Source organism: Hordeum vulgare, chromosome 3H, assembly GCF_904849725.1.
Source record: "Hordeum vulgare subsp. vulgare chromosome 3H, MorexV3_pseudomolecules_assembly, whole genome shotgun sequence".
Lineage (NCBI taxonomy): Eukaryota > Viridiplantae > Streptophyta > Magnoliopsida > Poales > Poaceae > Hordeum > Hordeum vulgare.
This window is the reverse complement of record NC_058520.1, coordinates 348,079,827-348,151,915: the sequence shown is the minus strand read 5'-3', so window position 1 is coordinate 348,151,915 and position 72,089 is coordinate 348,079,827. Positions and strand designations below refer to the sequence as shown.

The 72,089-nt window shown below is 44.2% G+C and overlaps 1 pseudogene; it reads left to right on the top strand.

The window, feature by feature from the left end:
• Window positions 1–15,015: 15,015 nt before the first annotated feature.
• On the top strand, window positions 15,016–59,454 carry LOC123441751 (annotated as a pseudogene).
• The last annotated feature ends 12,635 nt before the right edge of the window (window positions 59,455–72,089 follow it).

Sequence of the window (72,089 nt, the reverse complement as noted above, 5' to 3'; positions counted from 1 at the left end):
GGCTCTTCAATTCTATTGTGTTGATAGTTGTCATTTTTTCTTCATTCCCTTCTTCTGTATGAGCTAGTTCCTATTCTCTTGTTCCGGAGGCTTTGTGTTGTTGCTCTTTCGGGTCAATCATGTTGTTCTATCAAGATCATGGTGTTCCCTTGTTATATTTAGTTGTTGGCTGTGAATATTGTCTATTGCTTCCATCTTATCGAATTTTTTGTCCCATTTTCCTACCGAAGTGCTGCAGAAATGTTCCGTGAATCCTTGCTTGTTTCTCATATCATTCCTCCTCTCTTTGCAACCTTCAAGGATCGTTGGTTTCACTCGTTTGTCAAGAAGCGACTAAGTTTTTTACCTCTTGTTCTTTCTCATCCTCTCCCCCTTTCATTCTTGGATCTCGGGGCGAGATCCTCTTGTAATGTAGGAGAGTTGTGACAGCCCGAGGCCGACGTTCCAGAAGATTCCCCCTTTATTTCCGTTTCCATCGTGTGATTAGTTTTATTTGTTGCATCATCATTTAGTTTGCATCGTCGCATCATGCATGGCATCTGGCATCGTCTGTCGCGTGTGGTGTTTTGAGTGCGTGTGCTTCGAGTGCTCACCGAGTCTTAGTGCGATAGGAACTCCCCCCTCTATCTCCCTCTTATTTCGTTTTTGTGGTTGTTGATAAAGATCAGTTTTAACCCGTCAAAAGATTTGTCTTCTTTTAAAAGTCCTTTTATTAAATGTGGGGGCAACACCTAGGGTTTGCTTTATTTTTACCTTTTGTTGTTTTTTTTTAAACTAGAGACCCTTTTATTTATAAAAGGGGTTTATTTTATCCTTTTGTTAAAAAGGGTTTTGTTTTATTCTTTAAGAAAGGTTTTATTTTTTTTATTCGTTTAAAAAAAGTGCCAAATCTATTTTATAGTTGGGGCATAACTTTTGTTTCAAGAAGTCAAAAGCCTTTATTTTTTTATTTTGTTTAAAACTTTTTTCTTTTGATTTGGTTTCCTGTTTTTTTCTTAAAAAAAAGAAAAAAACCAAATAGGACAGAGGGAGCCTACCCAGGCCAACCAGCCCAGGCCCAGTAGCTCCCCCCTGCCCTAGCGACGCTCCCCCATCGTCTTCTTCCCCCTCGCGTCATTCTCTCCCTCCTCTCGTGCCTTCCTCCTCCCGCAGATGTGTCACCAGCACCGTACGATTCCCCATGCCTCGCGCCCTCGCCCGTGCTCAGCCCCTCCTGCGTAGCCCTGGCGTCGACCTCGCCGTTCCCCACGCAGGAGCTCGCCAGCTCGAGCTGCCGCAGCTCCGCTGCCGGGGCCGTGCTCGCGCCGGCCCCTCCAGGCCTCGCCTCCTCTTCCCGGTGCCCGCGTGATCGCTACGCCGTCCGCCGGCAGCTCCCGCGCGCCGCCCTCGCCCGCACCTGCCCAGTGCCCTACGCCTCCCCGACGGCCTCCCCTGCAGCCCGCCGTGCTCCTCCCCTGCCAGCACCGAGGCACTCTGCGTGTCGTCCGCGTCGGCGCCGCGCGCCGCCGGCTTGCCTGCCCCGCGTCGGTTTGCCCTGCTGCCAGATGTGCCGTTGCTGCTGTAGTTGCTGCTTGCCTGCTGCCGCCTGTTGCTGTCACCGTTTTGCTGTTGGGCTTGCCTGCCAATAGCTCCTGCTGCCTGATGCCGTGTCTTTTGCCGTTGCTGGTTTGCTGCCGATGCATGTGTAGCACCTACTGCTGTTGCGTAGCTGATGGATGCTTGGCCTGCTAGCTGTAGCTTCCTACTGTTGCTATGCTTGCCTTTTAGTTGCTGTTCCTGGCTACCTTTAGTAGCTGCTAGTTGTGCTGCTGCCAGGTAGGTTTTTGCTAGCTGTTGCCTGCTTCTGCCGTTTGCCCTGCTGCCGTGCCTGCTTGCTGTTGCTGCGATGCCGTTGCTTGCTGCTGTTGCCTTGCCCCGTTGTCTGTTGGAACGTCGTCGGAGACCCCGTGCACCATCCCCGCCACCGTGGGTCGTCAACAAGTTCGCCGAGTCCACGACGTCCTCAATGACCCCGGACATCTTCGGAAAACGAGTTCGACTTCCGTCGCCGAAGACCGTGAACCACGACGCCGAGCGAACGACTACCGTCGACGAGACCCGAGTACCACGACGACAACTACTTCCACGACGATCGTTGATCTCCTTCACCGATCCGAACCCCTCCTATTCGCACGCTTCGAAGGTATACTGATGAGACGCGTCGTGAACCGAACACATATGATGTATGAGATGTATGTATGTTTGCGTTGTATGTTGCTTGTTGCATGTTGTCCTCTTATGATGTGCCTCGACACATGGGAACCCGGAAACCGGGATCACCCCATCTATATTTGGTTTGTCCTGCACACGCTTCCTATACGTTGGCACGATATCTCGATGAGTTATCGGGATAGGAACGTTGCCGTGGCATCGTTTCCGTCTTGCCACCATGGTTCCCTCTCGCTCGCCGTGGCGACACATGTTTCCTTCTCTTCTTGCCATGGTGATGTTGTAACTTGCATGCGTGAAGCATTCATGGCATGATATATTGTGTTGCATGCCTCTTGCGCCGTAGCTGCGTTCTTTGCTCCGTGTGTTAACCGACTAGGATGCCACGTAGGATCATCGCTTCACCCCTTGCCATGTTAACAACATTTAATATTGCGTGTTAAATAATCGGGAGTGAATTAAATAATTAATCGTGGAGTTTCGTCGATATGCAACCCGTTGCATATCGAGCTTCACTTAATGTGTAGTGTTTGCGTGAGGTGAATTGCCATGCCATCCCTTGCATTTTGATCTGTTCATGCATCAAATTAGGTTGTGCATCATGTTGTGCATCGTGTGGTGAATATTTGTGTTGATGTTTGTTTCCGGTTTGCTTTGTCTCGATAGAGTTCCGCAAGCGTGTCGGAATGTGAGGACCCGCTCGACTACGTTGGTTCGCCGACATCTCGGAGTTGTTCTTCTTCCAAGCGGGATCTCAAGCAAGATTACCATTTCCCCAAATACCATTACTATCATTGCCATGCTAGTTATTTCGATGCTATCGATTATGTCTCGTTGCCCACCACATGTTAAATACCAGCCTCACAACAATGCCATGATAACCTTCAACCTGTTCAACCTAGCAAACCACTGATTGAGGATTTCTATACGGCTTGTGGTAATTTGTGATCGACATGTTGGAGCACCCCTGCAGGGTTAAATCTTTTCGGGAAGCCGTGCCCATGGTTATGTGGCAACGTGGAAACTTTGTTTAACACTGGTTCTATATAACTTGAAGTTAACTTAATTAAAACTTGCCAACTGCGTGCGTAACCATGACTGTATCTTTCGTGAGTTCCTTCTCCGATCGAGGACACGGTGGGGTTATGTCTGACGTAGGTAGGTTTTCAGGATCATTCATTTGATCATCAGTAGTTCACGTCTGTTATGCGTAGATCTTCCCCCCTCTTATTTCTTGTACTCGTAAGTTAGCCACCATATATATATATATGCTTAGCCGCTGCTGCAACCTCACCACTTAACCATACCTCACCCATTAAGCTTTGCTAGTCTTGATACCTTTGGAAATGAGAATGCTGAGTCCCCTGTGGCTCACAGATTACTACAACACTAGTTGCAGGTACAGGTAAAGGTTACTTGACGCGAGCACGTTGATTGTTCATTTGGAGTTGATTCTTCTTCTTCTTCTTCATCGATCTAGGATGGGTTCCAGGCCGGCAGCCTGGGATAGCAAGGATGGACGTCGTTCTTCTTTTCTCGTTTGTTTTATTCCGTAGTCGGACCCTGCTCTTACTCTTGATGATTATGTAATGTACTGATGTGACTCTGATGTAGCTTGTGGCGAGTGTAAGCCAATTCTATATATATATATATCTCTTCTTTTCAGTACATGTACTTGTAACGATATCCATTCTTGCGACATGACGAGATGCGCTTCTATCCCTGACGAGGCCTTCGTGCCAAATTGAGGATAGGGTCGCATCTTGGGTGTGACAGTCTCCTCCTTCTTGATCCAGCAAGGAGGGAGGATAAGTTGAGGGAGTACTCCGGTAGCACGATGGCATGGTGGAAGTGGATCTGTGTGGTTCTCCGGCCCAACATCGCCAAGCACCACGGAGGTGGAGAAAGAGGTGGAGAGGTAGGGCTGCGCCTTGGGTCATCAAATCAGGTGTCTGCAGCCCTCCCAAATCCTCCACTATATATAGGATGGAGGGAGAGGGGGTGCGCCACCCGTAGGGAAACCCTAGGAGGTGCGGAAGCCCAAGGAGGAGGAGGGGGCGGTGCCCTTGGTGGGTGGCTTGCCACCCATGTCAGCCCCCACGCTTAGCCTTTGGCCTCCCTTGTGCTTGGGCCTCCTCCCTTGCGCCTTGGGCCTCATTCCCTTGGGGCACCAGAACACCAGGGGCTGGTTCCTCTCCCCTTTCAGCCCATGTGTCCCTCCGGGACAGGTGGACCCTCCCGATGCACCCCCGGTACCCGCAACCGAAACTGGACTTCCCATATATAATTCTTTACCTTCGGAATATTACGGAACTCCTCATGACGTCCGAGATCTCATCCGGGACTCCGAACAACCTTCGGTAACCACATATAGTCTTCCCATAACAACTATAGCATCACCGAACCTTAAGTGTGTAGACCCTATGGGTTCAAGAAACAAGCAGACATGACCAAGACAACTCTCCAGCCAATAACCAACAACGGGTCTGCATATCCATGTTGGCTCCCACATGTTCCATGATGATCTCATCGGATTAACCACGATGTCGAGGATTCACTCAGTCCCGTATGCAATTCCCTTTTACTACTGGTATGACACTCGCCCAAGATTTAATTGTAGGTATCCTTATACCTTGTTCAATCTCGTTACCTGCAAGTCTCTTTACTCGTTCCGTAACACATTATCCCGTGTGAAAGTGCGTTATATCGACTAGAGGGGGGGTGAATAGGAGATTTTTAGAATTTCATCACTGAGGTAATTCCTTTTGAGGAAATTCCTCACCGATGACTAACTCACAGTGGAAACAGCAAAGGATCAGGAGTGCAAAGTATCACTACAACAGTTTTTAGGATGAAGAATATGAAAACAATTTGCACAGTATGCAGGCACGCAAAAAAAATACGAGGATTAACTTGCGTGAAGAATTTGGGATTGAGGAATTTCAGAGAAAGTCTTCAACAAATTCTTCAAACAGTGACATTGAAAATCATCAACACACAATCTGAGGCATATAAAGAGTTGAGGAAATAGAACCCGTTTCACAGTGAAGACAGTGGTTGATGACCCAGTTCCAACTGTTGTAGATCTGGTTTGGAGCGGCTTGGTATTGAAACCAAAGGACACACAGTCCCGAGACACACACTCCCTACCGTATTCTCCTTGGGCTAAGAACACATAGTCCTCGCCCAACACTCGCGGCAAGTCTTTATGGCAGACTTCCAAACCCTCACAAAATTGGTCACCTGGCGATCCACAATTGACTGCTGGATTGCTCTAGACCATGACGCCTAACTGTCTCGAGGATGCACAGTCCTCAAAGGTAAAAGGCTTCAGTCCCACACAGGAACAACTTCTTCAGTGATGCTCAATCAATTGGTTTTTGGTTTGTGGTTTGGTGTTTGGGGTATTTACTCACTGATGAATTACTCTCGAAGACTCTGAGGAATTTGGGTTGCTCTTATGACAAGTGTCAGTTTCTAACGGAGCAGCCAACCAGCTAATGGTTGTGGGGGCGGCTATTTATAGCCTGGGAGCATCCTGACAAGATTTGACATTAATGCCCTTAAATAATATAACCGTTGGTGTGGATAAGACCAATGATGTGGCGTTGCTAGCGATAACGGTCGGGACCCTCAACTGTGAGAGTCCTCATGTCTCTCATATTCCTCACTTGAAGCTTTTGGTAGGATTAGGCTTGCATTGAGCATCATGAGGAAATTCATTCCAGTGTGTTACCTCGACCCCCTTCAACAGTACGGTGTTCCTATTACTAAAGTGTGAAGAAAATAAAAACAGAAAGGATAAATCTTCATGCTTCAAAGTCTTCAGATTGATTTTCTTCAAGACACACCGAATTCCTCAATTTCAATATCTTCATGAGGAATATCAATTTCATCAGAAATTCTTCGCGATTCAATTCTTCAGCTTCAGACCAATTTCTTCAACAGAAGATATACATTTTAGGGGTCGATATTCATCGAATATATCAAACTCCTCAGCGACTTATAGATCCTATGTACACTCAAGAACACATTAGATACTTAACCTATAAGTCTTCAAACCACCAAAATTACTAAGGGGCACTAGATGCACTTACAATCTCCACCTTTTTGGTGGTTGATGACAATTAGGTTAAGTCTTCAACAAGGATAAAAATATGAAGTCTAAATACTCATCTGAGTAATTTGAAATCAAGTTTCAGAGTGACTTCCCCTGAAGATGTGCATATCTTGAGGATTTTGCTTTTCACAGCAAATGCACATTGATGATTTATATCATGGAGATCTCCCCGTGAGTCTTGTAAATCATGCATACATATGACATATAGTATGAGGAAATTGAGGATGCATGATGAAAAATGGTATCTGACGAATTCCAGCATGTGTGCATTAAAATTTTGAGGAATAAGCATGCGAAGAAAAACGTTCAAAAGCGTCAGAGTACCATCGGGCTTAAGTTACAACTCATTACATAAAACACTTCAGAAGAGCCAAGGTTTTGTAAGTTCAATAAAGTTTATAAGCCCCCAAAATATCCCGCGTGAAGACTAACTCTCAAGTTTCTCCCCCTTCGTCATCAAGTGACAAAAAGGGACAAACTGAGGACTAACGCCCGTGAAGACTTTCACTTCTTAGCAATTGAGGAAGATGCGTGAGGATTCTTGGGAGCAGATTTCCTCCTTTGACCGGTGGCAGTGTCTTGTTGATCTTCATCACATTCAGCAGTGCGGAATGAAGAAAACAAACTGTCCTCAAGGTCTGGAACTGGGATTGGCCTGAATTTCTTTTTTGCTGGCCACGACCAGTCGAGTCCCGCACAAACTCCAATTCTTCAAGTTCTGCTGGAGTCTTCAAATGCGCCAGTGTGGCCCGGGTGCTATCAAAAACCTCATGAAGATAATGATGGTTAAGCTTCACAGCATTCTACGTTTCATTAAGGGTTTTCACAATGGTGCTGAACTGGCGTTTGACCCACTTGTGATTGCGATCCACCTTCTGGTGAAGACTGAGAAGAAGCTCTCGGGTATTCAGCACCCTAGGAGCAACAGGACTTGGAGGATGGGTTTCAGTGTCATCCCATGAGGAATAAGCTTCGGGCTCTCTGAACTGGCCATCAAGGGGCTGACTGCCTTCATCAATGACAGACTTGCCTTTTCCTTCAACAGGCTCGAAAGTCTTCTTGTCGACCCTTAGAGGAGGCATATAACCGATATGGTTGTTCAAATCAGCATGATAGTTGATGCCTGACCTGGTTCTGATGAATCTCATGATCCATGGAGCATTTTCGGCCAAAGTCCTCAAGAAGAAATCATGAATGTTGATGGGAATGCCATGTGTGATGTTGAATAGGATATTCTTCATGATGCCTACGACGTCTTCTTCATCATCATTGCCCTTGATTGGCGCAAGAACGCTGCAAAGGATTCTGTAAACCGTCCTGGGTTCATATTTCAGCTCAAGGACCAGGAAGGTTGTTCTTGGTGGTTGCCCCTTGGCCAAAGGCTTCGTGAGGACATCCATCAACTTGTTAGCCAGCTCACGTTCATCATATAGCTTTACTGCCTGCTCTAAGGGAATTGATACCGGAAGTTCACGCAACAACTCATTAGCAGGAGCTTTGAAGTGTGTGTTCTGCGTCATCCAATCTAGCACCCATGTTTTGATGTCTGTTGGATCTCCAAAGATGTGCAGAGTTGCATAGAAATGAAGAATGAGCTCAATATTTCAATCACAGATATCTGAGCACATTGGGAGGAGTCCAACTTCAAACATGACGTTGAGGACTGGAGCAAAGCATGGAATTTCTTCAAGCTCAACGTGAGGAATGTGCGTGTGCTGGAAAATCTTGTTTCTTCCACACAACACAGAGGCATATTAGTTGAGCTGTGTCCTTGTCCAAAACTTCAGATGCCTGATGCGAAGCTTGTCATAGGGATTTTCTCCGATGGAGAACATGCGTTCTTCAAAGAAGGACTGCTTTTGAAACTTTGGCCGCTTGGAGAACGGCTGACGCTGCATGGGCTGAAGATTTTGCGGCTTGACATGAGGAGAGACAACTATTGTAGATTCAGGGTTGAGGACGACAAAGGCATTTTATGGATCTAGTGCATTGTCCTCAGCATGGTCCTCAGGGTGAGGAATTTCATCACCTTGTGCTTCAGGTTGAGGAGCATGCTCTTGTTGAGGAATGTCGTCAACCGAAGCTTCCTGTTGAGGGTTTTGCTCTGGAGGAGGAATTGGTTCATCCTGAGCCTCAGCTTGAGGGTTTTGCTCAGGAGGAGGAGTTGGGTCAGCCTGAGCCTCAGGTTGAGGATTTTGCTCAGGATTGTGACTTTCATCAGGCTGAGGATTTTCACGTTGTTCTTCCTCAGCTTGAGGAGCTTGCTTGGTGGAGGAGCCAGATTCATCAGCTGGTGCAGCTGATCCTTGTGCGGTTTCTTCAAGAGGAATGAAGGACTGAGGACTGTCATTAGGCAAATTTCTTCATCAGTATGTTCCTTAGATTCAACATTTCCTCATCTGCCCCGTGCTCCCTGTCTTCACTTGCGAAGGGGATCATCTCATATGATGGAGCACTGTTGAGTGGCACAGGATCCAGAGGTGCATTTTCTTCAAGTGCTTTGAGGCGCTTGGCCTCAGTTGATTCTTCTGCTGATGAAACTTTTCTTTTCTTGGCTTCCTTTTCAGCAGCACTTGTATTCTTCATGTCTGATGCAGACGGAGTCATTTTCTTCACCTTTGAAGATTTTGGTGAAGGTGTTTTCTCAGCTGAGACAGTTTCATTAGCTGGAGGATTGTCATCAGCTGGCTTAGAAGCACCAGCTAGAGCAGAGTCATCAGCTTGCTTAGAAGCAGCTGGAGCAGTTTCACCAGCTGTAGAAGAGTCATCAACTGGATTTTCCTTGGCAATTTCCTCAATAGCCAGTTCATCATCACGGCTTACTTGAGGAATTTCCTCAGCATGAGCAGTTTCATCAGCTGGTTCTTCAATCAGAGGCTGAGGAGTTGGTACTGGAGGGGCAACCTTCTTGTTGTAATCATCAACTGCGTCAGTGGCAAATTTGATGAAGGTGTTTTTGAGACTTTGACGATCAGAAAGCTTAGACTACTTGTCAGTCAAAGTCTCCAATTCAGCCTGTGTTGACACAAGTGCATCAGACGTCAGGTTGAGGAGATTCTACCTGAGAAATTTGTCCTTTTTGGGCTTTGCAACCTTAGCCTGTTTGGCTTGCTGCTCCTTCCACTTGGCCTCGTTGATGAATGTGGCCACCATGTGGCTGATGCATGGGGGAAGCTTCAAATCATCGATTGGTGTGTTGGGGTCCTCATACCAGATGTTGATGTAATCCAGGAGGAATTTTGGGTCCATGGCCTGAGGAATGGAGCTGCCAGAGCCTTGAGCTACCCTCTCTTGCTTGTTTCTGATGATGGCTTGCAGAGTGTCATCATCAAATTCATCACTACCTTCTGATGCAGAAGGAACCTTGATGATTTTGCTTGGGCTTGGTCTTGTGCCTCTCCTAGCAGTCACCTTAGTCTTCAGGGGAGTCGGTGAAGACTTTGTCTCCGAGCTTGTGGTAGAAGGGACTGAGGAGCCGGAGACAGTGGGCAGTTGCTTCACTATAGGCTTCTGTTCAGGCCTTGAAGCCTTTGGTGGTGCTGAGGGTTTTGGTGCTGATGCTGGTGCAGCTTTTTGAGGCATTTTCTTTTGAGGCTTTGAAGCCTTTGGTTTTGGTGGCACAAACTTCATTTGAGGAATGGACGTACCAGAAGTCTCAGCTGCACAGGAAGTGGTGGCAGTTGCAACAACAGCAGATTCTTCATTGAACTTCCTCACAGCAGCTTGTGCTTGCTTCTGAAGCTTTCACAAGTGTTTTGACTTTTCCTCAGGATAGTTGTCAATTGTCTTGAGGCTTGAGGGGTGTGCGTCCTGACAACCCTCAAGAGGAGGCCGTTTGCTAGGAGGCTTCAGAGCAAATTTCTTCGCATACTTAGGAGTGACGAATATGTACTCTTTCCACTCCTTAGCCCATCGGCATTCTATCTTTTGAAGCCTTATCTTTCTCTTGGGCATAGATTCTTGTTCATCAGGAGCGCAGTATTCCAGTTAAATATCCTCAAGGATATCTATGGCAGTGTTCTGCTCGATCTTCTTGCCACCTTTTTGCTTCCTTTCATCTTCCATTTTCTTCAGCTGAGGCTTTTGCTAAGGAAATTGAGCTCTTGAGGATTCTCTTCAAGAAACGCTGCAAATGAGTTAAGTTGATGAGAACCTAGAGATTCATCAGCTGAACTGTTTGTACCTGTGAACAGAGTATAGTTGCGAGGAATTTGGAGAGGTCATATGCGTTCTCAGATTTGATGAAATGAATTTTTTTTGGAAGTTGAGGAATTTGACCAGTGGTTGAGGAATTCGTCTAAGCACACTGTTCTTTGGTTCCAGAGTTGTACAGATTCAAAAATTTGCACAATTGAGGAATCTCGTGAAAATCTTAGATGCTTAGTGAAGTTCATCAATAGTTGGGTGATAGGCAGTGTTTGAGGAAAAAGAAACTGATGGATACTTGAGGAAAAACAGATTTCACATCTCTAAGGTAAAATAGTAGATCAAACAAGCTGTAAAAATAGGGTTTTTATTTACCCTAAATGGCGTGCACGAAGAACAAAGAAGGAAGTAGCAGTAGATGCTCTTCGGTGCGAGTTCAATGCGCCGTAACTTGGCAGCAGAGGACAGCTACGGCGGCGGCGGAGGAAGATGGTCCGGTTCCGGTGTGGTTTCGGCAACGGAGAGGTCGAGGCAGTCAAGCTCTTCTTCGCCGGCGTCGAGACTTCTAGCGGTGGCGCTAGGGCTTTTGAGCTTTGCTGTAGCAGGAGGGCGATGGGACGAAGAAGATATTATCGAAGGGATATGAGGACATATTTATAGCCAGGTGGTAACTGTTGGCGCGAAAGTATCACACCAAATAGCGCCTGTCTCTACGTCTCCGCAGGACACATGTAGCCCACAACCGAAGCAGTGGAGATCGTGGAGATCGTGGTTATCCGAACGGGGAAAGTGGGGTTCAGTTACTGTGTAACAATAAAAAAATATTTTTGAAGATTTGAGGATTTTGTTACAGAATCATCAGCTGACAAGGACGCAGTGAGGATTTCGAACAAGGTTTCAAGTAGAACGCATATGAAGAATTGAATAGACTGGGTGAGAGTAGCATAGAGGGAAAGTAGGGTCCGGTCACATTCACTTAGATGAAGTATCAAATTGAAGAAATAGCTATAAGTGAATGCCGTTGAGGACTTGAAATCACAGTCTATCTAGGTAAACGAAAATCATCAAGTGTTTTTGAAGAATTTTGATTAACTTGAGGATTTTGTGACAAAGCGTCATGATGATGAATTTCAGTTTTGAAGAAAAACAAGTTTGAAGAACAACTATTTTGAAGAAAATCGACTTTCGAGGAAATTCAGCTTTGAAGAAATTCAACTTGAGGAATTTCAAGTTGGGTGGTGGCGTGACCCACCATATAAGAATGTTGATTACAGAAGCCGCGTACAATTGTCGTAGGGCCCTGGGAATCAATTTCTTCGTTGATTTCCTCACACTAAGAGTGATATTCTTCATTGGTTGAAGAAAATTGATTCATCGTGTGTTGCACATCTAAGTCATCAATTTTGCATAAGTGTTAGGATGTGTGCGTGTTTTTACAAAACATTTGAAGATTCTAAGATATTTAGCTCACACCGGAACTTGCAAAACCTTTTCTCATCCAAGGTCTTAGTGAAGATATCTGCCAGTTGATCGTGAGTCTTCACATGGTCGATGAGGATATTACCCTTGAGGACATGGTCCCGAAGAAAATGACGATGAATCTGGATGTGGTTGGTCTTCGAGTGCTGTACTGGGTTGTATGCAATCTTGATTGCACTCTCATTGTCGCAGTAGAGAGGCACATTCTTCATGTTGATGTCATAGTCCTTGAGGGTTTGCTTCATCCATAGCAATTGAGCACATCATGAACCAGCTGCAATGTACTCAGCTTCGGCAGTGGAGAGGGAGACGAAGTTCTGCTTCTTTGAGGACGAGCAAACTAGTGATCTTCTGAGGAAATGACATGTGCCAGAGGTTGACTTGTGATCCACACGGTCACCAGCATGGTCAGAATCAGAATATCCCACAAGATGAAGATTTGAGCCCTTGGGGTACCATAATCCTAGTGTTGGTGTGTGAGCTAAGTATCGAAGAATATGCTTCACAGCCTTATGGTGTGATTCCTTCGGTTTTGCTTGAAAACGTGCACACATGTAAACACTAAGCATTATATCTGGCCTAGATGCACATAAATACAGTAAAGAGCCAATCATAGAGCGATATACCTGCTGATCGAATTCTTTACCATTTTCGTCAGTGCAGAGATGGCCGTTGGTATGCATTGGAGTCTTGGCACCTTTGCATTCATGCATGTCGAATTTCCTCAAAACATCCTTGAGGTATTTCTCTTGTGATAAGAAGATTCCATTGCGCTGTTGACGAATTTGAAGACCTAAGAAGAATTTCAGCTCCCCCATCGCAGACATCTGATATTCTTCACTCATCATGTAAGTAAATTCATCATTGTAACGTTTGTTAGTACAACCAAATATGATGTCATTGACATATATCAGGCACACAAATAGTTCATTATCAAATGATTTAGTGAAATGATTTGGATCGAATGAACCAGGTTTGAAGCCTTTCTTCAGGAGGAATTCCTTCAATGTATCATACCATGCCCGAGGGGCTTGCTTGACACCATAGAGCGCCTTTTTAAGTCTGAAGACTTTGTCTAGATTCTTTGGATCCTCAAAACCTGGGGGCTGAGCAACATATACTTCTTCCTCAAGCTTAGCATTGAGGAATGCACTTTTCACATCAAGTTGATATAATATGATGTTATGATGATTAGCATAAGCAAGTAGTATTCGAATAGCTTCAAGTCTAGCAACAGGAGCAAAAGTTTCATCGAAATCTATTCCTTCAACCTGTGTGTAGCCTTGGGCTACAAGTCGTGCCTTATTCCTCACCACCTGACCATCCTCGTCTTGCTTGTTTCGGAAAATCCACTTGGTGCCGATGATATTGTGCTTGCGAGGATCTGGTCGTTTGACGAGCTCCCATACATCATTCATCTTGAATTGAAGAAGTTCGTCTTGCATCGCTTGGATCCATTCCGGTTCCATGAAAGCCTCAGCAACTTTTGAGGGTTCTGTGATAGACACAAAGGAGAAATTCCCACAAAATTTAACTAAGTGTGAAGCTTTTGAGCGAGTGAGAGGATCCGGCGCGTTGATGTCACTGAGGATTTTGTCAAGTTCTACTACATTTGCATTCCTCGGATGAGCTGGTTGAGGATTTCATTTGAGCTGAGGAATTGGTTCTCGAGCAATTTCCTCAGGAGCATCTTCTTGATTTTCATCAGTGCTGGGAATGATTTCTTCATCAATTTCCTTAGTGGGAACAATGGCTTCAGTAGCTTTGAGGTTTATTGCTTCCTCAGGAGACAACTTATCTGGATCAGGAGGCAATTGCTCTCTTTGCGAGCCATTAGTTTCATCGAACCGCACATCTACAGTCTCCACAATTTTTTTGTGATAGTTGTTGAAGACTCTGTAGGTGTGTGAGTCCTTTCCATAACCGAGCAGAAAACCCTCATGTTCCTTAGGTGCAAACTTTGAGCTATGGTGAGGATCTCTAATCCAACATTTTGCACCGAAGACTTTGAAATAACTTACATTGGGTTTCTTGTCAGTGAGGAGTTCATATGAGGTTTTCTTGAGGAATTTGTGAAGATATACCCTGTTGATGATATGGCATACAGTGTTGATTGCTTCTGGCCAAAAGCGACGAGGAGTCTGATATTCTTCAAGCATGGTTCTTGCCATCTCAACCAGAGTCCTGTTCTTCCTTTCGACGACACCATACTATTGAGGAGTATAAGGAGCAGACAATTCATGAGAAATACCAAGTTCATCAAGATAATTATCAATACCAGTGTTTTTGAACTCTGTTCCATTATCACTCGTGATATGTTTGATCTTCATGCCGAAGTTCGTCGAGGCCCTTGAATAAAATCATTTGAAGACTTCCTGCACTTCAGTTTTATATAGAATGATATGCACCCATGTGTATCTGGAATAATCATCAACTATGACGAAGCCATATAAAGATGTTCCATTTGTTAGTGTGGCATAATGAGTAGGTCCAAAAAGATCCATGTGAAGCAATTCAAATGGACGAGTAGTGGTCATGATAGTCTTCGAGGGGTGCTTGGATCTAGTCATTTTCCCAGACTCACAAGCTCCACAGAGATGGTCCTTGAGGAATTTGAATGATTCGATGGCATTGACATGCTTCTTCTTCGCGAGCATGCGCAAATTCCTCATGCCTGCATAACCGAGTCTTCGATGCCACAACCATCCTTCTGAGGTTTTTCCTAGTAGGCAAGGGGCTGGTTGATGACCTGTAGAGAAATCAACAATGTACAAATCCCCTCTTCTAACACCTTTGAAGACTTTGGATCTGTGAGATTCAATGATGACAACACAATTATATCTACCAAAGATAACAATCATATCAAGATCACAAAGCATCAGACTGACATGAGACTAAATCCAAGGGATTCAACAAGCATCACTTTGTCCATGTGCCTATCCTTGGAAATAGCCACTTTGCCAAATCTCAATACCTTGCTTTTAGCTTTGTCAGCATATGTGATTTGCTTCAGGGGTGATGGAGTTAATGGCATATTCATCAGTAAGCTTTTGTCACCAGTCATGTGGTATGTGCAGCCAGTATCCAGAACCCACTCAGTACTCTTGGGTTTGTCATCCTTTGAACCTCTTGCTATGAAGCAATAGGTTAGAGCGAAGTCATCAGCATAGTCATCAGTGTGGATGGTGTTATCATTTTCTTCAAGGTTGAAGATTGACCTGCTGACGAATGTGGTTGCCAGTGCAAGACTGGCCTGTCCGGATTCGGAGTCTTCATCAGAATCCTCCTCTTCATCACATTCCTCGGATTCTTGCCTCGGAATACATTTCCTTGCCAATAAGTGCCTGAGCCTTTCTGAAACTAGTCTTCTTGTGCTATGAGGATTTAGAAGATGAGGATTTAGAAGATTTCTTCTTTTTCTTCGGGTCATCAGAACTTTCATCCTTGTATTCCTTCTTCTTTGATTCCTTTCCCCAACGAGGACAATCAGCAATGTAGTGACCTGATTTCTTGCACTTGTGGCAGGTTGTTTTCTTGTAGTCCTTAGATGAAGATTCTGATTTCCTCATATCTCTTCTTGAAGATTTTCCGAACTGGCCACGTCGTGTAAACCTCTGGAATTTCCTCACGAGCATTGCAAGCTCCTGTCCAAATTCTTCTGGATCACCAATGCTACCATCCGAGTCTTCTTATTTAGATGAGGAAATTGCTTTGGCCTTCAGTGCACGTGGTCTAGAATAGCTTGGTCCATATATATCTCTCTTTTCTTCTTGTTGGAATTCATGAGTATTGAGTCTCTCGAGTATATCAGCTGGATCAAGCATCTTGTAGTCTGGTCTTTCTTGAATCATCAGAACTAAAGTATCAAATGAAGAATCCAAAGATCTTAGCAGTTTCTTCACAACTTCGTGATCAGTAATGTCTCGATCTCCCAATGCTTGCAGTTCATTTGATATGTTAGTGAGGCGATCAAAGGTATCTTGGCAACTTTCATTGTCAAACCTCTTGAAGCGATTGAAGAGATTGCGAAGAACATCAACACGAGAATCACGCTGGGTTGATACTCCTTCATTCAGTTTGGACAGCCTTTCCCAGATAAGTTTTGCTGAGCCCAAAGCACTTACTCTGCCATACTGGCCCTTGCTCAGATGGCTACAGATGATATTCTTCACTTGATAATCAAGTTGCTTGAATTTCTTCACATCAGCGACAGAGATAGTATCAGTGACAATAGGGACGCCATGTTCCACAATATACCAGAGATCGTTGTCAATAGCTTCAAGATGCATTTGCATCTTGGTCTTCCAGAAGGGAAAGTCCTTTCCTTCAAAATTAGGACATGCTGCAGTAACCTTAATCATGCGTGCATTCAACATAACTAAAACTCCGGGTGGTTAAACCAAAATCACAAAGAACAAGGGAGTACCTTGCTCTGATACCAATTGAAAGTGCGTTATATCGACTAGAGGGGGGTGAATAGGAGATTTTTAGAATTTCATCACTAAGGAAATTCCTTTTGAGGAAATTCCTCACTGTTGACTAACTCACTGCGGAAACAGCAAAGGATCAGGAGTGCAAAGTATCACTACAACAGTTTTTAGTATGAAGAATATGAAAACAGTTTGAACAATATACAGGCATGCAGAAAAACAGATGAGGATTAACTTGCGTGAAAAATTTGGGGTTGTGGAATTTCAGAGAAAGTCTTTAGCCTCCCTTGTGCTTGGGCCTCCTTCCTTGTGCCTTGGGGCTCCTTCCCTTGGGGCACTAGCCCACCAGGGGCTGGTTCCTCTCCCCTTTCAGGCCATGTGGACCTCCGGGACAGGTGGACCCTCCCGGTGGACCCCCGGTAACGGCAACCGAAACTGGACTTCCCATATATAATTATTTACCTTCGGAATATTCCGGAACTCCTCATGACGTCCGGGATCTCATCCGGGACTCCAAACAACCTTCGGTAACCACATATAACATTCCCATAACAACTCTAGCGTCACCGAACCTTAATTGTGTAGACCCTATGGGTTCAGGAAACATGCAGACATGACCGAGACAACTCTCCAGCCAATAACCAACAACGGGGTCCGGATATCCATGTTGGCTCCCACATGTTCCATGATGATCTCATCGGATTAACCACGATGTCGAGGATTCACTCAGTCCAGTATGCAATTCCCTTTGTCTACTGGTATGACACTCGCCCAAGATTCAATTCTCGGTATCCCTATACCTTGTTCAATCTCGTTACCTGCAAGTCTCTTTACTCGTTCCGTAACACATTATCCCGTGTGAAAGTGCGTTATATCGACTAGAGGGGAGGGGTGAATAGGAGATTTTTAGAATTTCATCACTGAGGAAATTCCTTTTGAGGAAATTCCTCACCGATGACTAACTCACAGTGGAAACAACAAAGGATCAGGAGTGCAAAGTATCACTACAACAATTTTTAGGATGAAGAATATGAAAACAGTTTGCACAGTATGCAGGCACGCAGAAAAAATGAGGATTAACTTGCGTGAAGAATTTGGGGTTGAGGAATTTCAGAGAAAGTATTCAGCAAATTCTTCAAACAGTGACATTGAAAATCATCAACACACAATCTGAGGAATATAAAGAGTTGAGGAAATAGAACCCGTTTCACAGTGAAGACAGTGGTTGATGACCCAGTTCCAACTGTTGTGACAGTTGTACACCTGGTTTGGAGTGGCTTGGTATTGAAACCAAAGGACACACAGTCCCGGGACACACAGTCCCTATCGTATTCTCCTTGGGCTAAGAACACACAGTCCTCGCCCAACACTCGTGGTAAGTGTTTAGGGCAAACTTCCAGACACTCACAAACTTCGTCACCTGGCGATCCAGAATTGACTGCTGGATTGCTCGAGACCATGACGCCTAACCGTCTCGAGGATGCACACTCCTCAAAGGTAAAAGGCTGCAGTCCCACACATGAACAACTTCTTCAGTGATGCTCAATCACTTGGTTTTTGGTTTGTGGTTTGGTGTTTGGGGTATTTCCTCACTGATGAATTACTCCCGAAGACTCTGAGGAATTTGGGTTCCTCTTATGACAAGTGTCAGTTTCTAACGGAGCAGCCAACCAGCTAATGGTTGTGGGGGCGGCTATTTATAGCTTGGGAGCATCCCGACATGATTTGACATTAATGCCCTAAAATAATATGGCCGTTGGTGTGGATAAGACCAATGATGTGGCGTGGCTATCAATAACGGTCGGGACCCTCAACTGTGAGAGTCCTTATGTCTCTCATATTCCTCACTTGAGGCTTTTGGTAGGATTAGGCTTGGGTTGAGCATCATGAGGAAATTCATTCCAGTGTGTTACCTCGACCCCCTTTTACAGTATGGTGTTCCTATTACTCAAGTGTGAAGAAAATAAAACAGAAAGGATAAATCTTGATCCTTCAAAGTTTTCATATTGATTTTCTTCAGGACACACCGAATTCCTCAATTTCAATATCTTCATGAGGAATATAAATTTCATCGCAAATTCTTCCCGGTTCAATTCTTCAGCTTCAGACCAATTTCTTCAACCGAAGATATACATTTTTAGGGGTCGATATTCATCGAATATATCAAACTCCTCAGCGACTTATAGATCCTGTGTACTGTAAGTGCATCTAGTGCCCCTTAGTGATTTTGGTGGTTTGAAGACTTATAGGTTAAGTATCTAATTTGTTTGTGAGTATACACATGATCTATAAGTCATTGAGGAGTTTGAGATATTTGAAGAATATCGACACCTAAAAATATATGTCTTCAGTTGAAGAAATTGGTCTGAAGCTGAAGAAATGAATCACGAGGATTCTGCGATGAAATTGATATTCCTCATGAAGATACTGATATTGAGAAGACCGGTGGTTCCTGAAGAAAATCATTTTGAAGAAATTGAAGCGTGGAGATTTACGTTTTCTGTTTTACTTTCTTCGCATTTGATGAATAGGAACACCGTACTGTAAAAGGGGGTCAAAGTAACACTATGGAATGGATTTCCTCATGATGCTCAACCCAAGCCTAATCCTACCAAAAGCCTCAAGTGAGGAATATGAGTGACATGAGGACTCTCACAGTTGAGGGTCCCGACCGTTTCGATAACCACGCCAAGTCACTGGTCTTATCCACTCCAACAGTCATATTATTTAAGGGCATTAGTGTCAAATCATGTCGGGATGCTCCCAGGCTATAAATAGCCACCCGCACAACCACTAGCTGGTTGGCTGCTCCGTTAGAAACTGACACTTGTCATAAGAGCAACCCAAATTCCTCAGAGCTTTGTAGAGTAATTCATCAGTTAGGAAATACCCCATACACCGAAACCACAAACCAAACCTAGTGATTGAGCATCACTGAAGAAGTTGTTCCTGTGTGGGACTGAAGCGTTTTACCTTTGAGGACTATGCATCCTCAAGACGGTTAGCCGTCATGGTCTAGAGCAATCCAGCAGTCAATTGTGGATCGCCGGGTGACCAAGTTTGTGAGGGTTTGGAAGTCTGCCCGAAAGACTTACCACGAGTGTTGGGCGAGGACTGTGTGTCCTTAGCTCAAGGAGAATACGGTAGGGACTGTGTTTCTCGGGACTGGGTGTCCTTTGGTTTCAATACGAAGCCGCTCCAAACCAGATGTACAACTGTCACAGCAGTTGGAACTGGGTCATCAACAACAGTCTTCACTAAGAATCGGGTTCTAATTCCTCAACTCTTTACTTTCTCTGTATTATGTGTTGATGACTTTCACTGTGACTGTTTGAAGAATTTGCTGAAGACTTTCTGTGAATTTCCTCAACCCCAAATTCTTCACAATAGTTAATCATCATCTGTATTCTGCGTGCTTGCTTACTGTGCAATCTGTTTTCACATTCTTCACTCTGTAATACTACTGTTGTGAAAGTTTGCACGTCTGATCCTTTACTGTTTCCGCTGTAAGTTAGTCACCAGTGAGGAATTTCCTCAAAAGGAATTTCCTCAGTGATGAAATTCTAAAAATCTCCTATTCACCCCCCTCTAGTCGATATAACGCACTTTCAATTGGTATCAGAGCAAGGTACTCCCTTGTTCTGTATGATTTTGGTTTAACCACGTGGAGTTTTAGTTATGTCGACTGCGGGCATGTTTAAGGTGACTGCAGCATGTCCTACCTACGAAGGAAAGAACTTTCCCTTCTGGAAGAACAAAATGCAAATGCAATTATAAGCTATTGATAATGATCTCTGGTATATTGTGGAAAATGGAGTTCCCATCTTCTCTGCCAGTGTCACTGCGGCTGATGTGAAGAAATTCAAGCAACTCGATTCTCAAGCGAAGAACATCATCTGTGGTCATCTGAGCCCTGGCCAGTTTGGAAGAGTAAGTGCCTTGGGCTCTGCAACACTGATCTGGGAGAGACTGTGCAAGGTAAATGAAGCTGTATCAACCCAACGTGACTCTCGTGTTGATATTCTTCGCAATCTCTTCAATCGCTTCAAGAGACATGACAATGAAAGCTGCCAAGACACCTTTGATCGCCTCACTGACATATCAAATGAACTGCAAGCACTCGGAGCTCGAGACATCACTGATCACGAAGTTGTGAAGAAAGTGCTGAAATCTTTGGATTCTTCATTTGATACTTTAGTTCTGATGATTCAAGAAAGACCAGATTACAAGATGCTTGATCCAGCTGATATATTAGAAAGGCTAAATACTCATGAATTCCAGCTAGAAGAAAAGAGAGATCTATATGGACCAAGCTATTCCAGACGACGTGCACTGAAGGCTAGAGCAATTTCCTCATCTGAAGACGAAGACACAGACGACAGCATTTGTGATCCTGAAGAATTTGGACAGGAGCTTGCAATGCTTGTGAGGAAATTTCAGAGATTTACACGACGAGGCCAATTCGGTCTTCAAGAAGAGACATGAGGAAATCAGAATATGCATTTGAGGACTACAAGAAATGAACGTGTCACAAGTGCAAGAAATCAGGTCATTACATTGCTGATTGTCCCCGTTGGGGAAAGGAATCAAAGAAGAAAAAAATACAAGGATGACAGTTCTGATGACTCGAAGAAGAAGAAGAAATCTTAAAAATCCTCATCTTCAAAGCCCTCATCGCACAAGAAGATCAGTTTCAGAAAGGCTTGGGCACTTATTGGCAAGGAAATGGACTCCGAGGCAGAATCAGAAGAATGTGATGAAGAAGAGGGTTCTGATGAAGACTCAGAATCCGGACAGGCTAGTCTTGCACTAGCAACCACCTTCGTCAGCAAGTCAATCTTCAATCTTGAAGGAAATGATTGCACCATCCATACTGATGACTATGCGGATGACATTGCTCCAACCTATTGCTTCATGGCAAAAGGTTCAAAGGTATCAAATAATGCCTCATCCTCTGATTCAAGTGACTGTGACCATAATGATTATAAGAAACCTAGTTACAGTAAACTTGCTATTATTGCCACTAAACAACAAACTGCTCTGGAAAAGCTTCAGAAACTGCTAGACAAATGTGATGATCTGTTGAATGATGAAATGAACCTTACCGAAATCCTCACTGATGACATGAAAAGTCTTCAGTCTAGATTTGATAATCTTCAGGATCGTTATGATACACTCCTCACTGATCATGAGAAGCTTTCCTATGAATTTCTTCAAAGGAATCTTGATCCTGAGAAGCTCAGGATGTCTCATGATGATCTTCGTATGGAAAATGATTCATTACTAGCTCAACAGATCATCGCTAGTCAAGTTGAATTTATTCCTCCATGTCTTAAATGCATTGAACGCGAAACTGCTGATTCTTCACCAGAATCCTCAAATGCTACCATTGCTACAAATTCTTCAACTGCACCTGTTGTGTCTATTTCCTCACTTGAGGAAAACACAAATGTCACTGATGAAAATGAAGGGTTGAAGGAATTGTACGTGACAGGCATGTACAAAAGCCTCAAAGGACATCAAATCCTTTGTGATGTGCTCAAAAAGCAGATCTTGAACAGGAACCCGAGGAAAGAAGGAATTGCCTTTGAGAGGAAACTAAATGCTGATGGATCTTAGTGGAAACCTGAGCAGTATTCCAAAACCTCATGGGTTGATGCTACTGGGCCTCCTTTTGATTCATCTAATGTAACTGGCTTTTCATGTGAACTATCCTATTCCTCAGATGAGTCATTTGATTCCAACTATAAACTGTTCAAAAATCAATATGGTGAAGTATTTTCTCGATATGTTGGAACTAACTGCAGGAATGGCCCTCCTTTGAGGAAAATCTGGGTTCCGAAAAGCTGTCTTGAAAATCTTCAGGTAAATGTCCTCATGACACCACCACTGAAGAATCTGAACCCCAGATCAAATTCCTTAGAAGGACCAAAGTCTTCAAGAGGATCAAAGTCCTCAACTGGTCAAAACTATGCTCGTACCCGTGCTTGTGCGTCTAACATGCAGGGAAACTATAAGGAATATGAATACGAGCGTTACTCCTCAAATCATTATGTTCATAAATCCTCAAACCAGTTCTCTGCATATTCATATGAGTACTTTAATCCCCCTACTGTTAAGAGAAGTGCATTAGCTTCAATGCCACCTTTCTCATATGGTGCTCGTAGGATGATGAACGCTTTGCCACCCCTTCAGATGTGGGTGGTGAAGAAATCAAACTAATCACTTCTGCAGGATAGGTCTCCAGATGAAAATCATCATCTGAAGAATTTGCTGGAGACCTGAAGAAATGCTTGAGAGGACGCAAGCTAATGATTGATGAAATAGAAATATTTCACACGTCCTTACATTTCTGTTATGATGAAATTATTGATGTAATGAAATTAGTATCATATTCTTCAAATCTGAAGCATATGAGATGGTAAGCTGTACTAATTCATCTGGAGGATGACAAACCCAAAAATACTGAGTGGGTTCTTGATAGTGGCTGCACACATCACATGACTGGTGATAAAAGCTTACTGATGAATATGCCACTAACTCCATCACCTCTGAAGCAAATCTAATATGCTGATAAAGGTAAAAGCAAGGTATTGGGACTTGGCAAAGTGGCTATTTCCAAGGATAGGCATATGGACAAAGTGATGCTTGTTGAATCCCTTGGTTTTAACCTTATGTCAGTCTCAATGCTTTGTGATCTTGATATGATTGTTATCTTTGGTAGATATAGATGTGTAGTCATCATGGAATCTGACAGATCCAAAGTCTTCGAAGGTGTAAGAAGAGGGGATTTGTACATTGTTGATTTCTCTACAAGTCCTCAACCAGCCACTTGCTTACTAGCGAAAACCTCAGAAGGATGGCTGTGGCACCGAAGACTAGGTCATGCAGGCATGAGGAATTTGCACACGCTTGCAAAGAAGAAGCATGTCATCGGCATCGAATCAGTCAAATTCCTCAAGAATCATCTCTGCGGTGCTTGTGAATCTGGGAAAATGACCAGATCCAAGCATCCCTCCAAAACCATCATGACCACTACACGACCATTCGAATTGCTTCATATGGATTTGTTTGGACCGACTCACTATGCCACACTAACCAATGCAGCATATCTATATGGCTTTGTCATAGTTGATGATTATTCCAGATACACTTGGGTGCATATTATAGTGTATAATACTGAAGTGCAGGAAATCTTCGAACGATTTTCTTCAAGGGCCTCGACGAACTTTGGCATCAAGATCAAACATATCAGGAGTGATAATGGAACCGAGTTCAAAAACACTGGTCTTGATGATTATCTTGATGAACTTGGTATTACTCACGAATTGTCTGCTCCTTATACTCCTCAGCAGATTGGTGTCGTCGAAAGGAAGAACAGGACTCTGGTTGAAATGGCGAGAACCATGCTTGAAGAATATCAGACTCCTCGTCGCTTTTGGCCTGAAGCAATCAACACTGCATGCCGTATCATCAACAGGGTATATCTTCACAAATTCCTCAAGAAAACCTCATATGAACTCCTCACTGACAAGAAACCCAATGTAAGTTATTTCAAAGTCTTTGGTGCAAAATGCTGGATTAGAGATCCTCACCACAGCTCAAAATTTTCACCTATGGCAAATGAAGGTTTTATGCTCGGTTATGGAAAGGACTCGCACACTTACAGAGTCTTCAACAACTATCACAACAAAGTTGTTGAGACTATAGATGTGCGGTTCGATGAAACTAATGGCTCGCAAAGAGAGCAATTGCCTTCTGATCCACATAAGCTGTCTCCTGAGGAAGCAATAAAGCTCAAGCCTACTGAAGACATTGTTCCATCTGAGGAAATTGATGAAGAAATGATCCCCATCGCTGATAAAAACCAAGAAGATGTTCCTGAGGAAATTGCATCAGCACCACTTCCTCAGCCTAGACAAAATACTCTACTAGCTCATCCGAGGATTGCAAACGAAGTTGAACTTGACAAAATCCTCAACGACATCAACGCGCCAGGTCCTCTCACTCGCTCAAAAGCTTCACACTTAGTTAACTTTTGTGGGCATTTCTCCTTTGTATCCATCACAGAACCCTCAAAAGTTGTTGAGGCTTTTCTAGAACCGGAGTGGATCCAAGCTATGCAAGACGAACTTCTTCAATTCAAGCTGAATGACGTATGGGAGCTCGTCAAACGACCAGATCCTCGCATGCACAACATCATCGGCAGCAAGTGGATATTCCGAAACAAGCAAGATGAGGACGGTCAAGTGGTGAGGAACAAGGCACGACTTGTAGCCCAAGGCTACACCCAGGTTGAAGGAATAGATTTCGATGAAACTTTTGCACCTGTTGCTAGACTTGAAGCTATTCGAATACTACTTGCTTATGCTAATCATCATAACATCACCTTGTATCAAATGGATGTGAAAAGTGCATTCCCCAATGGTAAGCTCGAGGAAGAAGTATATGTTGCTCAGCCCCCAGGTTTTGAGGATCCAATGAATCCAGACAAAGTCTTCAGACCCAAAAAGTCTCTGTATGGCCTCAAGCAAGCCCCTCGGGCATGGTATGATACATTGAAGGAATTCCTCATGAAGAAAGGCTTCAAACCTGGTTCACTCGATCCAACTCTTTTCACTAAATCCTATGATAATGAGCTATTTGTGTGTCAAAAATATGTCGATGATATTATATTTGTCTATACTGACAAAAGATATAGTGATGAATTTTCCTACATGATGAGTGAGGAATATCAGATGTCCATGATGGGGGAGCTGAAATTCTTCTTCGGTCTTCAAATTCGTCAACAAAGCAATGGAATCTTCATATCACAGGAGAAATACCTCAAGGATGTTCTGAGGAAATTCGACATGCACGAATGCAAAGGTGCCAAAACTCCAATGCCTACCAACGGCCACCTCGGCACTGATGAAAATGGTAAAGATTTCGATCAGCAGGTATACCGTTCCATGATTGGCTCTTTATTGTATTTATGTGCATCTAGGCCAGATATAATGCTTAGTGTTTGCATGTGTGCATGTTTTCAAGCAAAACCGAAGGAATCACATCATAAGGCTGTGAAACATATTCTTCGATACTTAGCTCACACACCAACACTAGGTTTATGGTATCCGAAGGGCTCCAATCTTCATCTGGTAGGGTATTCTGATTCAGACTATGCTGGTGACCGTGTGGATCGCAAGTCAACTTCTGGCACATGCCATTTCCTCGGAAGATCACTAGTTTGCTGGTCCTCAGAGAAGCAGAACTGCGTATCACTCTCCACTGACGAAGCTGAATACATTGCTGCTGGTTCTTGCTGTGCTCAATTGCTATGGATGAAGCAAACCCTCAAGGACTACGGAATCAACCTGAAGAATGTACCTCCCTACTGCGACAATGAGAGTGCTATCAAGATTGCATACAACCCAGTACAGCACTCGAAGACCAAGCACATCCAGATTCGTCATCATTTTCTTCGGGACCATGTCCTCAAAGGCAATATCCTCATCGACCATGTGAAGACTGATGATCAACTGGCAGATATCTTCACTAAGCCCTTGGATAACAAAAGGTTTTGCAAGTTGCGGTGTGAGCTAAATATCTTAGAGTCTTCAAATGTTTTGTAAAAAACATGCACACATCCTAACACTTATGCAAAGTTGATGACTTAGATGTGCAACACATGATGAAACGATTTTCTTCAACTGATGAAGAATGTCACTCTGAATGTGAAGAAATTAACAAAGAAATTGATTCTCAGGGCCCTACGACAATTGTACGTGGCGTTTGTAATCAACATTCTTATATGGTGGGTAACGCCACCACCCAATGTGAAATTCCTCAAGTTGATTTTCTTCAAATGATCAATTTCCTCACAATGCATTTTTCTACAAAACAGCTATTCTTCATTGTGATGATCGATTACCAAATCTTAAAAAACACTTGATGACTTTCATTTGCCTAGGTAGACTATGATATCTAGTCCTCAACAGGATTCACTTATTGCTATTTCTTCAAGTTGATGTTTCTGCTAAGTGAATGTGATCGGACCCTACTTTCCCTCTATGCTATACTTATCCAGTCTATTCAATTCTTCATATGCGTTCTATTTGAAACTTTGTTCAAAATCCTCACTACATCCTTGTCAGCTGATGATTTTGTAACGAAAATCCTCAAATCTTCAAAAATTGTTTTCTTTTAAGGCACAGTAAACTTCCCACGATCAGATAACTACGATCTCCACTATCTCCACCGCATTGTACGGGAGCTACACGTGTCCTGCGGAGACGTAGAGGCAGGGGCTATTCGCTCCGAAACTTTCGCGCCAAACAGTAACTTTTGGGCTATAAATGTGTCCTTACCCCCCTCGGTATCCTCTTCTTCGCCTCATCGCTCTCCTGCCACAACACACTCCACCGAACCCTAGCGCCACAGCTGGTAGTCTTGTCGCCGGTCAGGAAGAGCTTCAGTGCCTCGACCTTTTCGTCGCCAGGATCACGCCGGAGTCGTACCATCTACTTCCGCCGCCGCCGTAGATGTCCTCTGCCGCCAAGTTAGGGTGCATTTGACACTCGACCGAAGAGCCTCTCCAACACTACTTTTTGTGTTCTTCGTTCGCACCTTCCAGGGTAAATATATCCCATTTTTACAGCATATTAGATCTGAAATTTTATCTCTTCTATGAGAAATCTGTTTGTCCTCAAGATACGATGCGCACATGATTCCTCAAACACTACCTATCACCGCAATCATTGATGAACTAGCTAAGCATCTAAGATTTTCACGAGATTCCTCAATTGTGCAAATTTTCGGATCTATACAACTCTGGAACCCAAGAACAGTATGCTTAGGCAAATTCCTCAACCACTAGTTATATTCCTCAAACTGTCAAACTTTTTCATTTTCTTCAAATCTGAGAACGCATATGACCTCTCCAAATTCCTCGCAACTATACTCTGTTCATAGGTACACACATGTCAGCTGATGAATCTCTCGGTTCTCATCACATTAACTCATTTACAGCGTTTCTGGAAGAAACTCTTCAAGGATCTTCAGAATCCTCAATAGTTCAAAATCATCAGCAAAGTCCTCAACTAAAGAAAATGGAGGAAGAGAGAAAACAGAAGGGAGGAAAGAAACTGGAGCAGAATATAGCTGCTGATATTCCTGAGGACATATACATGGACTATTATACGCCTGATGAACATGAGACAATGTCCAAGAGAAAGATAAGGCCGCAGAAGATTGAACGCTGATGGGCGAAGGAATGGAAAGAGTACAGGTTTGTGACTCCCAAATATGCGAAGAAATTCGCTTTGAAGCCTCCTGGCAGAAGGGCCCCACTTGAGGATCATCAAGTAGCACATCCATCAAGCCTCAAAACCATTGATGACTATGAAGATGAAGAAGAAAGGCATCTGGCCAAGCTCAAGAGGCAAGCAGAAGCTGCAGTGAATAAATTCAATGAATCCTCAGCTGCTGCCTCCGGTGTTGCTCATTCCTCAGCTGCAGAAACCTCAGGCTCAGAGATTCCTCAAATGCAGTCTGCGCCATCAAAGCCAAAGGCTCCAAAGCTTCAAGAGAAGTCTGCTCAGACTTCTGTCACAAAACCCTTAGCACCAAAACCCTCATTACCAAAACCTTCAACACCAAAATCATCAGCGCCAAAACCCTCAGCACCAATCTCCTCTGCACCAAAATCCTCAGCTCCACCTCCAAAGCCTCAAGAAAAACCAGTACCGAAGCATGTCGTGAAGTCTACGACCGCCAGCTCCAGCTCCTCACTCCCAGCTGCAACTAGCTCGGAGACAAAGTCTTCAACACCACTTGTGAAGACTTTGGCAACTACTGAACGTGCACCTCTGCCAAGCCCCAGCAAAATCATCGCAGTCCCATCTGCATCAGAGGGAAGTGATGAATATGATGATGAAACCCTGCAAGCCATCATCAGAAACAAGCAAGAAAGGGTTGCTCAAGCATCATGCAGTGCTATTCCTCTAGCCATGGACCCCAAGGTCCTCCTCGACTACATCAATATATGGTATGAGGACCCAAACACACCCATTGATGATTTGAAACTTCCTCCTGGCATCAGCCACATGGTGGCCACCTTCATAAATGAAGCCAAGTGGAAAGAACAGCAGGCCCGGCAGGCAAAGGCTGCAAAGGCCAAAAAGGAGAAATTCCTCAGGCAGAATTTCCTCAAGCTGACTCCTGATGCACTAGTGTCAACCTAGGTAGAGCTACAAGTATTGACTGACAAGTATGACAAGCTGTCAGATCGCAAAAGCATCAAGCGCAATTTCATCAAGCTAGGCACTAGTGCTGTTGATGACTACAACAAGAAAACCGCACCACCAGCACCAACTCCTCAGCCCCTAGTTGAACAGCCAGCAGATGCATCTTCTGATGAGGAGGAAACTCCTCAAGCTGAGGAAGAACACTAGGAGCGTCGTGCTGATGAACCGGCCATTGAAGAAATCATCACGGAGACTGCAACTGATGAAATTGCAACCACTGATGAGACTGCTCCTGATCGAGCTGCTTCTTCAAAGCAGGCTGATGACTCTGTTCCAGCTGGTTCCTCACTACGAGCTGAAGAATCTGCAGAAAGAACACCTTCACCAAAAGCTTCAAAGGTGAAGAAGATAATCCCGTCTGCATGAGACGCGAAGAAGACAAGGGCTGCTGAGAAGGAAGCAAAGAAAAGAAAAGCCTCATCAGTAGTAGAAATGACAGAGGCAAAGCGCCTCAAAGAAACTGAAGAAACTGCTCCTCTGGATCCAGTACCTCTAAATGTCGCTCCCTCATATGAGATGGTCGTCATTGATGACCCAGCTACAAGGGCTGATGAGGAAATGAAGGATGTCGCCTCTGAGGAACACACTGATGAGGAAATCCAGATTGATGACAATCCTCAACCCCTCATTCCTCAGACAGAGACCACTCAAGCATCAGCTGCAGCAGCTGATGATACTCCTTCTACCACAAAGCCAGCTGAAGAAAAACAAGCTGAGGAAAATGTACATTCTAAGCAGACTGCTCAAGATGAGGAACAGGCTGACCCAACTCCTCAAGCTGAGAAAGAAGTAGAAATTCCTCAGCCTGAAGCTCGGCCAGAACAAGCATCATCTCACCAGCAAGAAGTACCAGCTGATGAAATTCCTCAACCTGAGGAAAAAGCTGAAGAAAATGTACCCGCCCAAGACAATGAATTCATTGTGCTCAACCCAGAGACTTCCATGGTTGTCTCCCCTCTCATTCCTCAGCAGAATCTTAAGCCAGTTCAGCGCCAGCCATTCTCCAAGCGTCCAAAGTTTCAGAAAGAAGATTTCTTTGAAGAACGCATGTATTTCATCGGAGAGAATCCATATGACAAGCCTCAAATGAGGCATCTGAAGTTTTGGACAAGGACTCAGATGAACTACTATTCCTCAGTGCTTTGTGGCCGCAACAAGATATTCCAGCACATGCACATTCCTCATGTTGAGCTTGAAGCAATCCCTTGCATGGAACCAGTCCTCAGTGTACTCCACGATGCAGGTTTGCTTCCTATGTGCTCCGACATATCAGACTGGAACAGTGAGCTTATTCTTCAGTTCTATGCAACTCTGCACATCTCTGGCAATGCTGATGACATCAACACTTGGGTGTTCGACTGGATGTCCTAAAATACTCACTACAAAGCTCCGGCTTCTGAACTCCTCAGAGAACTGCCCGTACCAATCCCCTCAGATGGGGCAGTGAAGCTTTATGGTGAGCGTGAGCTGCCAAATGGAATGATGGAAGTCCTCATGAAGCCTTTGGCTACGGGAAAACCCTCAAGAACCACATTCCTCGTCCATGAGCTCAAGTACACACCCCGGTCTGTCTACAGAATCCTCTGCAGTGTGCTCGCGCCAATCAAAGGCCATGACGATGAAGAAGATGTTGTAGGCCTCATGAAGAATATCCTCTTCAACATCATTCACGATATTCCTATCAATATTCCTGATTTCTTCTTGAGGACTTTGGCTGACAATGCCATGTGCCCCTATGATCACAAGATATATGCCCCGTGGATCATGAGATTCATCAGGACAAGGACAGGCATCAACGTCCATGCTGATTTCCAAAACCATGTTGGTTATATGCCTCCTATCCGGGTCAACAAGAAGAATTTCGAGCCCATTGAGGGAAAAGGAAAATTTGTGATTGAAGAAGGCAGCAGGCCCCTTGATGGCCAGTTTAAAGAACCAGAAGCTTATTCCTCATGGGACGATACTGAGACTCGTCCAGCAAGCCCAGTTCCTCCTCGCGTGCTGAATACCAGAGAGCTCCTCCTCAGTCTTCACCAGAAGGTGGATCACAACCACAAATGGGTCAAACATCAGTTTGGTGCCGTTGTGAAAACCCTCACTGAAACTCAGAACGCTGTTAAGCTTAATCATCACTATCTGCATGATGTTTCCGATCGCACCTGGGCTACACTTGCACATCTGAAGACCCAGACTGAGCTTGAAGAACTGAACTTTGAGCAGGACTTTGACTGGTCGTGGCCTCCCAAGAGAAAGTTCAGGCCCATTCTAGTGGCAGACCTTGAAGACAGCTCCTTTTCTTCATTCCGCACCGCTGAATCTGATGAGGAACAACTTGACACTTCAACCGGCCCAGGAAGAAGACTACTCCCAAGAAGCATCACGACTCTTCCTCGACCGCCAAGAAATGAAGTCTTCACGGGCGTTAGACCTCAGTTTGTCCCTTTTTGTCACTTGATGACAAAGGGGGAGAAGCTCGAGAGTTAGTCTTCAAGCGGGAAATTTTTGGGGCTTATAAACTATATTAAGTTACAAACTCTTGGCTCTTCTGAAGTTTTTATGTAATGAGTTGTAACTTAAGCCCGATGGTACTCTGATGCTTTTGAACGTTTTTCTTCACATGCTTATTCCTCAAAGTTTTAATGCACGCATGCTGGAATTCGTCAGATATCATTTGCCATCATGCATCTTCATTTTCTTCATATGATATGTTATATATATGCATGATTTACAAGACTCAGGGGGAGATCTCCATGATATAAATCATCAATGTGCATCTGCTATAAAAGCAAAATCCTCAAGGTATGCACATCTTCAGGGGGAGTCTCTCTGAATCTTGTTTTCAAATTCCTCAAATGAGTATTTACACTTCATATTTTTGATCCCTGTTGAAGACTTAACCTAATTGTCATCAACCACCAAAAAGGGGGAGATTGTAAGTTCATCTAGTGCCCCTTGGTGATTTTGGTGGTTTGAAGACTTATAGGTTAAGTATCTCATTTGTTTGTGAGTATACACAGGATCTATAAGTCATTGAGGAGTTTGAGATATTTGAAGAATATCGACCCCTAAAAATATATGTCTTCAGTTGAAGAAATTGGTCTGAAGCTGAAGAAATGAATCACGAGGAATCTGCGATGAAATTGATATTCCTCATGAAGATACTGATATTGAGAAGACCGGTGGTTCCTGAAGAAAATCATTTTGAAGAAATTGAAGCGTGAAGATTTACGTTTTCTGTTTTACTTTCTTCGCATTTGATGAATAGGAACACCGTACTGTAAAAGGGGGTCAAAGTAACACTATGGAATGGATTTCCTCATGATGCTCAACCCAAGCCTAATCCTACCAAAAGCCTCAAGTGAGGAATATGAGTGACATGAGGACTCTCACAGTTGAGGGTCCCGACCGTTTCGATAACCACGCCAAGTCACTGGTCTTATCCACTCCAACGGTCATATTATTTAAGGGCATTAGTGTCAAATCATGTCGGGATGCTCCCAGGCTATAAATAGCCACCCCCCACAACCACTAGCTGGTTGGCTCCTCCGTAAGAAACTGACACTTGTCATAAGCGAAACCCAAATTCCTCTGAGCTTTCTAGAGTAATTCATCAGTGAGGAAATACACCATACACCGAAACCACAAACCAAACCTAGTGATTGAGCATCACTGAAGAAGTTGTTCCTGTGTGGGATTGAAGCCTTTTACCTTTGAGGACTGTGCATCCTCCAGACGGTTAGGCGTCATGGTCTAGAGCAATCCAGTAGTCAATTGTGGATCGCCGGGTGACCAAGTTTGTGAGGGTTTGGAAGTCTGCCCTGAAGACTTACCACGAGTGTTGGGCGAGGACTGTGTGTCCTTAGCTCAAGGAGAATACGGTAGGGACTGTGTGTCCCGGGACTGGGTGTCCTTTGGTTTCAATACCAGGCCGCTCCAAACCAGATATACAACTATCACAGTAGTTGGAACAGGGTCATCAACAACAGTCTTCACTAAGAATCGGGTTCTAATTCCTCAACTCTTTACTTTCTCTGTATTATGTGTTGATGACCTTCACTGTGACTGTTGGACGAATTTGCTGAAGACTTTCTCTGAATTTCCTCAACCCCAAATTCTTCACAATAGTTAATCATCATCTGTATTCTGCGTGCCTGCTTACTGTGTAATCTGTTTTCACATTCTTCACTCTGTAATATTGTTGTTGTGAAAGTTTGCAGGTCTGATCCTTTACTGATTCCGCTGTAAGTTAGTCATCAGTGAGGCATTTCCTCAAAAGGAATTTCCTCAGTGATGAAATTCTAAAAATCTCCTATTCACCCCCCTCTAGTCGATATAACGCACTTTCATGTACACTCAAGAACACATTAGATACTTAACCTATAAGTCTTCAAACCACCACAATCACTAAGGGGCACTAGATGCACTTACACCGTGGATAACTTCTTTGTCACATTGAGCTCATTATGATGATGTATTACCGAGTGGGCCCAAAGATACCTCTCCGGCACACGAAGCGACAAATCCGAGTCTCGATTTGTACCAACCCAACATACACTTTAGAAGATACCTGTAGTGCACCATTATAATCACCCAATTACGTTGTGATGTTTGGTACACCCAAAGCACACCTACGACATCCGAGAGTTGCACAATCTCATGGTCTAAGGAAATGATAATTGACATTAGAAAAGCTTTAGCAGAGGAACTACATAATGTTGTGCTATGTTTAGGATTGGGTCTTGTCCATCACATCATTCTCCTAATGATGTGATCCCATTATCAATGATATCCAATGTCCATGATCAGGAAACCATGACCATCTATTGATCAATGAGCTAGCCAACTAGAGGATCACTAGGGCATATTGTGGTCTATGTATTCACACATGTATTACGGTTTCCGGTTAATACATTATAGCATGAACAATAGAAAATTATCATGAACATGGAAAAATAATAATAACTAGTTTATTATTGCCTCTAGCGCATATTTCCAACACAACAAGATCCACCGCCACCACGCCGTCATGCTGCCGGAGCTCTCCCTCAAATTCTCCTTCACCCTTGCTGGATCAAGAAGGAGGAGACGTCCCCGGGCTGTAGGTCTATTGAATGCGGAGGAACTATTCGTTTGGTGCTTGGATCGGATCACCGCGAGTACGACTCCATCAACTGCGTTCATAGTAATGTTTCTGCTTAGCGATATTCAATGGTATGAAGATCCTCTCCCTCTCTCATTGCTGGTATCTCCTAGTTTGATCTTGGTGACGTGTAGGAAAATTTTGAATTATTACTATATTCCCTAACATTAATAATTAAAAAGTGCAGGGAATAGCTACCCCGAGGATAATTAATCAACCGCTGGGCCAGTGCTTGTTCCAACCCACATCACTGTGCGGGGCCAACACAGGGCAACTTGGGTGATTTTTTATCAGGCCACCGTACGCGTCGCTTATCCGACGTGTCCTGAGACTGAGATACACGACTCTTATTGGGTCATCTCCACGTCGGGCGGTCTTGTTGGATTTGTTTTACCTTCTTGATATATCTTGTGCATCGGGATTCCGAGGATATCTTGGGCTACCTAAAGGTGGAGGTTTTACATTGGGAATCCAAGGAGATGGGGTCTTTTCTGTGGTTGAGGCTTACTATGCAGCTTGTGATAGTTTGTGATGGACTAGTTGGATCACCCCTGCAGGGTTAATATCTTTCGTAACGCCGTGCCCGCGGTTATGTGGCAACTTGGAAATTTGTTGAACATGTGGTTATAAAAACATGAAGTAAACTTAATTAAAATATGTGAACTGTGTGCGTAACAGTGATTGTCTTTTTCTTGAGCTTCTACTCCAAGTGAGGACACGATGGGGTTATGACTAACGTAAGTAGGTGTTTAGGATCACTTCTTGATCATACTAGCTCACAACCATTATACATAGACCACTCCACTTTAAATTATGTTCTCGTAAGTTAGCCACCAAATATGCTTAGTGCTACAGCAACCTCACCACTTTTCCATACCCCAATATCATGGTCGCAAGATTGCTGAGTCCCTATGGCTCACATATTACTACAACACCACAAGTTCAGGTATCGGAGATCCAGAGGCGGTTGATGCCTCGTAACTCCAGTGGGAGTTCGATGTGGAGAACAGGTGCATGTACGTGACGTACCCCGATTTGTAGAGGAACTTGGTCATCTCCTGGGTTAGCGAGATAGACTCATTGAAATTTTATTGTTTGTTTTTGTCCGTAGGTGAACCATGTCCTATGGATGATCGAAATAATGTTGTGTGACTTGTAATTTAGCATGTGGCGAGTGTAAGCCAATCCATATACTCATCTCTTCATAAATGTATGTTCAATGATTTCTGTACTTGCGAAACACCGAGATGAACCTTTATTAATATTAATGCCTCGTCCCCAAATATGGATAGTGACGCATCTTCGACGTTAGGCGTTGGTAATCAACACTATATGACCATAGGAGCCTTTGCTTGATCGAACTTGGGCGAGTCAAGTCCAGTGAAAAACTATTTTGAGTCTAGTTATATCGGAGAGTAGGATTCTTTTTACTCCTCTTCCCCTCTTTGGTGAGGTTCACGACTTAGGAATTTTAATTCTACATCTCTTCTCGCTCTAATTTTTTAGGATCACACGGGTATTTTGGAATCTATATGATATGGATGTGATGGGATTCAGGCTTTTTGCCTCGTGTATGACTTGATTTCTTCCGGGAGTTGAGCTCCAAGGAGTTATCATCACATCGTTATCATTCAGCTTCCTTAGTATCCCACGACGCGGAAATCGAAACACATATATACTTTGCTTGGTGACAAATAGTGTTGGGACTTTTCCCAGTACTGATGGAGATAGAGTGGATGATCTACCGGGTTTGGTATCATTATGTTTTCGAAGGTCTGAGGTAGATGAATTTGTGAAACTTCTCGGATGTGTGTTGATAGTTGTGAGAAAGGTGTAGATGATTACACTGAGTAGGTTCTCGGGCCCACAACTTGATAGCATAACTAAGAAATATTTCAAAATTCTCAAGTGGGAATTCAAGTAGTCACCTAGGAAATTATTTCATCGGATGTATGTTGGGATATATATTTGTTCTCAGCAATTCTAGCTCCAACTTGACAATTGGGAACGTGAGGACGTTTTCCATTTCGAATATCCTGAGTTCTTTCAATCCAAAATCTTGGGGCGAGATCCTCTTGTAGTGTGGGAGTGTTGTAATGGCCCAAGTGCAATCACTGTATTATTATTCATGTTGAACCTTGTATGCCATGGCATCCATCCTTTCTTTTAAAAAGATTTGGTGCTACATGTCTATGATTGCATCATGTCATCACATATCATAGCATTCATTTATTTTATTTGCTCCTTGTTGCTTGTGGTGATTGGACGTGGTGTGGAGCTATGTTGTGTGATTGCTTCAAATGGTTGGTCATGAGTGAAAACCCACTCCATTCGAATGCTCGAAAGAAAACTCCTTCTTTTATAAAAAATCTAGTGCCTTGGTGAAATATTGTTTTGCCCAACACCATGTTAAAATGTTGCAAATGGTGTAGATATTCTATTGATAATTTAGAATCAAGTTTTAGGTGTGTTACATTTTTTTTGCTATTTTAAAATCTTGCAATCGTAGGCAATGGGAAAATTAGGTGCATTAATTTTCTCCCTCAAAAATGCCAAACCAATTTTATTAAATAGAGTCTAATTTTGTGAGAGCAAACCGAATTTTATGTGGTTCAAAACGTTCCTCTAATTTTGTGTAGGAAGTTTGCCTTTTCTGTTTTAATTAATATAGCAAAGGATTTTCTGGAGAAAGGCCAGTGTGAGGGCCTCCTCCTCCCGCAGCGAGCAGCTACACGCAGCCATGTAGCGTCCCAGACAAGCATCCCCGTGCGTGTCGCGCCCTCCTTTTTCCAGCATGGTCATAGCTGGTCCCACCCGCACCCTCTCAGCCGTGTCGTCAGCCTATCCTCCTACCACCTCCCTCTCACAGTGAGAGACAAAGGGGGCCAGCGCCATGGCCACTGAGGAAAGCTCCTTGCCCCCTGTCTGACCTATTTAAGCAGCAACTCGTAGCCTAGGGTTTCCTCTTCTCGCCGTGCTCCACCCTAGCGCTGTCCCCAGCCTCATTTCGCCCTGGTCCTGCTAGCCGCGGCGAGCCATGGCCGGCTTCTGCTCGAACTCGTCGTCGGCATGAGGACCCGCGGGCACTCCTTCCTCGTCGTCCCCAAGAGCCTCGCCATTGCCCCTCTCTCATTCCCGTGCCAAGGCCGATCCAAGGTCTTCATCCGTGACGTCCTCTCCGTCGTTGTCGTCACGTGTGGTTCGAGCTAGTAGATCTGCTGGAGTTCCTTGCCTCACCGCCGTCATCTTGTTGCATCCCCGCCATCTTCATTGTGCCCTAGGTAAATATGGTAGTTCCCGCTCCTCCTTCATGCCTTATCATTATTGTTCGATGCTTATAGACCGTGACGTGCTTCTATTGTCGTTGCGCTAGCCGTGCTCTGCAGGATCTCCGAAGAAAAGATTCAGAGATACGAGTAGCTCCTCCATCTCCACTTTGAGTTGCCTCACCATGCTCGTGCCTGCTTGCGCAACCTCTGCAGCCCCCATGCATTCGCCTTCAACCTCGCCGTGTTGGGTAACGTAGTAATTTCAAAAAAAATCCTACACTTCACAAGGATCTATCTAGGAGAAACCAACAACTAGCAATGGGGTAGAGTATCTTCATACCTTTAAAGATGGCTAAGAGGAAGCATTACTAGAACACAGTTGATGGAGTCATACTCATAGCCATTCAGATCGCGGTGGATTCCGATCTAAGCACCGAATAATGGTGTCTCCGCGTTCAACACACGGTCAAACCGGTGACGTCTCCTACTCCTTAATCCAGCAAGGAGAGAGGAGAGGTTGAGGGAGAGCTCCGGCAGCACGACGGCGTGGTGACGGTGGAGCTGCGTGGTATTCCGGCAGGGCTTCACCAAGCGCTATGGAAGATGAGGAGGAGGAGGAGTAGGGCTGCGCCGTGGAGAGGTGAAATTTGTGTGTCCAACAGCCCAAACCCTTGGGTTTATATAGGAGGAGAGGGAGGAGGGTGGGCACCCCTAGGGTTTCAACCCTAGGTAGTGAAGAAGCCCTAGATGGCAAGGGGCGGTGACGAGGAGGAGGGGCGGCGCCCTAGGGTGGGCCTGGCGCCCATGGCAGCCCCCAGGCGTATGGTTAGCCCACCCTTCCGCTCTTGTGCTCCTTGGGCTGAGGTGGTCCCGGTACGTTACCGGTGATTCCCGAAACACTTACGGCGATCAAATCTTCACTTCCTATATATGACTCTTTACCTCCGGACTATTCTGGAACTCCTCATGACGTCCGGGATCTCATCCGGGGCTCCGAACAACCTTCGGGAACCATGCACACATGACCGAGACACATCTCCGGTCAATAATCAACAGCGGGGGTCTAGATATCCATGTTGGCTCCCACATGTTCCACGATGATCTCATCGGATGAACCACGATGTTGGGGAATCAATCCCATATGCAATTCGCTTTGTCTACCGGTATGATACTTGCCCGAGATTCGATCGCCGGTATCCCTATACCTTGTTCAATCTCGTTGCCGGCAAGTCTCTTTACTCGTTCCGTAGCACATCATCCCGTGACTAAGTCCTTAGTCATATTGACCTCATTATGATGATGGATTACCGAGTGGGCCCAGACATACCTCTCCATCACATGGAGTGACAAATCCGAGTCTCGATTCGTACCAACCCAACAGACACTTTCGGACATACCTGTAGTGCACCTTTACAATCACCCAACTACGTTGTGACGTTTGGTACACCCAAAGCACTCCTACGATATCCGGGAGTTGCACAATCTCATGGTCTAAGGAAATGATACTTGACATTAGAAAAGCTTTCGCAGACAAACAATACAATCTAGTGCTATGCTTAGGATTGGGTCTTGTTCACCACATCATTTTCCTAATCATGTGATCCCGTTATCAATGACATCCAATGTCCATGATCAGGAAACGATGACCATCTATTGATCAACGAGCAAGCCAACTAGAGGCTCACTAGGGACATGTTGTGGTCTATGTATTCACACATGTATTACGTTTTCTGGTTAATACAATTATAGCATGAATAATAGACAATTGTCATGAACAAGGAAATATAATAATAACCAATTTATTATTGCCTCTAGGGCATATTTTCAAAAGTTCCCCACTTGCAGTACAGTCAATAATCTAGTTACATTATGATGAATCGAACACCCATAGAGTTCTAGTGCTGATCATGTTTTGCTCGTGGAAGAGGTTTAGTCAACGGGTCTCCGACATTCAGATCCGCATGTACTTTACAAATATCTATATCTCCATCCTGGATGTATCCATGAATGGAGTTGAAACGATGCTTGATGTGCTTGGTCTTCTTGTGAAACCTGGGTTCCTTGGCAATGGCAATAGCACCAGTGTTATCAGAAAAGAGAGTCATCGGGCCCGACGCACTGGGAATCACTTGTAGGTCGGTGATGAACTCCTTCATCCATACTCCTTCCTGTGCTGCTTCCGAAGCAGCTATGTACTCTGCTTCACATGTAGTTGCCGCCATGATGCTTTGCTTGAAACTGCACCAGCTAACTGCCCCATTATTCAAAATATACACATATTCGGTTTGTGACTTGGAGTCATCTGGATCTGTGTCGAAGATAGCATCGATGTAACCCATTACGACGAGCTCTTCGGCACCTCCATAAACGAGAAACGTATCTTTAGTCCTGTTCAGATACTTCAGGATGTTCTTTACCGATGTCCAGTGATCCACTCCTAGATCACTTTGGTACCTCCCTACCAAACTTATGGCAAGGTTGACATCAGGTCTGGTACACAGCATGTCATACATAATAGAGCCTATGGCCGAAGCATAGGGGTCGATACTCATCTTTTCTCTATCTTCTATCGTGGTCGGGCGTTGAGTCTTACTCAACCTCACACCTTGCAATACAAGCAAGAACCCTTTCTTAGGCTTATCCATATTGAACGTCTTCAATATCTTGTCAAGGTATGTGCTCTGTGAAAGACCAATGAGACGTCTCGATCTATCTCTATAGATCTTGATGCCTAATATGTAAGCAGCTTCTCCAAGGTCCTTCATTGAAAAACTCTTATTCAAATAGGCCTTTATGCTTTCCAATAGTTTTATATCATTTCCCATCAACAATATGTCATCCACATATAATATGAGAAATGCTACAGAGCTCCCACTCACTTTCTTGTAAATATAGGCTTCTCCATAAGTTGGTACAAACCCAAACGCTTTGATCACCTCATCAAAGCGAATGTTCCAACTCCGAGATGCTTGCACCAGCCCATAGATGGAGCGCTGGAGCTTGCATACCCTGTCAACATTATTAGGATCCACAAAACCTTCCGGCTATATCATATACAATTATTCCTTAAGAAAGCTGCTCAGGAATGCCTTTTGACATCCATTTGCCTTATTTCATAATCATAAAATGCGACAACTTCGAACATGATTCGGACCTACTTTAGCATGGCTATGGGTGAGAAGGTCTCATCGTAGTCAATCCCTTGAACTTGTCGATAACCCTTAGCGACAAGTCGAGCCTTGTAAATATAGTCGTTCTTAAAGATCCTTTTATTTTCTATGGCTCGCCGATCATCGGGCAAGTCCACCAAAGTCCATACTTTGTTCTCATACATGGATCCTATCTCGGATTTCATGGCTTCAAGCCATTTGTTGGAATCCAGGCCCGCCATCGCTTCTTCATAGTTCAAAGGTTCACTGTTGTCCAACAACATGACTTCCATGACAGGGTTGCCGTACCACTCTAGTGCGGAACATGTCCTTGTGGACCTTCGAGGTTTAGTAGCAACCTGATCTGAAATTTCATGATCATCATCATTAAGTTTTTCCCTAGCCGGTTGAGGCACCTCAAAAACGTTTTCTTGCGCTGCGCTACTCTTTGGTTCGAGAGGAGGTATGATTACCTCATCAAGTTCTACTTTCCACCCACTTATTTCTTTCGAGAGAAACTCTTTCTCTAGAAAGGATCCGTTCTCGGCAAGAAAGATCTTGCCTTCGGATCTAAGATAGAATGTATACCCAATAGCTTCCTTAGGGTATCCTATGAAGATGCATTTTTCTGCTTTGGGTTCGAGCTTCTCAGGTTGAAGTTTCCTCACATAAGCATCACATCCCCAACCTTTTAGCAACGACAGCTTAGGTTTCTTGCCAAACCATAATTTATACGGTGTCGTCTGAATGGATTTAGATAGTGCCCTATTTAAAGTGAATGTGGCAGTTTCTAATGCATATCCCCAAAATGATAGCGGTAAATCAGTAAGAGACATCATAGATCGCACCATATCCAATAAAGTGCGATTATGACGTACACGCACACCTTTACGCTGCGGTGTGCCACACGGTCTGAGTTGTGAGACAATTGCACATTTTCTTAACTGTGTGTCAAACTCGTGACTCAAATATTCTTCTCCACGATCAGATCATAGGAACTTTATTTTCTTGTCACATTAATTCTCCACCTCACTCTGAAATTCCTTGAACCTTTCAAAGGTTTCAGACTTGTGTTTCATTAGGTAGACATACCCATATCTACTTAAATCATCAGTGAGGGTGACAACATAATGATAGCCACCGCGAGCCTCAACACTCATTGGACCGCATACATCGGTATGTATTATTTCCAATAAGTTGGTTGCTCGCTCCATTGTTCCGGAGAACGGAGTCTTGGTCATCTTGCCCATGAGGCACGGTTCACATGTGTCAATTGATTCAAAATCAAGAGACTCCAAAAGTCCATCTATATGGAGTTTCTTCATGCGCTTGACACCGATATGACCAAGGCGGCAGTGCCACAAGTATGTGGGACCGTCATGTTGGAATTATGCCCTAGAGGCAATAATAAATATAGTTATTATTATAATTCCCGTATCAAGATAATCGTTTATTATCCATGCTATAATTGTATTGAATGAAGACTATTTACATGTGTGGATACATAGACAAAACACTGTCCCTAGCAAGCCTCTAGTTGGCTAGCCAGTTGATCAAAGATAGTCAGTGTCTTCTGATTATGAACAAGGTGTTGTTGCTTGATAACTGGATCACGTCATTATGAGAATCACATGATGGACTAGACCCAAACTAATAGACGTAGCATGTTGATCATGTCATTTTGTTGCTACTGTTTTTCTGCGTGTCAAGTATTTGTTCCTATGACCATGAGATAATATAACTCACTAACACCGGAGGAACACTTTGTGTGTATCAAACGTCGCAACGTAACTGAGTGACATAAAGATGCTCTACATGTATCTCCGAAGGTGTTCGTTGAGTTAGTATGGATCAAGACTGGGATTTGTCACTCAGTGTGACGGAGAGGTATCTCGGGGCCCACTCGGTAATACAACATCACACACAAGCCTTGCAAGCAATGTGACTTAGTGTAAGTTGCGGGATCTTGTATTATGGAACGAGTAAAGAGACTTTCCGGTAAACGAGATTGAAATAGGTATGCGGATACTGACGATCGAATCTCGGGCAAGTAACATACCGAAGGACAAAGGGAATGACAAACGGGATTATATGAATCCTTGGCACTGAGGTTCAAACGATAAGATCTTCGTAGAATATGTAGGATCCAATATGGGCATCCAGGTCCCGCTATTGGATATTGACCGAGGAGTCTCTCGGGTCATGTCTACATAGTTCTTGAACCCGCAGGGTCTGCACACTTAAGGTTCGACGTTGTTTTATGCGTATTTGAGTTATATGGTTGGTTACCGAATGTTGTTCGGAGTCCCGGATGAGATCTCGGACGTCACGAGGGTTTCTGGAATGGTCCGGAAACGAAGATTGATATATAGGATGACCTCATTTGATTACCGGAAGGTTTTCGGAGTTACCGGGAATGTACCGGGAATGACGAATGGGTTCCGGGAGTTCACCGGGGGGGGGGGGCAACCCACCCCGGGGAAGCCCATAGGCCTTGGGGGTGGCACACCAGCCCTTAGTGGGCTGGTGGGACAGCCCAAGAAGGCCCTATGCGCCATAGGAAGAAAATCAAAGAGAAAAGAAAAAAAAGGAGGAGGTGGGAAAGGGAAGAAGGACTCCACCCACCAAAAAAAGTTGGACTCGGTTTGGGGGTGGAGACCTTCCCCCCTTGGCTCGGCCGACCCCCTTGGGGCTCCTTGAGCCCCAAGGCAAGGCTCCCCCTCTTCCCCCTATATATACGGAGGTTTTAGGGCTGATTTGAGACGACTTTTACACGGCAGCCCGACCACATACCTCCACGGTTTTTCCTCTAGATCGCGTTTCAGCGGAGCTCGGGCGGAGCCCTGCTGAGACAAGATCATCACCAACCTCCGGAGCGCCGTCACGCTGCCGGAGAACTCTTCTACCTCTCCGTCTCTCTTGCTGGATCAAGAAGGCCGAGATCATCGTCGAGCTGTACGTGTGTTGAACGCGGAGGTGCCGTCCGTTCGGCACTAGATCGTTGGACTGATCGCGGGACGGTTCGCGGGGCGGATCGAGGGACGTGAGGACGTTCCACTACATCAACCGCGTTCACTAACGCTTCTGCTGTACGGTCTACAAGGGTACGTAGATCACACATCCCCTCTCGTATATGGACATCACCATGATAGGTCTTCGTGCGCGTAGGAATTTTTTTTGTTTCCCATGCGACGTTCCCCAACAGTGGCATCATGAGCTAGGTTTATGCGTAGATGTCTACTCGAGTAGAACACAAAAGTTTTTGTGGGCGGTGATGTGCGTTTTGCTTCCCTCCTTAGTCTTTTCTTGATTCCACGGTATTGTTGGATTGAAGCGGCTTGGACCGACATTACTCGTACGCTTACGAGAGACTGGTTTCATCGCTACAAGTAACCCCATTGCTCAAAGATGACTGGCAAGTGTCAGTTTCTCCAACTTTAGTTGAATCGGATTTGACCGAGGACGTCCTTGGATGAGGTTAAATAGCAACTCATATATCTCCGTTGTGGTGTTTGCATAAGTAAGATGCGATCCTACTAGATACCCATGGTCACCACGTAAAACATGCAACAACAAAATTAGAGGACGTCTAACTTGTTTTTGCAGGGTATGCTTGTGATGTGATATGGCCAACGATGTGATGTGATATATTGGATGTATGAGATGATCATGTTGTAATAGATAATATCGACTTGCACGTCGCTGGTACGGCAACCGGCAGGAGCCATAGGGTTGTCTTTATACTAACGTTTGTGCTTGCATATGCATTTACTATTTTGCTAGGATGTAGCTTTAGTAGTAATAGCATGAGTAGCACGACAACCCCGATGGCGACACGTTGATGGAGATCATGGTGCGGCGCCGGTGACAAGTAGATCGTGCCGGTGCTTTGGTGATGGAGATCAAGGAGCACGTGATGATGGCCATATCATGTCACTTACGAATTGCATGTGATGTTAATCCTTTTATGCACCTTATTTTGCTTAGAACGACGGTAGCATTATGAGGTGATCTCTCACTAAAATTTCAAGACGAAATTGTGTTCTCCCCGACTGTGCACCGTTGCTACAGTTCGTCGTTTCGAGACACCACGTGATGATCGGGTGTGATAGACTCAACGTTCACATACAACGGGTGCAAAACAGTTGCGCACGCGGAACACTCGGGTTAAGCTTGACGAGCCTAGCATGTGCAGACATGGGATCGGAACACATGAGACCGAAAGGTCGATCATGAATCATATAGATGATATGATTAGCATAGGGATGCTTACCACTGAAACTATGCTCAACTCACGTGATGATCGGACTTGAGCTAGTGTAACTGGATCATGAACCACTCAAATGACTAAAGAGATGTACTTTTTGAGTGGGAGTTTAGCGAATAATTTGATTAAGTTAAACTCTAATTATCTTGAACATAGTCTAAGTCCATTTTGAATATATATTTGTGTTGTAGATCATGGCTCATGCGACAGTCACCCTGAATTTTAATACGTTCCTAGAGAAAGCCAGGTTGAAAGATGATGGAAGCAACTTTGTAGACTGGGCTCGTAATCTTAAGCTAATCTTACAAGCTGGGAAGAAGGATTATGTCCTTAATGCTGCGCTAGGAGATGAACCACCCGCTACGGCTGATCAGGATGTTAAGAACGCTTGGTTAGCACATAAGGAGGACTACTCAGTAGTTCAATGTGCAGTCTTGTATGGCTTAGAACCGGAACTTCAACGTCGCTTTGAGCGTCATGGAGCATTTGAGATGTTCCAGGAGTTGAAGTTTATCTTTCACAAGAATGCCCGGATCGAGAGGTATGAGACCTCCGATAAATTCTATGCTTGCAAGATGGAGGAGAACTCGCCTGTCAGTGAACATGCGCTCAAAATGTCTGGGTACTCAAACCGTCTAGCTGAGCTGGGGATTGAACTCCTGCAAGAGGCTATCACTGACAGAATCCTTCAATCACTGCCGCCAAGCTATAAAGGCTTTGTGTTCAACTACAACATGCAAGGGATGAACAAGTCTCCCGGCGAGTTGTTTGCGATGCTGAAAGTCGCAGAGTCTGAACTCCGTAAAAAGCATCAAGTGTTGATGGTGAATAAGACCACTAGTTTCAAGAGAAACGACAAAGGCAAGAAGGGTAATTCAAAGAAGAGCGGAAATCCTGTTGCCAATCCGACGAAGAAACCCAAAGCTGGACCTAAGCCTGAAACAGAGTGTTACTATTGTAAGGGTATGGGTCACTTGAAGCGCAATTGCCCCAAGTATCTGGCAGATAAGAAGGCGGCCAAAGAAAAATCAGGTATATTTGATATACATGTTATTGATGTGTACTTAACCAACTCTCGTAGTAGTGCCTGGGTATTCGATACCGGTTCTGTTGCTCATATTTGCAACTCGAAACAGGAACTGCGGAATAGACGAAGGCTGGCGAAAGATGAAGTGACGATGCGCATAGGAAATGGTTCCAAGGTTGATGCAATCGCCGTCGGCACAGTTTCACTTGAGTTACCATCAGGATTAGTTATGAACTTGAATCATTGTTATTTAGTGCCTGCGTTGAGCGTGAACATTATATCTGGATCTTGTTTATTGCGAGACGGTTACTCTTTTAAGTCAGAAAATAATGGTTGTTCTATTTCTATGAGTAACATCTTTTATGGTCATGCACCCAATGTGAGAGGATTGTTCATATTGAAGCTTGATAGCGATACACCCATACATAACATTGAGACCAAAAGAGTTAGAGTTAACAATGATAGCGCCATATTTTTGTGGCACTGCCGCTTAGGTCATATTGGTGTAAAGCGCATGAAGAAACTCCATGCCGATGGACTTTTGGAGTCACTTGACTTTGATTCACTTGACACATGCGAACCATGCCTCGTGGGCATGATGACTAAAACTCCGTTCTCCGGAACAATGGAGCGTGCAAGTGACTTGTTGGAAATCATACATACCGATGTGTGTGGTCCCATGAGCGTAGAGGCACGCGGCGGATATCGTTATTTTCTCACCTTCACTGACGATTTGAGTAGATATGGTTATGTCTACTTAATGAAGCACAAGTCTGAAACATTTGAAATGTTCAAGCAATTTCAGAGTGAAGTTGAAAATCATCGTAACAAGAAGATCAAGTTCCTACGATCTGATCGTGGGGGTGAATATTTGAGTTTCGAGTTTGGTGCTCACTTAAGACAATGTGGAATAGTTTCACAGTTGACACCGCCTGGAACACCACAGCGTAATGGTGTGTCCGAACGTCGTAATCGTACTTTATTAGAGATTGTGCGATCTATGATGTCTCGTACTGATTTGCCGTTATCGTTTTGGGGTTATGCATTAGAAACATCTGCATTCACTTTAAATAGGGCACCATCAAAATCCGTTGAGACGACACCATACGAACTGTGGTATGGCAAAAGGCCAAAGTTGTCGTTTCTTAAAGTTTGGGGATGTGATGCTTATGTCAAAAAGCTTCAGCCTGAAAAACTGGAACCCAAAGCGGAAAAGTGCGTCTTCATAGGTTACCCAAAAGAGACAACTGGGTACACCTTCTATCTCAAATCCGAGGGCAAAGTGTTTGTTGCTAAAAACGGAGCTTTTTTCGAGAAGGAGTTTCTCTCGAGAGAATTGAGTGGGAGGAAGATAGAACTTGACGAGGTTGTCGAACCTCTCATCCCTCTGGTTGGTGGCGCAGGGCAAGGGGAAACCTCTGTCATTGCGACGCCGGTTGAGGAGGAAGTTAATGATAATGATCATGAAACTCCGGTTCAAGTTTCTATCGAACCACGCAGGTCGACGAGGCCACGTGCTGCTCTAGAGTGGTACGGTAATCCCGTCTTATCAATCATGTTGTTGGACAACAATGAACATGCAAATTATGAAGAAGCAATGGTGGGCCCAGATTCCAATAAATGGCTAGAGGCCATGAAGTCCGAGATAGGATCCATGTATGAGAACAAAGTGTGGACTTTGGAAGTACTGTCTGAGGGCCGCAAGGCTATTCAAAACAAATGGATCTTTAAGAGGAAGACGGACGCTGACGGCAATGTGACCATTTATAAAGCTCGACTTGTGGCAAAGGGTTTTTCACAAGTTCAAGGAGTTGACTACGATGAGACATTCTCACCCGTAGCGATGCTTAAGTCCGTCAGAATCATGTTAGCAATAGCTGCATTTTTCGATTATGAAATCTGGCAGATGATGTCAAAACGGCGTTCCTTAACGGTTTCCTTAAGGAAGAATTGTATATGATGCAACCCGAAGGTTTTATCGATCCTAAAAATGCGAACAAGGTGTGCAAGCTCCAGCGATCCATTTATGGACTGGTGCAAGCATCTCGGAGTTGGAACAAACGCTTTGATGAGGTGATCAAAGCATTTGGGTTTGTACAAGCGGTTGGAGAATCTTGTATTTACAAGAAAGTGAGTGGGAGCTCTGTGGCGTTTCTAATATTATATGTGGATGACATATTGCTGATTGGAAACAACGTAGAGTTTTTGGAGAGCATAAAGGATTACTTGAATAAAAGTTTCTCCATGAAGGACCTAGGAGAAGCTGCTTATATTCTAGGCATTAAGATCTACAGGGATAGATCAAAACGCGTGATAGGACTTTCACAAAGCACATACCTTGATAAAGGTTTGAAGAGGTTCAAAATGGAACAGTCCAAGAAAGGGTTCTTGCGAGTTTTACAAGGTGCGAGATTGAGTAAGACTCAGTGCCCAGCAACTGTTGAGGATAGAGAGCATATGCGCACCGTCCCCTATGCTTCAGCCATAGGTTCTATCATGTATGCAATGTTGTGCACTAGACCGGACGTTAGCCTGGCCATAAGTATGGCAGGTAGGTTCCAGAGTAATCCAGGAGTGGATCACCGGACGACAGTCAAGAATATCCTGAAGTACCTGAAAAGGACTAAGGAGATGTTTCTCGTGTATGGAGGTGATGAAGAACTCGCCATAAAAGGTTACGTCGATGCAAGCTTTGACACAGATCCGGACAACTCTAAGTCGCAAACCGGATACGTATTTATTCTTAATGGGGGTGCTGTAAGCTGGTGCAGTTCCAAGCAAAGCGTCGTAGCAGATTCTACATGTGAAGCGGAGTACATGGCTACCTCGGAGGCGGCTAAGGAGGGTGTGTGGATGAAGCAATTCATGACGGATCTTGGAGTGGTGCCAAGCGCACTGAATCCAATAACCTTGTTCTGTGACAACACGGGTGCCATTGCCTTAGCAAAGGAACCACGGTTTCACAAGAAGTCCAGACACATCAAACGACGCTTCAACCTCATCCGCGACTACGTCGAAGGGGAGGACGTAAATATATGCAAAGTGCACACGAATCTGAATGTAGCAGACCCGCTGACTAAACCTCTTCCACGAGCAAAGCATGATCAACACCAGAACTGTATGGGTGTTAGATTTATTACAATGTAATTCGCATGATGGTGTGAGGGCTAGATTATTGACTCTATTGCAAGTGGGAGACTCTTGGAATTATGCCCTAGAGGCAATAATAAATATAGTTATTATTATAATTCCTGTATCAAGATAATTGTTTATTATCCATGCTATAATTGTATTGAATGAAGACTATTTACATGTGTGGATACATAGACAAAACACCGACCCTAGCAAGCCTCTAGTTGGCTAGCCAGTTGATCAAAGATAGTCAGTGTCTTCTGATTATGAACAAGGTGTTGTTGCTTGATAACTGGATCCCGTCATTAGGAGAATCACGTGATGGACTAGACCCAAACTAATAGACGTAGCATGTTGATCGTGTCATTTTGTTGCTACTCTTTTTCTGCGTGTCAAGTATTTGTTCCTATGACCATGAGATCATATAACTCACTAACACCGGAGGAATACTTTGTGTGTATGAAACGCCGCAACGTAACTGGGTGACTATAAAGATGCTCTACAGGTATCTCCGAAGGTGTTCATTGAGTTAGTATGGATCAAGACTGGGATTTGTCACTCCGTGTGACGGAGAGGTATCTCGGGGCCCACTCGGTAATACAACATCACACACAAGCCTTGCAAGCAATGTGACTTAGTGTAAGTTGCGGGATCTTGTATTACGGAAAGAGTAAAGAGACTTGCCAGTAAACGAGATTGAAATAGGTATGCGGATACTGACGATCGAATCTCGGGCAAGTAACATACCAAAGGACAAAGGGAATGACATACGGGATTATATGAATCCTTGGCACTGTGGTTCAAATGATAAGATCTTCATAGAATATGTAGGATCCAATATGGGCATCCAGGTCCCGCTATTGGATATTGACCGAGGAGTCTCTCGGGTCATGTCTACATAGTTCTCGAACCCGCACGGTCTGCACACTTAAGGTTCGACGTTGTTTTATGCGTATTTGAGTTATATGGTTTGTTACCGAATGTTGTTCGGAGTCTCGGATGAGATCACGGACTTCACGAGGGTTTCTGGAATGGTCCAGAAACGAAGATTGATATATAGGATGACCTCGTTTGATTACCGGAAGGTTTTCGGAGTTACCGGGAATGTACCGGGAATGACGAATGGGTTCCGAGAGTTCATCGGGGGGGGGGGGGGGGGGGGCAACCCACCCCGGGGAAGCCCATAGGCCTTGGGGTGGCACACCAGCCCTTAGTGGGCTGGTGGGATAGCCCAAGAAGGCCCTATGCGCCATAGGAAGAAAATCAAAGAGAAAAAAAGGAGGAGGTGGGAAAGGGAAGATGGACTCCACCCACCAAACCAAGTTGGACCCGGTTTGGGGGGGGGGGAGACCTTCCCCCCTCGGCTCGGCCGACCCCCTTGGGGCTCCTTGAGCCCCAAGGCAAGGCTCCCCCTCTTCCCCCTATATATACGGAGGTTTTAGTGCTGATTTGAGACGACTTTTACACGGCAGCCTGACCACATACCTCCACGGTTTTTCCTCTAGATCGCGTTTCTGCGGAGCTCGAGCGGAGCCCTGCTGAGACAAGATCATCACCAACCTTCGGAGCGCCGTCACGCTGCCGGAGAACGCTTCTACCTCTCCGTCTCTCTTGCTGGATCAAGAAGGCCGAAATCATCGTCGAGCTGTACGTGTGCTGAACGCGGAGGTGCCGTCTGTTCGGCACTAGATCGTGGGACTGATCGCGGGACGGTTCGTGGGGCGGATCGAGGGACGTGAGGACATTCCACTACATCAACCGCGTTCACTAACGCTTCTGTTGTACAGTCTACAAGGGTATGTAGATCACACATCCCCTCTGGTAGATGGACATCACCATGATAGGTCTTCGTGCGCGTAGGAATTTTTTTTGTTTCCCATGCGACGTTCCCCAACACGTCATTATCTAACTTACATCTTTTGGTACTCACACTATGAATATGTGTAACATCACGTTCGAGATTCATCAAGAATCAACCATTGACTAGCGGGGCATGACCATAAAACATACCACTCATATAAATAGAACAACCGTTATTCTCAGATTTAAATGAGTAGCCATCTTGCATCAAGCGAGATCCCGATACAATGGTCATGCTCAAAGCTGGTACTAAATAACAATTATTAAGTTTAAAACTGATCCCAAAGGTAGATGTAGAGGTAGCGTGCCGACGGAGATCACATCGACCTTGGAACCATTCCCTACGCGCATCATCACCTCGTCCATTGCCAGCCTACGCTTGTTTCGCAGTTCCTGTTTTGAGTTGCAAATGTGAGCAACAACACGGGTATCAAATACCCAGGAGCTATTACGAGCGCTGGTAAGGTACACATCAATAACATGTATATCATATATACCTTTGACGTTGCCGGCCTTCTTGTCCGCTAAGTATTTGGGGCAGTTCCGCTTCCATTGACCGGTTCCCTTGCAGTAATAGCACTTAGTCTCAGGCTTGGGTCCTTTCTTTGGCTTCTTCCCGGCAACTGGTTTACCGGGCGCGACAACTACTTTGCCATCTTTCTTGAAGTTCCTTTTACCCTTGCCTTTCTTGAAATTGGTGGTCTTATTCACCATCAACACTTGATGTTCTTTCTTGGTTTCTACCTCTGCTGATTTCAGCATTGAATACAACCAGGGAATGGTCTTCTCCATCCCTTGCGTGTTGTAGTTCATCACAAAGCCCTTATAGCTAAGTGGAAGCGACTGGAGGATTATGTAAATGACCGCGTCATACGGAAGTTCAACTCCCACGTGAGTCAACCAGTTGTGCAACACAGACATTCTGAGTATGTGCTCACTGACAGAACTATTCTCCTCCATCTTACAGCTAAAGAACTTGTCGGAGACCTCATATCTCTCAACCCGGGCATGAGCTTGAAAAGCTAGTTTCAGCTCCTCTAACATCTCATATGCTCCATGTTGATCAAAACGCCTTTGGAGCCCCAGTTCTAAACTGTAAAGCATGCCGCACTGAACCAGAGAGTAGTCATCACTCCACGACTGCCATGTGTTCCTAATGTCCTGGGTTGCCACGGAAATGGGAGGGTCACCTAGCGGCACATCAAGTACATATGCCTTCTTGGAAGCCAGGAGGATGAGCTTCAAGTTACGAGCCTAGTCCACATAGTTGCTCGCGTCGTCTTTCAGCTTGGTTTTCTTTAGGAATGCGCTGATGTTGAATGGGACATTTGTGTTGGCCATTGGATCTACAATATTTGTAAAGACAATTTTAGACTAAGTTCATGATAATTAAGTTCATCTAATCAAATTGTTCAATGAACTCCCACGTAGATCGACATCCCTCTAGTCATCCAAGTATTACATGATCCACCTCGACTAGCCCATGTCCGATCATCACGTGAGACGGAATAGTCATCAATGGTGAACATCTCCATGTTGATTGTATCATCCAAACAACTCATGTTCGACCTTTCGGTCTCCCGTATTCCGAGGCCATGTCTGTACATGCTAGGCTCGTAGAGTCAACCTAAGTATTTTGCGTGTGTAAATCTGGCTTACACCAGTTGTATGCGAAAGTTAGACTCTATCACACCCGATCATCATGTGGTGCTTCGAGACAACGAACCTTCTCAACGGTGCACACTTACGGGAATACTTATCTCGAAATTTGATGAGGGATCATCTTATCTTTGCAACCGTCGTTCTAAGCAGTAAGATGAAAAACAAGATAAATATCACATGCAATCATATAGGTTCATGATATGGCCAATATCATCTTGCTCCTTTGATCTCCATCTTCGGCGCACCATGATCATCATTCTCACCAGCATGACACCATGATCTCCATCATTGTGTCTTTGCGAAGTCGTCTCACCAACTATTTGTTCTACTACTATAGCTAATGGTTACCAATAAAGTAAAGTAATCACATGGCGTTGCATCTCATACATTAAATTAAGACAAATCCTATGGCTCCTGCCGGTTGTCATACTCATCGACATGCAAGTCGTGAATCCTATTATAAGAACGTGATCAATCTCATACATCACATAATTTTGGCCATATCACATCACATAGCATACCCTGCAAAAACAAGTTAGATGTCCTCTGATTGTTGTTGCAGGTTTTACGTGGCTGATTTGGGTTTCTAGCAAGAACGCTTCTTAACTACGTGATAGCCACAACATTGATATGCCAATGCTAGTGACCCTTCATAAGGACCCTCCTCATCGACTCCGATCGGACTAAAGTGGGAGAGATAGACACCCGGTGGCCACCTTATGCAACAAGTGCATGTTGGTCAGTGGAACCAGTCTCGCGTAAGAGTACGTGTAAAGTCGGTCCGGGCAGCTTCATCCCAAGATGCCGCCGAATCAAGATAAGACTAGTAACGTCAAGCAATTGAAAAAATCATCGCCCACAACTTTTGTGTTCTACTCGTGCATAGAATCTACGGATAGAACCTCGATCGGATGCCACTGTTGGGTAACGTACTAATTAAAAAAAAATCCTACGCTTCACAAGGATCTATCTAGGAGAAACCAGCAACAAGTAATGTGGTAGAGCATCTTCATACCTTTGAAGATCGCTAAGCGGAAGCGTTACTAGAACGCGGTTGATGGAGTCGTACTCGTAGCGATTCAGACCGCGATGGATTCCGATCTAAGCGCCGAACAACGGCGCCTCCTCGTTCAACACACGTGCAGCCCAATGACGTCTCCTACGCCTTGATCCAACAAGGAGAGAGGAGAGGTTGGGGGAGAGCTCCGGCAGCACGACGGCGTGCTGACGGTGGAGCTGCGTGGGACTCCGGCACGGCTTCACCAAGCGCTACGGAGGACGAGGAGGAGGAGGAGTAGGGCTGCGCCGTGGAGAGGTGAAACTTGTGTCTCCAACAACCCCAAACCCTTGGTTTTATATAGGAGGAGAAGTAGGAGTGTGCGCACCCCTAGGGTTTCCACCCTAGGTGGTGCAACAACCCTAGATGGGCAAGGGGCGACAGCTAGTAGGAGGGGCGGAGCCCTAGGGTGGGCTTGGCGCCCAAGGCAGCCCCCACGCATAGGGTTAGCCCACCCTTCCCCTCTTGTGCGCCTTGGGCTGAGGTGGGAGGTGCACCATCCCATCTACGGGCTGGTTCCCTTCCACGCTTGGCCCATGTAGACTTTTGGGGCTGGCGGCCCTTCCGGGTGGACCCCGGAACACTTCCGGTGGTTCGGGTACATTACCGGGGATTCCCAAAACACTTCCGGCGATCAAATCCTCACTTCCTATATATGAATATTTACCTTCATACAATTTTGGAACTCCTCGTGACGTCCGAGATCTCATTGGAACTCCGAACAACCTTCGGTAACGAGGTATACTATTCCCATTACAACCCTAGTGTCATAAAAACTTAAGTGTGTAGACCATACGGGTTCGGGAACCATGCAGGCATGACCGAGACACCTCTCCAGTCAATAACCAACAGCAGGGTCTGGATATCCATGTTGGCTCCCACATGTTCCACGATGAACCCATCGGATGAAATACGATGTCAAGGAATCAATCATGTATGCAATTCCTATTGTCTACCGATAGGATAGTTACCCGAGATTCGATCGTCGATATCCCCATACCTTGTTCACTGTCATTGTCAGCAAGTCTCTTTACTCGTTCCGTAACACATCATCCTGTGACTAACTCCTTAGTCACACTGAGGTCATTATGATGATGGATTACTGAGTGGGCCCAGAGATACCTCTCCGTCACACAGAGTGAAAAATCACAGTCTCGATTCGTACCAACCCAATAAACACTTTCGGAGATACCTGTAGTGCACCTTTATAGTCACCTAACTATGTTGTGATGTTTGGTACACCCAAAGCACTCCTACGCTATCCGGGAGTTGCAAAATCTCATGGTCTAAGGAAATGATACTTGACATTAGAAAAGCTTTAGGAGACGAACAATACGATCTATTGCTATGCTTAGGATTGGGTCTTGTCCGTCACATCATTCTCCTAATGATGTGATCCCATTATTAATGACATCCATTTTCCATGATCAGGAAACCATGACCATCTATTGATCAACGAGCTAGCCAACTAGATGCTCACTAGGGACATGTTGTGGTCTATGTATTCACACATGTATTACGGTTTCCAGCTAATACAATTATAGCGTGAATACTAGACAATTATCATGAACAAGGAAATATAATAATAACCAATTTATTATTGCCCCTAGGGAAAATTTCCAACACGTCGTGCTATCGCCGCACTTGTTGCGCGCCTGCATCGCCATGGCCGTGAGCACAGCTTCTGCTCAAGCTCGTGGAGCCGCCCCTAGCGCCTCACATCTGTCCATCTCTATGGGAACCGAACCCCCCTATCTTATATATCCCTCTCCATGGTGACTGGAGTGCTCGCTGGCGTCGACGTCAAGTTCTTATAGTTGCACGTGCAGCGCCAGCCCTCCTAACGGGCTAGCTTAAGAGGAGCGACACCCCCTCATATTGATCACCCCCACCTAGCCTAGTAGCAGCGCCCTCTCCCTCCTTCCAGGGAGACCCGGGTTCGATCCTCCGCGGGCGCCCCTAATTCCCCCATTTTTTGTTCCTATTGTTGGGGCACTAACAGTGGGCCCTTGGCTCCACTTCTCACCCTCAGGGGGGGTTGGTGTCTCTGCCAGCTGCCCCCTCTGTTTTATTGTCTGTGAGTGTTTTGTTGTTTTTAAATGCATTTGAGGCATAATCCAAGTTGGGAATTGTCCAAATCTGGATCTCGCCAGAAACGGAATATTCCAAATTTGGCATATGGCTAGGTTATACCTAGTTATGTGATTTACGTTTTTTAATTGTGGTAGATTTTTCTACAGTAACATATGCTTGTGATATATGATTTTGGGGTTGAAAAATGTAGGGAATCCAATGGTGGCATTGGTTCTTTCATTCGAGCAAGTGTGTGAAAATGCTATTTTGTGCTAAGATGCCATTTTGTTAATTTTGTACGAGTTAATCCTTGCACCCTTTGTTAAACTTATGAACATGAAAGTTGTAGTGTTTTGAATGTATTAGGCCCTGGTATTTTTGTTTGCCACGAAAACCTTGTGTAATAGTGGGTTTCTTTCTATGAACATACCATCCCAATAGTTTTGTTTTTGTGATATTTTGAAATATGACTAAGTGTGAAAACTTTTTCAAGTGGTTGTGTTGTCATGATGATTGCCATGCATCTACAAGTTCTTTGTGCTCGTACTTTGGTGGGAATTAAAGAGCTTGTTACCCTCTATAAAATGGTGCTACTACTTTCCAAAATAGGTTTGGCATCTTAGCTATTCTTCCTGACAAGCATGCCATGTTGATGTAAATTTTTGTAAATTCACTTTATGTAATTTGGCTAAGTATGAGAATCTGCTATTATCATCATGTCATGTTTAGAGGATGTTATCATGATTTTTGTGCAGCTTTAGCTCATGTTTAGTGGGAGTGATTTATGGTAGTTGTTACCCTGTGTCACCCTGTTAAATTTCATGCCATCAAAGTTATTGGAGGATAGAGGTTTATTGTTGTAAAAATGCTATCATGATAACTCTGCTAGTGTAAAACTGAGAATTTCATGAAGTCCTAATCTGTTATAATTTTTGTCATGTTATGAGCATGATTGCCATTGATTCATGAACATATCCATGTTGTTGTTCGTTAGGTATTATTGTACTCTTTGATAGATTCTTATTCATACCTTGTTTGAACTTGATGGGTGGCTGTAGGTGCTAGTTTTCACATGATCAAAGTGGTATGTTGCTGTTTGTGGACAGATTGGTTGTGGAATTGATTTGTGCCCTGTGTGAGTTGTGCTCCTTTGTTTTGCATGAACTTTTGGTCTATTTCACCTAGAATATCGTGCCCAATCTAGTGGCATACTTGGAATGCCAAGGAATTCCCATACCATCTCTCAAATTCCGTTTTACCATCGTTGCCTTCCGTATCTTGTTTTGTTAGTTTCAAGAGATTCGTAACTCAGTTTGGGACGTTATTCATATGCTTCTGTATCATTTTCCCATGATGCATCCATTTTTCCATGTTCATGCATGCCTAAATAATTAATCTAGAGGTTCTGTACAGAATGGTAACAATTAAACAAATGCATGAGAAAGATGACTAGTGTAGCATTGGCATGCTTATTTCACTTCATATTAATGTATCAAATGTTTGAGCATCATTCTGTGGCTGTGTGTTCGTTGGATGTTGTATTTTATTTTTGGTAGCATCAGGTGCCGACAACGAGTACAAGATCCCATTGAGAATGTTCTAGAAGAGCAAGAGATTTATCCCTCAGAAGAAGTGCCACGTAAGATGATCGTGACATTGATATTGTTTCTAATTTTGGTATGCTTTGCTATCTCGTTTCCATCGCTATTTCTGGCTGCCTACCACTTGAATATAAGCATAAAAAATTTCCATGAAAAGCCTCTAAACCTTCCACATCCTAGTGAAATAATTGTTGGATAAGTTAGTGCTTTCTCAAACCATCTTATAACATCGCTAGTTGTAGGTGCAGGTTGATCCATGTGTTGACATGGATATTTGGCATATATGTGACGCCCTTGATTTGATCGTACGCTAATCGTACACGCAAATGCGTACGACCAAACTCAAGGACTCATGGGAAGATATCACAACACAACTCTAGACACAAACAAAAACATACAAACTGCATATTACAAGCTAGGGTCCTCGAGGGCCAAAATACAGAAGCTCAATAAACACACGAGTCAGAGGGAGCAACAAATATGTGAGTACACACATGAAACCTGAGGTGCCTTAGAAAGGCTAGAACAAAGATACAACAATTGAACGAGGCGAGGCCTCCTGCCTGGGAGCCTCCGAACGACCCTGGTCGTTACCGGCCTCCACGTAGTAGTAGGCACCGTCGGGGTAGCAGTCGTCGTCGGCGGGATACGCCATCTCCCGGGCTCCATCATATGGTCGCAACAATGTATCGAGGGAAAAAGGGGAAGCAAAGAAACGGTGATTACTCATCCAAAGTACTCTCAAGACTGACCTCAGAACTATGCTAAGTATGCATCAGTATCAAAGGAAGGGGTTATATGTGGACTAACTACAGCAATGCGAGAATAGAGAGAGAAGGCCTAGTCCTATCGAAGACTAGCATCTTTAGGGGTCTTGCAGCAATAGACGAGAGTAGAACAGGTAACACAATTAATAGTCATATTGTTGCAGCAATATTAATTAAGTTCACGCACGGCGATTCTTCCCCGTCTCCCCGCGAGGAAGCAATCCCGGAGCAAACAGTCCAGTTAAGTAACAATTGTAGTTGTATAAAATCGGGGCACAACTCCAAGTCGTCCTTTAACCGTGGACAGGGCTGTCTGAATAGTTAATTTCTTCTGTGCAGGGGTGCACCAAGTTTCTCGTCACGCTCGATAAACATTGGCCGGACACACTTTCCTAGGTCATGCCCGGTCTTGGAACATCGACACGCGCAGCCCCACCTAGACTTAACAGAGAGGACAACCCGCCACTCTAAATCCTAAGCGCGCAGGGGTCACGGGCCCATCACCCTTTGCGCTCCTGCACGATGCGAGGGCGGCAATGTTAGTCCTGGCACATCTTATACAAGAACGATGATAATCCAGACCACTCGGGCGCGCGTCGCTCCATTGCTTACGTCTTAAGAGCTTCGGCTGATACCACGATGTCGAGTACCCATAACTTCTCCCGCGTAGCCGGTTAGTGTGAAAAGGTCTCCGACCAACCCAGATCAAATACCCAAATCCTTAGTATTTTAATTAACTCATGGACACATCCACATGGGAATCCACCTGCCTAGGATTTATTCATCAATGTTACCAGCAACACGGTCAAGTAACTGTGTGCTTGTAACATCAAGGGGATCCGAGGTATCAACCTCGTTGGATTCCGAACGATGTAACCGTTAAGGTCACCAGGGAGGAATCACCCTCGATGGGCCACGCTTGATGGGTTGTGCGACAGAGTCATTATCGGAAGTGGTGAACGAGGAATCACTCTCCGAGAACCACCGTCGGTCAACTACACTACAACGCTAAGATCATAGTATGTAATGAGGTGTCACCCTCGGTACCTGATAGTAGCTCTGCAGTGTCGTACAACTAAGGGGGGTGTATGTGTGGTGTAGGTTCACGACTCGTCGATCATGTGATCGAGACTTGACAAAAAAGCGGTGGCAACTAGTCTAAGGGGTCAAAGGGAATGACTGCTCCACCTATACTAAACAGTTTAGGTTGTAGTATACTAAAGTAGCAGTTCATCAAAAACAAGCTATGTATTAGAATAGGAGCTATCTATAAAGTAGCAAAATTCTAGTGCAAGCATGAGGGACAAAGAAATGGGCGATATATGAATGATCAAGGGGGGTTTGCTTGTCTTGTTGCTCTACGGCAAAGGGCTAGTCGTCAGGAGGGTAGTCATACCCGACAACAGCTTCAGTCTCGGGGTCCATCGGAGAGAAGAGGGGGAAGAAACAATAAATAATAGCAAAAGGTGCAACACGATGCATGACATGGCAATGTGCAGGGCTAGGCATAAGCTAACGCAGTATCATCCGTCATACACGGATTGGGAAAATATCACATGATAATTCCTCGGTCTCAGGCTGCTACAGGTCAGGTGAAACTTATGGCAAAGTTCCACGTTCGCTATGTTAGCGACGAGTGACATACGAACGGATAGCGTATCCGCGTTTGTCTCGTTTTTCTAATCAACTTTCAGGAAAAAAATATTTTCATCTGACTTACAATTTATTTTATTTTAATTTTTAAAGTTCTATTAATATTAAAAAATTTAAACAGGTTATTTGAATTTAATACCTAGAATTATGACATCAGCATGATGTTGTACTCGCATCACGAGTCAACACCTCACTTGATTGGCCAAGTCAGACTAGTGGCTCCCATACGTCATAGACACATTTTTAATTAGGGATAACTACATATTAATCACGTTAATTTAGTGGGAGGACCCACCTATCATTCACTTGTCATATTAATTAATTAAGAAAATTAAACTAACACATTTTATTAGTTATTAATGGGGCTGGACCCACATGTCATTCACATGTTCAAATTAGGAGACTGTTAATTAGATCTAATTAATTTAATTAATCTAATTAACCTATACTAAATTAATAAAGAAATTACTTAATTAACTCATTTAACTAATTATAATTTTCTATTTATTTATATTTTTTGCACGTTTTTATGGGAGGGCCACGTGTTATTTGGTGGGGGGTGTGGGCCGCGTATGCCAATCATACAGGGGCAAATCTGCCCCAGGAGAAACTAACCAAATAGTGGGATTAATCCCCCTATCAACAAAGGTGGCCAGGGAACCTGGGTCCGAGGCCAGCCGAGCCACGGCTGGCGTAGGAGGGGTAGCGGCGAGGGGCCAATGGCCAGGAGGGCAACGACAGTCACCGGCGGCGGAGCTAGCGGCACGAGGCACAGGGAAGCGAGGGGCCAACGGCCCGGAGGGCAATGACGGACACCAGCGGCGGGGCGAGCGACATGAGGCGTATGGTGGCTCGAGCGGGGGTTGTGGGCAGCTGTAGGCTGCCGGAGCACGCACGACGTTTGAGAGGTAGGGAGAGGCGTCGTAGGGTCGCCGGTTCAGGGCGGCGTGACGGGGCCGCAGTGGCCGGAGGTGGGGGGAGGGGGGTAGAGCCTGACGGCTCACCGACGTTTGTAGTAGAGAAGCGGCTCGGGGGAGCCAGTCGGGGAGGGGACGAGGGAGGTGCATCGGGGAGGCGGCGGCGGGAGGGCCGTTGGAGGGCGCCAACGTCGATGGGGGCCGGCGGGGACGGCCGACCGTCGGAGTGGCACGGGAGGGGGCCGCCGGCCGACGAGGAGTGGCAAGAAGGCGCAGGGGCGAGGCGACATGGTGGCATCGGGGGAGGGCCGCCGAGATGGTGGGGCGGCATAGCGGCGCCGGTGCGGGGTGGTGGCTTGACGGGGAGAGAGAGGAGGGAGGGGCGGAGGTAGCCGCCACGGGAGGTTTTGGTTTGTTTTTTGTTTTGTTTGTTTAGTAGCCTTTTCTTTTATTTCATTTGTGTTTTAGTTATTTCTTTTCTATTATTTATTTATTTAATTAATAATTAGGCTTAGTAAAAATGTGGAGCTTGCCCATTATAACCTATGCAATCTTATGCACTCCCCCCAAAAGTTCAAGATTTAACTAAAGTAATTTGCAAAGTTTTATAAGTCAAAAAGCTTTCAAATCATCTCTCTGGCCTCTATCTTAAAATTTTTAGCGAATATAACCATTTCAAAATATGTTGGTTTCATCATGGCAATTATCCAAGAAATATTTGCAACACTATGGACATTTTATTTTTTCATATTTGAGGAAATAATAATTTGCCTTCATTTTAGATAAGAAATTGGACTAGGTTTGTATCATAGTAAAGTCTAGCAAATTTAATTTGGGTGACATGGCATCGTTAGCGTGGGATTACTGTAGCTAGATTACAGGGGTTACTGTAGCTTAATCCAGGGATATCACAACTCTCCACCACTAAAACAAATTCTCATCCCGAGAATTTAGGGGGTAGAGGTGAGGGGAAATGTTTGGTTATGAAATTCTAACGAGTCTTTTATGCCTTGTTTGTTCTCCCCAAAGAAATTTATCCTTTTCGTTGAAGTCGTTAATTCTTTGCCTCAGGTCATCCTGATGAAGTTGTCATCCTTCCTTCAGGATCTTAATTGTCCTACGAATGTGATACCAGTGAAAAATTTGGAAGAGCGTACCTACACGGAAGAGGACATGAAATATTCCTCAAGTTGCAACTCAAGGAATTCATTGCGAATACAACATGATGACAGAGAGGTTTCAAACAATTAGGTAGTCGTTTGATGCCTAAATAGATATGAAAAAAGAGGGGGGGGGGGTTAGAGCAATGAAATAAACATTGTGTCTGATACAAGAATAGATCGTCCCATTGGACGGTGGCTCGGGGATTTCACATGAAGCCAAGCGAGAGGATATTTTGAAGTCAAAGATGTACAGGAGAGTCATGTTTCGATCCTGTGAACTTTGGGTTATGGGTCCACCATGAGGGTTAAGAGCCGACAGAGCGGTGACGTCTTGAACGGTCTTGGTAGCAAGACATGTTAGAGGATAGCATGTCAGTTATGTTGGCAACAACGTCGGTACCAAAGGCGGGGGACGAATAGAACCATGTTCGTGCTCGCTAAAATGAGGCGGACCAATAGGGAAGGTTCTCGTCCACCAGCGGCTACCGGAATGTTATCCACAATAGTAACACGGTCTTATTGACAGTTGTGACACTGAGGTTGTTTTACCTAAGTAGGGAATTACCACTACCCGATAACTTAGAATTCAGGGAAGGTTAAGCAGAGCAATGGAAAGGAAATTGTGTTCCCACGCACAAGTATTTAGAGTATACCATTCCTGAGGAAAAATAGAGTATGGTATACAGGATAGGTCATCAAGTACATAAGCATTTTGATAAAAGGGCAAGGAGAATCATGATTCTTACCCATACCATATAGTTTGGATAATTGATCAAGAACAAATTACCTTCGCGCTTCCAATGTTCCTATTGAAATTTGATGTACCACATCCGTGCTTCTAGGTAACATCGACATGGTCATGAGATAAAGGTTGGAATTTGGGTACACAAGGGAGACATGAGGAACAACTTATAACACAAGTCGTATAATTTCCTCATGGTAGAATGGCTAACCTTACACATGGTAGAAATTATAACAATAGGTCCTTCGGCCCGGTGTGTTGGACAAGACAGCACCGTACCGGTTTACCTAAAGACCAAAGTTATAATTATTGGGAAATATTCCAACCATCGTATCTACCCGAGATTCAGATCTTGTGTGAGGACACCTCAGGCTCAGGATGCCTGAGAAGAAAAGGGGACCACCAAAAACAGACGAGATGATAATGCAAGATTCTTGGGATATGAACTACGGAAGCAAGTGTTGGATCATGAGTTGGATTGTAAGACACATGAACACAATGTCAAGACATTCGTGCCCTCGCGGAATTCTTACAACACAATGCAACTGAGTTCTGATTTGAGAACCATCATCGAGGATATCAAGGCCCTTGTGTAAGCCTCGATTAGCTCTTATGAAGGAACTTATTTTCCTTGATCAAATCAGCCAATGGCTTGGGGTGCTAAGAGAAGTTATATGAAGTCAAGATAGAAAATCTTCAAAACATATAACACTTCGCACATGCGTGAATGATTTGGTATTACCAGAGAGGAAGCAAAACACAACTTTCACATATTCACGGCGGCAAGAATGCACGTGAACCTTGGGAAAACACTTATTATTATCAAATATATTCTTCATGAGGTAGGCACAAAGATAATGCTTTCAAAAAGCTTCATCATGAAACATGGAGAAGTCGAGGGTGTGGCCGATTGGCTCAGCAACAATCCCTCAAGATTTCGATAGGGATAAATTTCCAAAATGAAAAGAACAAGGAGATAACATTTGTGAGATCAAATGATATAATGATGTATGCTCGAGGAAACATCAACAATTAAGCATTGCTTGAAGGGTGCAGTCGAAAATATGGAATGAGTAGCACGACCAATGCTAGAATGGTGAGTCAACAACCAGCCCACCAAGAATGAAACAATCAGTTATTAACTTCAAAGCAATGGGATTACTAGAAGTATTAGAATCACACATTAGAGTTTACTAGTCGGTATTCCGGTTAGGAACAACACTGTGTTGGGGATCGTAGTAACTTCAAAAAAATTCCTACGCCATACAAAGATCTATCTATCGAGAAAACAACAATGAGTGAAGTAGTAGAGCATCTTCATACCTTTGAATATATCTAAGCGGAAGCGTTCCTCGAACGCGGTTGATGGAGTCGTAGTCGTAGCGATTCAGATCGCGGTGGATTCCGATCTCTGCACCGAACAATGGCGCCTTCGTGTTCAACACACGTGCAGCCCGGTGACGTCTCCAACGCCTTGATCCAGCAAGGAGGGAGGATAGGTTGAGGGAGAGATCTGGCAGCATGACGGCATGGTGACGATGGAGCAACCTGGCACTCTGGTGGGGCTTCGTTAAGCACTACGGAGGACGAGGAGGAGGAGTATGGCTACGCCGTGGAGAGATAAATTGTGCGTCTCCAAAAAGCCAAAATCCTCCACTATATATAGGAGGAGAGGGAGGAGGTGCCCACCCTTTACGGTTTCCCACCCTAAAGGTGCAGCAGTCCTAAGGGCCAAGGATGGCGGCGGCGAAGGGGTGGAGCACCCTAGGGTGGGCCTTTGAGGACCTAGGTGGCCTCCCACACCTAGGGTTATCCCCCTCCTCCCCTGGTTGCGCCTTGGGATCCTGGTGAATGTGAAGAATCCCACTTAGGGGCAGGTTCCCTGCCACTTTTAGCCCATGTAGCAACTTAGGGCTGGTGGCCCTTGCCGGTGGACCCCCGGAACCTTTCCCGTGGTCCCGACACATTACCGGTGTGGCCGGAAACACTTCTTGTGACCAAATCCTCACTTCCTATATATCATTCTTTACCCCTGGACAATTCCGGAACTCCTCGTGACGTCTGGGATCTTATTCGGGACTCCGAACAACCTTCGGTAACCAGGTATACTATTTCCCTATAACCCTAGCGTCATCGAACCTTAAGTGTGTAGACCCTACGGGTTCGGGATACATGTAGACATGACCAAGACATCTGTCTGGTCAATAACCAACAATGGGGTGTGGATATCCATGTTAGTTCCCACATGTTCCATGATGATCTCATCGGATGAACAACGATGTCAAGGATTCAATCAATCCCCTATGCAATTCCATTTGTCTACCGGTATGATACTTGCCCGAGATTCGATCGTCGGTATCCCCATACCTTGTTCAATCTCGTTACCGACAAGTCTCTTTACTCATTCCATAACACATGATCCCGTGGCTAACTCCTTAGTCACACTGAGCTCAATATAATGATGAATTACCGAGTGGGCCCAGAGATACCTCTCCGTCACATGGAGTGACAAATCCCAGTGTCGATTCGCACAAGCCAATAGACACTTTCGGAGATACCTATAGTACACCTTTATAATCACCTAGTTACGTTGTGACGTTTGATACACCCAAAGCACTCCTACAATATCCGGGAGTTGCACAATCTCATGGTCTACGGAGACGATACTTGACATTAGAACAGCTTTAGCAGACGAATAACATGATCTAGTGTTATGCTTAGGATTGGGTCTTGTCCATCACATCATTCCTCAATGATGTGATCCCGTTATCAACGACATCCAATGTCCATGATCAAGAAACCATGATCATCTATTGATCAACGAGCTAGCCATCTAGAGGCTCACTAGGGACACATTGTGATCTATATATTCACACATGTATTACGGTTTTCGGTTAATACAATTATAGCATGAATAATATACAGTTATCATGAACAAGGAAATATAATAATAACCAATTTATTATTGCCTCTAGGGCATATTTCAAACAATCTCTCACTAGTACTAGAGTCAATAATCTTGTTCACATCACTATGTGATTGCAATGAATCCAACACCCATACAGTTTTGGGGTTCGATCATTTCTTGCTTGTGAGAGAGGTTTATTAGTCAACGGGTCTGAACCTTTCAGATTTGTGTGTGCTTTACAAATCACTATGTCTTCCTATAGATACTGCTACCATGCGCCATTTCGAATTATTCTAAATGACTGCTCCACTATACGAATCTGGTTTACTACTTAGAGTTATCTGGATTAGTGTAAAAGCTTGCATCGATGTAACCCTTTACGACGAACTCTTTAATCACCTCCATAATCGAGAAAAATTTCTTAGTGCACTAGTTACTAAGGATAACTTTGACCGTTGTCCAGTGATCCATTCCTGGATAACTCTTGTACCCCTAGACTGACTCATGGCAAAGCACACTTCAGGTGAGGTACACAGCATAGCATACTTATAGAGCCTATGGCTGATGCATAGGGGACGACTTTTGTCCTTTCTCTTTCTTCTGCCGTGGTCAGGCTTTTGAGTCTTAATCAAAATACATACCTTACAAATCAGCCAAGAACTCCTTCTTTGCCGATCTATTTTGAACTCCTTCAAAACTTGTCAAGGCATGTATTTCGTTGAAAGTTCTATTAAGCACTTTGATCGATCCCCATAGATCTTGATGCTCAATGTTCAAGTAGCTTAATCCATGTTTTTTCTTTGAAAACCCCCATTCAAACAACCCATTATGCTTTCTAGAAATTCTACATTATTTCAGATAAACAATATGTCAACCACATATATTTATCAGAAATTCAATAGTGCTCCCACTCACTTCTTTGGAAATACAAGTTTCTCATAAACCTTGTATAAACCCAAAAAACTTTGATCATCTCATCAAAGCGTTTATTCCAACTCCGAGATGCTTGCTCCAGTCCTTGGAAGGATTCCTGGAGCTTTTGCATACTTGTTAGCATCCTTTAGGATCGTCAAAACCTTCTGTTGTATCACGTACCACCTTTCTTCAATCATACCGTCAAGGAAACAATATTTCGACATCCTATCTGCAATATTTCATAAATAACGCAACAACTGCTAACATAATTCCAATAGACATTCAACATATCTAGGAGTGAGAAAGTCTCACCGCAGTCAACTCTTTGAACTTTGTTTGAAACATCTTTGCGACAAGTCGAGCTTTCTTAATGGTGACATTTCACCATCATCATCCGTCTTCCTTTTAAATATCCATCTGTAGGTACTAGTCTCACGACCATCAAGTAGTTCTTCCAAAGTCTACATTTTGTTTTCATACATGGATCCTCTCTCGGATTTCATGGCCTCCAGCCATTTGCTGGAATCCAGTCCCACCATCCCTTCTCCATAGCTCGTAGGTTCATTGTTGTCTAGCAACATGACCTTCAAGACAGGATTATCGTTCCACTCTGTCATAGTACGCGTCCTTGTCCACCTAGGAGGTTTGGCACTAACTTGATTCGAAGATTCATGATCATTATCATCAGCTTCCACTTCAAAATGTGTAGGAGCCACAGGAATAACTTCCTGCGCCCTGCTACACTCACTGGTTGAAGTGATGGTTCAATGACCTTATCAAGTTTCCACCATACTCCCACTCAATTCTTTCAAGAGAAACTTTTCCTCGAGAAAGGAATCGTTTCTAGAAACAAACACTTTGTTTACGAATCTAAGATTGGAGGTATACCCAACTGTTTTGGGTGTCCTATGAAGATGCATTCATCCGCTTTGGGTCCGAGCTTATGAGGTTGAAACTCTTTCACATAAGCATCGCGGCCCCAAACTTTTAAGAAACGACAGCTTAGGTTTCTCTAAACCATAGTTCATATGGTGTCATCTCAACGGAATTACGTGCTGCCCTATAAAAGTGAATGCGGTTGTCTCTAGTGCCTAAACCCATAAACGATAGTGGTAATTTTATAAGAGATATCACAGTATGCACCATATCTAAATAGGGCACGACTATGACATACTGACACACCATCACACTATGGTGTTCCAGGTGACATGAGTTATGAAACAATTTTCATGTGAACCGATTTTCATATTGTCTTAAATGTTTACCAAACTCATAACTCAGATATATATGTTTACCTCCACGATCACATCTTAGACATATTATCCTCTTGTCACGATGATCTTCAACTTCACTCTGAAATGACTTGAACCTTTCAATAATTCAGACTTGTGTTTCACCAAGAAAATACACTAGTATTTACTCAAATCATTTGTGAAGTAAGAACATAATGATATGCACTGCATGCTCTGATACGTCTCAAACGTATCTATAATTTTTGATGGTTTCATGTTGTTATCTTGTCATCTTTGGATGTTTTATGTACCTTTTATATCTTTTTTGGGACTAACTTTTTAATTCAGTGCCAAGTGCCAGTTCCTGTTTTTGTGTGTTTTTGGCTCTTTTCGGATCTGATTTTGGAACGGAGTCCAAACGGAATAAAATCCCCGAAATTATTTTTTCCCGAACGGAAGAAGATCAGGGGGCCTATGGGCTAAGCCAGTAGGGCTCCAGGGAGCCCACAAGCCCCCACTCCGCCACCAGGGGGAGGCGGCGGTGGCAGGGCTTTTGGCCTCCCTGAGCGCCCCCTGACCTAGATCTTTCGCCTATATATTCCCTAAAATACAGCAAAAAATCAGGGGAGCCTCGAAAATACTTTTCCGCCACCGCAAGCTTCCGTTTCCGCGAGATCTCATCTGGAGACCCTTCCCGGCCCCCTGCCGGAGGGGACTTTGGAGTTGGAGGGCTTCTTCTTCATCATCATCCCCCCTCCAATGACTCGTGAGTAGTTCACTTCAGACCTACGGGTCCGTAGTTAGTAGCTAGATGGCTTCTTCTCTCTCTTGGATATGCAATACAAAGTTCTCCATGATCTTCATGGAGATCTATCCGATGTAATCTTCTTTGGCGGTGTGTTTGTCAAGATCCGATGACTTGTGGATTTGTGATCAGATTATCTGTGATATATATTTGAGTCTTTGCTGATTTCTTATATGCATGATTTGATATCCTTGTAAGTCTCTCCGAGTCTTGGGTTTTGTTTGGCCAACTAGATCTATGATTCTTGCAATGGGAGAAGTGCTTGGTTTTGGGTTCTTACCATGTGGTGACCTTTCCCAGCGACAGTAGGGAGAAGTGCTTTGTTTGGCCAATTCATTCCTTCACTTTCATAATTCTTTTATGATTGTGTTTTTTGTGTTTATTTTTGCGTTTGTGCCAAGCAAAACCGTTATGATTAGTCTCGGGGATGATCGTTTGGTCATGGTGGAAAAGACAGAAACTTTCTGTAAGAGCTTTTGAGTTGATTCTTCTTGTTTCTGATTTCTACGTCAATTCTTCAGACTCTCGTAAGTTTTCAGTATTTTTGAAGTACCACAGATATACGAAATATACAAATTGCTACAGACTAGTTTGCTGTTAACAGATTCTGTTTTTGTTGTGTTGGTTGCTTATTTTGATGAAACTATGAATAGTATCGGGGGGTATTAGCCATGGAAGATTGAAAATGCAGTAACCCAACATGAGAATAAGTAGAATTTAAGTTTGCTACAGTACCTAAGGAAGTGGTGGTTTCCTTTCTCATACTAATGTTATCACGAGTTTCTGTTTAAGTTTCATGTTGTAAAGTTTTAAAGTTTTGGGTGAAGTTCTTATGGACAAAGAGATAAAGATTGGCAAGATCTCAATCTTGGGGATGCCCAAGGCACCCCAAGAGATTCAAGGATGCCGTAAAAGCCTAAGCTTGGGGATGCCCCGGGAAGGCATGCCCTCTCTCGTCTTCGATCCATCGGTAACGTTACTTGGGGCTATATTTTTGTTCACCACGTGTTATGTGTTTTTTCTTGGAGCGTCTTGTATCGTAGGAGTCTTTTATTTTTGTTGTGTCACAATCATCCTTGCTGCACACCTAGATAGAGAGACATGCACACACCATGATTTTGTCGAGCTTCACTTATATCCTTTGGTAGACAATTCAGCTCACATGTGCTTCACTTATATCTTTTGAGCTAGATACTTTTGCTCTGTGTGCTTCACTTATATCTTTTAGAGCACAATGGTGCGTGGCTTGGTAGTTTATCTATGCTTTGAAAGTAGTCTCAAAAGGGGTAGTTATCCAAAGGGATACGAAAACTTCCACCTTCATGTGCATTGAATAGTTAGACAAGTTTGATTCATCTCAATTAGTTTTGAGTTGTGGTTTTGGTAATATTGAAGTTATGCTAGTAAGGTGTTGTGGATCTAGAAATACTTGTGTTGAAGTTAGTGATTCCCGTAGCATGCACGTATGGTGAACCGCTATGTGATGAAATCTGAGCATGATTAGTCTATTGATTGTCATCCTTTGCGTCGCGGTCGGGATCGCGTGATGGTTTATACCTACCAACCCTTCCCCTAGAAGTATGCGTTGAATGCTTTGTTTCGATTACTAATAAAACTTCTGCAACAAGTATATGAGTTCTTCATGACTAATGTTGAGTCCATGGTTTAGATGCACTTTCACCTTCCACCATCACTATCTTCTTAGTGCCGTGCAACTTCCGCCGGTGCACAAAACCCACCATTAGCCTCCCTCAAAACAGCCACCATACCTACCTATTATGGATTTTAAAAGTCATTCTGAGATATATTGACATGCAACTACCACCATGACATGTGCCACCACATCTACATTTCCATTGCATGATCGTAAGATAGCTAGCATGATCTTTCCATTAATGTCTCTGCCATGCTAGATCATTGTCACGGTACACTACCAAAGGCATTCCATATAGAGTCATTGTTGCTCTAAGTTTTGAGTTGAAAGTGTGATGATCATCATTAATGGAGCATTGTCCCATGTGAGGAAATAAAACAGGCCAAAGAAGCCCACCAAAAAAAAGAGGCCAAAGAGCCCACCAAAAAATATATTTAATAATAAAAAAATCAGGGGAGCCTCAAAAATACTTTTCCGCCGCCGCAAGCTTCCGTTTCCGCGGGATCTCATCTGGAGACCCTTCACGTCGCCCTGCCGGAGGGGACTTTGGAGTTGGAGGGCTTCTTCATCATCATCATTGCCCCTCCAATGACTCGTGAGTAGTTCACTTCAGACCTACGGGTCCGTAGTTAGTAGCTAGATGGCTTCTCCTCTCTCTTGGATATTCAATACAAAGTTCTCCATGATCTTCATGGAGATCTATCCGATGTAATCTTCTTTGGCGGTGTGTTTCTCAAGATCCGATGAATTGTGGATTTGTGATCAGATTATCTATGATATATATTTGAGTCTTTGCTGATTTCTTATATGCATGATTTGATATCCTTGTAAGTCTCTCCGAGTCTTGGGTTTTGTTTGGCCAACTAGATCTATGATTCTTGCAATGGGAGAAGTGCTTGGTTTTGGGTTCTTACCATGTGGTGACCTTTCCCGGTGACAGTAGGGGCAGCAAGGCACACATTGAGTAGTTGCCATCAAGAGTAACAAGATGGGCTCTGTCGTTGATATGAGATTGTCCATCTACATCATGTCATCTTGCTTAAGGCCTTCCTCTGTTCTTTTGGACTTAATACACTAGATGCATGCTGATAGCGGTCGTCGTGTGGAGTAATAGTAGTAGATGCAGAAAGTATCGGTCAACTTGTTTTGGACGTGATGCCTATAGATATAATCATTGCCATAGATATCGTCACGACTTTGCGCAGTTCTATCAATTACTCGGCAGTAATTTGTTCACCCACCGTCTACTTGCTTTCATGAGAGAAGCCACTAGTAAACAGTACGGCCCTCGGGTCTATTCACATCTATCGTTTACACCTCCGCTTTTACTTTGCTTTGTTACTTTGTTGCTTTCAGTTCTCACTTGGCGAACAATCTATAAGGGATTGACAACCCCTTCATAGCGTTGGGAGCAGGTTCTTTGTGTTTGTGCAGGCTCTTGTGATACTCCTTCACTGGATCGATACCTTGGTTCTCAAACTGAGGGAAATACTTATCATCGCTGCGCTACATCACCCTTTCCACTACGAGGGAACACCAACACAAGGCTCAGAGGCCACGGGGGAAATCCTTTGCATATTTGCCTAGGAAGTCCCTTAAGGCATAGCCGTAGCAGAAGGATTCCTGGTGCCGTCGGCACACCTATTTCTGGCGCCATTGGAAGGTCTTTTGTTGCAGTAGCATAGCTGACATCGTGCTCCAGCACTCATTGGACTGTACTCATCAAAATGTATTACTTCCAACAAGTTACTTTCTTGTTACATCTCACTAGAAAACAAGGTCTTCAGTCATCTTGCCCATGTTGTATGATTTGCATGTCTCAAGTGATTCAAAAATCAAGTGAGTCCAAACGATCCATCCGCATGGAGTTTCTTCATGCATTTATACCAACATGCATGGTTTGCATGTCTTAAACGTTTCAAAAATGAGTGAGCACATAGATCCACCAGCATGGATCTTCTTCATGCATTTTATACCAATATGACTCAAGCAGCAGTGCCACAAGTAAATGGTACTATCATTACTACTTTGTATCTTTTGGCAACAATATTATGAACATGTGTATCACTACGATCGAGATTCAATAAACCCTTCATTTTAGGTGCAAGACCATTGAAGGTATTATTCAAGTAAACAGAATAACCATTATTCTTTTAAATGAATAACCGTATTACAAAAAACATAATCCAATCATGTCTATGCTCAATGCAAACACCAAATAACAACTATTTAGGTTTAACACTAATCCCGATGGTAAAGGGAGCATGCGATGTTTGATCACATCAACCTTGGAAACACTTCCAACAGACATGTCACTTCACTTTTACCTAGTCTGCGTTTATTCCGTAGCTTTTATTTCGAGTTACTAACACTTAGCAACTGAACTGGTATCCAATACCCTGGTGCTACTAGGAGTACTAGTAAAGTAT